This window comes from Pan troglodytes, chromosome 20 (assembly GCF_028858775.2).
Source record: "Pan troglodytes isolate AG18354 chromosome 20, NHGRI_mPanTro3-v2.0_pri, whole genome shotgun sequence".
Lineage (NCBI taxonomy): Eukaryota > Metazoa > Chordata > Mammalia > Primates > Hominidae > Pan > Pan troglodytes.
In genome coordinates, this window is record NC_072418.2 from 44,792,563 (window position 1) to 44,850,858 (window position 58,296).

Below are 58,296 nucleotides of genomic sequence, written 5' to 3' on the forward strand. Positions count from 1 at the left end.
CACGCCACTGCACTTCAGCCTGGGTGACAAAGCGAGACTCCGTCTCAAAAAAAAAAGAAAAAAAGTAACACAGGAAATAAAACCAAGACAAGATGAGCTCTCTGTGTCTCTGTGTGTCCCTCCCCAGACCCAACCCTGGCATCCCCCAGAGGTAACCCCTCCCAGGAACTGGGCGTTTGCCACTCCCCTGCACGGGTCTACACCTCTGCTACAAACGTGTGTCCCTAAGCAGCGGACGCCTTTTGAAAACAAGTCAACTGTATCATGCTACGATATTTTTTCTGATGTTTGTGCTGTTTCTGAGACAGCCTTATGACACCTTCCCCTATTCTGTAGCATTCTGTTGGCTCACTTTGCCACAGTATATGCACCCATTCTCCCACAAATGGGCTTTTCATTTGCTTCTCAATGTTTGCTACCAAAAATCTCCCTGCAATAAATTTATTTTATATATCCCCTTGTATGTGTGTGAGGGTCCCCTAACTGCTCACAAATATCTCAGCAACTCCGCCCTCCCCACTCAGACCTCATTTCCCTCCTACCAGACATGCTCAAAGGAAACTGGGAGCAACACAAAGATGACTTTGAATCTCTGTCCACCACCCCTAGACTGTATGACACCAGCAAGTGACAACCTCCCCTCTCTGGCCTCGGTTTCCCCCTCTGTAAAATGGGGGATGGCCTACCTTGCCAGTCATGGCAGATCAATATAAAACAACTTCTGGCTGTGCGCAGTGGCACATGCCTGTAATCCCAGCACTTTGGGAAGCTGAGGCAGGAGGATTGCTTGAGGCCAGGAGTTCAAGACCAGCCTGGGCAATATAGCAAGATCCCATCCCTCTAAAAAAAAAAGAAGAAAAATATATGTTGTTATTATTATTATTAGAGACAGAGTTTCGCTCATTATTATTATTATTAGAGACAGAGTTTCGCTTTTGTCACCCAGGCTGCAGTGCAATGGTGTGATCTCGGCTCACTGCAACCTCCACCTCCTGGGTTCAACTGGTTCTCCTGCCTCAGCCTCCTGAGTAGCTGGAATAATAGGCATGTGCCACAACATCTGGCTAATTTTGTATTTTTAGTAGAGATGGGGTTTCGCCATGTTGGCCAGGCTGGTCTCAAACTCGACCTCAGGTGATTCTCCTGTCTCAGCCTCCCAAAGTGCTGGGATTACAGGCATAAGCCACCATAGCTGGCCTGTTTTTTTTAAAAAAGAATTCCAGTAAAGAGCTAATCGTGGCTCTCACTCCTTGAATACCAGGAACACCATCTCATATCACATAATGAGATGGAGACATTCTGGTCCTCATCTCACAGATGAAAAATGTCAAGCTTCGAAGGATCAAAGTACCCACCTAGTCACACGGGTAGTCAGCCACAGGTCAGCCTGCCTTATTTATTCTTCATGAGTATTTATAGTGACTAACATTTACTGGGCGCCTACTGTGGGCCATTTCTGTGCATGCGACAACCCCTTTAAGTCCTTGTTTCTAATCCCAAGAAGCAAGGAAATGGGGTCAGGGAAGAGACAAGGTTTGCCCAAGTCCAGGCAGGGGGAGAGGTCAAGCTCAGAACCATCACCTGCCCATGACACATGCCCAGGACTCAGGTTCCCTAGGCTTCCTTCCAAAGGCTCAGCAGTGACGAGCCAGCCCTTGAACCAGCCTCTTCCCCCACCCAAGCAGCCACCTCTCAGGGGAATTGTGGCCACCACAGGTGCAGGGAGCAGTTTCTCTCCACTCACAGCCTGAAGCATACCCGGCAGGGGCTGTCCCCAGGCCCAACAAGCAAAGGGCCCAGTAGCGAGGGTCACTGGAGCCCATCTCCGGGGGGCTGGGCAGGAAGTAGGGTGGGGTTTGGGGTAGGGATCTGGTACCCTGGGACTGCTGCAACTCAAACTAACCAACCCACTGGGAGAAGATGCCTGGGAGTCCAGGAGTCCTCCAAGCTCTGCCTGCCACCATCTTCCTCCTCTTCCTGCTGTCTGCTGCCTACCTGGGTATGTGGCCAAAGGGCAGGAACTGGCGGGAGGTGGGGGAAGCTGTGGAGGCTGCAGAGAGGGCACAGGCAGAGGGAAGGGGGCTCAGGGAAAGGGGAAGAGGAGGCAGAGGATAGGGGACCCAGGGAAGATGCCTATAGAAATCGTATCTGTGCCAAGATGGGCCAAGGTGGGGCTGGAGGGAGCCCAGCGAAGGAGAAGGGGCATCCACAGTCTCACAGAGGGAGGCAGGAGCAAGAGTCACCTCCCCCACCTCCTGTTCCCCACAGGCCAAAATAAGGAACTAAAGTTGCTCTTGACTGAGCACCAGGGCTGGGGGCAGGAAGGGGACTTAGGGGTAGCAGCATTCAGCGTCTGTCAAGGGGAGAAAAAGCTTTCTCTGCCTTAAACCTCAGGTGCCTCTCTCTGTTGGGAGTCCCTTCTCAGCACTGGGGGAATGGGTGTCTCATGGACTCCCCCTCACCTGCTCAAGGACAGCTGGCAGGGGCTGTGGCCACGCTAACCCAGGAGTTCAGAGAAAAAGGTTCCCCACCCAAGGGGACACTGGGAGCAAGGATTGGAGTTCACGTCTGAGTCTTAAGCCCGTGACGGTGAGGGTGCTCGGCCCCTCTCCCCATCTCTTCCTCCTTCTCTCTTCCTCACCTCCCTCCTCCGCCTACCTCCAGAGGAGGGGACCGGCCATGTGGGAGGCCTGGCTGAGAGCTGGGGCTTCCCAGAGGAGCCCGGATTGGACATTGCAGCCAGCCTGAGCCGCCTCGTCTCACTCAGAGACACCCCCAGTCTCCACCCCGCTCTGAGCCCCTTCGATCACCAGCAGCCCAGCCCAAGGACTGAACTCACCCCTGACCCCTAGGTTGACACATACAACTTACAGAGAATGAGGGCCGGGCACAGGGTCACAGGCCAGGGCAGGCCACAGACTGGCTCCTCAGCCCAGGCAGGGAGAGGCCAGGGAGCCAAGAGTTTGAACCCAGTGCCACTCCTGACTGCCTGGTGATGCTGGCAACCCACCTGCCCTCCCAGAGCCTCAGCCATCCCTCCTGTAAAATGGGGCTAAGGAGAGAACCTACTTCTAGGGTTCTGTGAATGATTACACAAGAAAAAGCGCCAGGTGCTGGGCCTGGCTGCGGCTGGGGTGCAAAAATGGACCGGGAAGGCTGCGGGAGGAGGGGACGCCTGCACTGCTTCTGGAAGGAGCTGTCTGGACAGCGGTCCTCCAGTGCCTGGAACAAACATCCAAAATCCAGAGAGTTCACAGGGCCAGAGTACAAAGTGGGTATGTGGGAGGGGGGCAAGAGATGGCGCTGCAGAGGTGAGAAGGGCCTCCCAGGGGTCTTACCATCCCAGGGAGTCTCATTCTCCTCCCCCAGGATGTCCTCACCCACCCCAACCAGGTATGTCCTCTCTCCTTCCCAGGGGCTTCTTCACTTTCCCGCATCCCCCTTCTCCCCAGGATGCATCAGCCCCTGTCAGGGGCTCTCCCTCTCCCTCCCCACCCAGGAGAGTCCTCACCCTCCTCCCCTCCCCACCCAGGAGAGTCCTCACCCTCCTCCCCTCCCCACCCAGGAGAGTCCTCACCCTCCTCCCCTCCCCACCCAGGCGTGTCCTCACCCTCTTCCCAGGAGTGTTGGAACTGCAGGGGCCAGGGCTGGGGAAATGTGTCGCCATCCCCAGTCCCTGACCCACCCACCCGGTCTCTCCACAGGCCCTGGGTGCCAGGCCCTGTGGATGCACAAGGTCCCAGCATCATTGATGGTGAGCCTGGGGGAAGACGCCCACTTCCAATGCCCGCACAATAGCAGCAACAACGCCAACGTCACCTGGTGGCGCGTCCTCCATGGCAACTACACGTGGCCCCCTGAGTTCTTGGGCCCGGGCGAGGACCCCAATGGTACGCTGATCATCCAGAATGTGAACAAGAGCCATGGGGGCATATACGTGTGCCGGGTCCAGGAGGGCAACGAGTCATACCAGCAGTCCTGCGGCACCTACCTCCGCGTGCGCCGTGAGTGGCCCAGCCCTGGCCCCTACTCCCACTGTCCCGCTGGGGACACTCGGTTTATCTTTGAAGTGGGGATAGAGCCAATACCTTCAATGTGGGTTTCAAACCGGCTTGGACAGAGGGACGGACATTCTCCTCTGCAGAGTGGGGTCTCTGGGGGGTCTGGGGCCTTGCAGGAGGTGGGTGGGGCCAGGAGGCTAGGGAGGGCAAGAGGGGCCAGGGCTCTGAGCCATACCACCTCCTTGCAGAGCCGCCCCCCAGGCCCTTCCTGGACATGGGGGAGGGCACCAAGAACCGAATCATCACAGCCGAGGGGATCATCCTCCTGTTCTGCGCGGTGGTGCCTGGGACGCTGCTGCTGTTCAGGGTGAGCCCCCTCGGACCCCTGAGTCAGCCGGGCGAGGGCCTGGGCCGAGGGACCCCCAATGCCCAGGTAGCCCTCTAGAGCCTGAGGTTCCCCATCCAAAACTTGGGAGAATGAAAGCACCCACCACATAGGGGCTGTGGAAGTTAAATGAATGAATATAAAGAAGAGACTTGAACTGGCGCGCTGAGCCCAGGGGGTGTCTTCAATTTAGTTTCCCCTTCTGGGCTGTCCTCACGTCCACCTCCCCGCAAGAAGAGTCTCATTCTTCTCCCTAAGAGTGTCCTCACTCCCCTCCTGCCCTCACCCAGGAGTGTGGTTACCCTCCAGGTGTAGCCAAGACCAGGGAAGGTGGGGCCTGGGGTCCTCCCAGAATCTCTGATCTGTACCAGCCTCTCCTTAGGCACTACAGAAAGTGTGACTGTTATTGTTATTATTCATGGAGAATAGTAAGGGAGTGGAGACTCAAGAAGACGCTAGCTTGGGAGGCCGAGGCAAGAGGATCACTTGAGGCCATGAGTTTGAGACCAGCCTGGGCAACACAGCAAGACCCTATCTCTACACACACACACAAAAAAAGTCTTAAAAAAAAATTAGCCAGGCATGGTGGCACACACCTATAGTCCCAGCTACTCAGGAGGCTGAGGTGGGAGGATTGCTTGAGCCCAGGAGTTCAAGGCTGCAGTGAACTATGATGTTGCCACAGCACTCCAGCCTGGGCAACTGAGGGAGAAGAAAGAGAGAGAGAGAGAGAGAGAAAGAGAGAGAGGGAGGGAGAGAGGGAGAGAGGGAGGGAGGGAAGGAAGGGAAGGAAGGAAGGAAGGAAGGAAGGAAGGAAGGAAGGAAGGAAGGAAGGAAGGACGGACACTGGTTGTAGACTCAGAGAGAACTGCTACGTAACCAGTATGTGGCCTTGGGGACATCTCTTACCCTTTCTGGAAAAGTACTTCCTGGCATCCAGGAGGGTCTGAAAGATATTCACCTCCCCCTGCTCACTGAGGCACCCACCCCACCCACCCCTACAGAAACGATGGCAGAATGAGAAGCTCGGGTTGGATGCCGGGGATGAATATGAAGATGAAAACCTTTATGAAGTGAGTGAAGGGTGGGGATGGGGTAGGGGCAGTTGTGTTAGGGGTGGGGGTGTTCCCTCTGGGGGTGGCTGGGGCAGGGACCCCAGGTGTCAGGGTGCTGATGTTCGCTGCCTCATTTCCATCCCAGGGCCTGAACCTGGACGACTGCTCCATGTATGAGGACATCTCCCGGGGCCTCCAGGGCACCTACCAGGATGTGGGCAGCCTCAACATAGGAGATGTCCAGCTGGAGAAGCCGTGACACCCCTACTCCTGCCAGGCTGCCCCCGCCTGCTGTGCACCCAGCTCCAGTGTCTCAGCTCACTTCCCTGGGACATTCTCCCTTCAGCCCCCACTGGGGGCTTCCTTAGTCATATTCCCCCAGTGGGGGGTGGGGGGGTAACCTCACTCTTCTCCAGGCCAGGCCTCCTTGGACTCCCCCGGGGGTGTCCCACTCTTCTTCCCTCTAAACTGCCCCACCTCCTAACCTAATCCCCCCGCCCCGCTGCCTTTCCCAGGCTCCCCTCACCCCAGCGGGTAATGAGCCCTTAATCGCTGCCTCTAGGGGAGCTGATTGTAGCAGCCTCGTTAGTGTCACCCCCTCCTCCCTGATCTGTCAGGGCCACTTAGTGATAATAAATTCTTCCCAACTGCAGACCTTGGCAGGAGTCGTGGATCTTATGGGAACCGCCTCTCCCACATGTCCCTCAGACCCAGGAGTCCCAGCCCAAGCCACTCCCTGCCCACTCCCCACACCTGGGACCAGGTAGCCAGTCTGGGCTGCCCTCCTGGGAGAACAAGATGTCTCTTGGGAAGGTCCCCAGACCAACTGAAGGACTGGTTTGGCCCTCTTTGCAGGGCCTCACCCTAGGGTCATATCCTTAAGCAAGAAGGGGACAAGATCAAGATAGCTGTGGCTACCAAATTATTTACGCTTTTTTTTTTTTTTTTGAGACAGAGTCTCACTCTGTTGCCCAGGTTGGAGTGCTCACTGCAACCTCTGCCTCCTGGGTTCAAGCGATTCTCCTGCCTCAGCCTCCCAAGTAGCTGGGATTACAGGCGCCTGCCACCATGCCCAGCTAATTTTTGTATTTTTAGTAGAGGCGGGGTTTCACCATGTTGGCCAGGCTGGTCTTGAACCTCTGACCTCAGGTGATCCACCCGCCTTGGCCTCCCAAAGTGCTGGGATTACAGGCGCCTGCCACCACACCCGGCTGCTTTTTTTTTTTTTTTTTTTTGAGGCAGAGTCTGACTCTGTCGCCCAGGCTGGAGTGCAGTGGCGCAATCTCAGCCCACTTCAACCTCCACCTCAAGCGATTCTTGTACCTCAGGCTCCCGAGTAGCTGGGATGACAGGCATGTGCCACCACACCCAGCTAATTTTTGTTTTAGTAGAGACAGGGTTTCGCCATGTTGGCCGGGCTGGTCTCGAACTCCTGACCTCAAGTGATCCACCATGCTTCGGCCTCCCAAAGTGCTGGGATTACAGGCATGAGCCACTTTATGCGTATTTAAGCCTTGGAAACACAGGGACTATCTTGTGGATTGGGGCTAGTACAGAATTCAGACTGCAGCCTTTTCCCGATGCATTGACTTACAGAAGGGGCATTTTGGAGGGTCTGTGGTCCTAACCTGGGGATAGCAGGGAGATCCAGGGGCAATGACAGAGAGGCACAGAGACACGGATTTCCTGAGAAAGGGAGAGAAGAGAGGCTGAGACCCAGGGATCATGAAGGGGACGAGCAAGGGAAGGAAGAGATGATGAGACCCTGGGAATCCGGGAGAGAGACAGGGACGTGGAGAGAAAGGGACAGAGACAGAGCGAGAAGGAAAGGAAGAGACAGAAGGGAGAAGGGGCAACCGAAAATGGGCACGAAGAGGCCCAGGCACAGCAACAGCTGGGGAAATGACAGAGACTGAGACGGAGATGCAGAAAGATACAGAGAGAGCTGGAGAGGGTAGAGAAGGGCTTTCGGGGAGAAAGTGATGGAGGGACAGAGAGGAGAGGTGGAGGCCAAGGAGGGAAAGACCCCAGTAGAGAAAGACAGAGGGACAGAGAAGGGGACGCAGACGCAGGCGGGAGCACACCCACAGAGGCGAAGGAAGGGCGCAAGACCAAGAGAACCACAGACGCGGAAAGCCGGGGAGGTCGTGGCTCGGTCTAGGGCGCACGGGGAGCAGGGCTTGCCCCCCAGCACCTCCGGGGAGGTGACCCCAGCCGGGAGATGCGAGTCCCGCGGAGCCCGCGCCCGGCGGACGGACCGATGGACAAAGCCGGGGAGAGCTCGGGCGCGGCCGGGGCGGGGCCGGTGCCCGCAGGGACCCGGGCGCAGCGGGGAAAGGAGGGGCGGGCAAGCGGCGAGAAGGGGAAGGAAGCGGAGGTGCCGGGCGGGCGCGGGGCGCGGGCAGGAAGCGGGGAGGGGCGGCGGGGCGGGGGCCTCCGGAAAAACGCCCCGACTTCCTGCCCCGCCAGAGCCAGGAAGCGGGAGCCGGGACCCAGGGCCCGGGATCGCCGAGCCCGACCTCGGGCGCCCCGCCGGTCACCTCCGCGCGGACACCAGGTACTCGGTCCCCGGCCCCGCCCGGCCTCCTCCCCTCGGCTGTTGGGGGAAGTGGGGAGGAGGAGGGAGGGGCTGGGGCGCTGCCGGCAGCGGAGGGGCCCCCTTCGGACCCCACGGAACCAGCGGCCGCCCCTCCTCGGGCCTCAGTTTTCCCATCTGTCAAAGGGAGCAAAGAGGGGAGAACTCACACTTGACGAGTGCCCCATAGGTGGGGACGAACGGTGCGAGGCCGGGGCCAAGGCCTCCCACCTGCTCAGTGGAGAACGGACGATCACTCCCATTGTACGGGTGGGGAAACCGAGGCCCGGGGAGCCAAACCAACTCGTCCCAGGGAACGCACATCGTGAGACAGTGTGGAGTTGGGATTTGAACTCGCACGTGCTTTCCGCAAAGCGCCATCCTCCAACCCCCGCATGCTTTAGGGCCACCTAAAAAAGGAAAACAACAATAACAACAACGACGAGGGCCGCTGTGAAGCTGAAAGTTGCAGAGTGCATTTGAAAGAGTTTTCGGAAAGCTCTTTTCTAGGTCATTAATTATACCGTGGGAGACAGGTGTAGGGAGAGAACTGGAGGCCTTCTCCCATTGTACGGATGGGAAGACTGAGGTCTACAGAGAAGTCATTACTTTTTGCAGATTACACTGCATGTCAGAGGGAAAGTTGTGCTGGAACTCAAGACTATTGCTTTTCCGGTTCCAAAGGAAGGGGGTGGGGGTGGGAGACGGAGGGGATTGATGTACGAGGGTTGGAAATTCAGCGGGTCCCCTAAGTGGGGAGACTAATAGGACGGGGAGCCCCAGTCCGCCGTCCGAGTGCTCAGCGCTGGGGTGACTAGGAGATCTCGGATCGAACTCGGGAGGAGTTGGACCCATCTGCACCTCCGGGCGCGGGGCGGGGCCCGGGGAGTGACGGGGGCAGTCGAGATACGGAAACGCTTGCCCTCCAAGACAGGCCAGAGCGGCCCTATCTGGCCTGCGTGGCGCAGTGCAGCGCTAGAGCGGCCGGCGGGAGGAGTAGAGTCGTCGGGGCCGGAGCCCGGCAGGAGCCGGGCTAGAGCGGCTGGCAGGAGGAGTGGAGGTGGGCGCAAAGGTGGACTCAGGGCGGCTAGAGCGACGCGGCGGCAGGGGTGGGGAGAGTGCGGAGCCGGCGCGCGGAGGCTTCGGTTCCGGTGGCGGCGATGGCTTCTCTTTCCACCTGGAGCAGGTGAGGGACGCGGTCCCCAGCGGGTGTCAGACCCTGACTCTGCACGTCCTCCCCGGCATCCCTGGCCGTGCACACTGCCACGTCCCCCGTAGGATTTAGGGCCCGCGTAAGACCCGCCACGTCCATGTAAGATTTGGGTCTCGTGTAGACCCGCCGCATTCCGTATAAAGTCTTACAGACCCTCCAGGTTCCTGCCAGCCCCCCATGGAGAACTGGCTTCTTATAGACGTGGGGTCCTCATAGACCAGTGGCATCCCCTAGAATCCGGGGCTCTATAGACCATGGGTCTCGGGACCCACCACGCACCCCTATGGAATTCTGAGCCCCTTTTAAGTCTCCAGAGGTTCCGCAGACTGGCAGCTGTCCCTATAGAATCATGATCCTGTATGATCCCTGGATCCTTTAGACCCACTGTGTGTCAAATAGAATCTGGGGAGTTACACATTCCAACGACTCTTTTAGGTTCTTTAAGGCTCCCAGAAGTTCTTGGAGACCCTGAGTCACCTGCTCAACACCTTATAGACCCTGAGACCTCCATAGAACTCAACACCCATGTGGCCCCCCAACCCATGGACCTTCTAAACCAGCCCTAACCCCCCAGCGCCCCATGGACGCAGTGCTCCCTCTGCTGGACCCCCCAGGCCTTGTCAGTTGCCTATAGATCCATCTATTCTCTGACAGCTTCACCTATAATTCTCCAGCCTTTGTGGGACTCCCCCAAACCCCTCCTCCTAAACAGGCGACACTCCTCGCCTCCATCATCTCCAACCCCCAAGCCTCTGTGGAGCAGCCGTATCCAACTTGCACTCCTGCCTAGGCCATAGTGACCACATACCCGTGACTTTTCCAGGCATCCGTAAGAAGACATGATGTGTCTCAGAGCTTTGGTTCAGATTTTAGTTTCTGAAGGGTAGGGTGGGGGCTCCCCATGCTCTGAAGCAATGCTCTCTGTTTTATTTTGTTTTATTTATTTATTTATTTTTGAGACAAAGTCTCATTTCTGTTACCAGGCTGGAGTGCAGTGGCGCGATCTCAGCTCACTGCAACCTCCGCCTCCCGGATTCAAGCGATTCTCCTGCCTCAGCCTCCCGAGTAGCTGGGACTACAGGCTCGTGCCACCACGCCCAGCTAATTTTGGTATTTTTAGTAGAGACAGGGTTTCACTATGTTGGCCAGGATGGTGTCGATCTCTTGACTTCGTGATCCGCCCGCCTTGGTCTCCCAAAGTGCTGGGATTACGGGCGAGAGCCACTGTGCCTAGCCTATTTTATTTTAAGACATCACTGTCGCCCAGGCTGGAGGGCAGTGGCACAATTTTGGCTCACTGCAACCTCTGCCTCCTGGGCTCAAGCGATCCTCTCATCTTAGCCTCCCAAGTAGCTGTGACTACAGGCATGAACCACACACCTGGCTATCTTTTGTAGAGATGGGGGTTTCACCATGTTAGCCAGGCTGGTCTCGAACTCCTGAGCTCAAGTGATCCACCTGCCTTGGTCTCCCAAAGTGCTGGGATTACAGGTGTGAGCCACTGCGTCCACCAAATGCAGTTTATTTTAAATGCGTAAACTCTGTAGCCCGACTGCCCAGGTCTGAGTCCTGGTTCTGCCTCTTATGAGCTGTGCCTCAGTTTCCTTCTTTGTTAAATGGAGATGAGAATAATAATGATCTCTTGGAGTCACCGAGAGGATTAAATGAGTTATTACCTGTCAACCAGCGACGCCATGCCTGGCACATACTAAGTGTCTCTTCTGTGTCAGCTGTCATTTCATTATTATTGTGATAAGGAATAAGGAGATAAGAACTTGGCAAGTGCACAGTTCCAGACCTGGCACCAAGCACTTGCAAAGATAATGAGTATCCCCTCCTTTGCCTTTTTAAAATCTCCCTGCCTCAGTTGAGCGTTTCTACCTCTGAGTGGGATGAGCATGCACCCTCCACGTCCGTGGTCATGTTTCATAGTGAGACAGGGTCTCACCGTGTTCCCCAGGCTGGTCTCAAACTCCTGAGCTCAAGCGATCTTCCCACCTTGGCCTCCCAAAGTGCTGGGGTTACAGGCATGAACCACCTCGCCTGGCCAGTTTGCAAATTTATTAAAGTGAATGTTTAACAGTACTTGAATCTTGAATTGCCCAAGCTTAGATATTGGACAATACACTTTGTGGGAAATAATAAAAATGATGCCTTCCCCAGGTGGACCCACAGGGTGGCATTTGGACACTCTAGAAAGCATCATTGTTTAATCATCAAAATCCTGGTTACCATTTACTGGGGAGCTAGGGAGGAGGCCCATAAAGCAGGAGAAGGGCGGGTCTCTGCTGGCTTGGGTTATAAATAGCTTTGGGCTGTGGGGAGCCCCGCCACCAGTCCACCCCACCCCTCTTTCCACAGCTCCTTCCCGCCTGACACGGGCTCCGTGGCATTAGTCAGACTAATTAAGGACACAGAAGATGTCGGTGGAAAGACTCAGAGAGAAGTGGAGACTCAAGGAGAGACAAAGATGGGAAAGACAGCAAGAGATGGGGGAGAAAAAGGGATGGAGAGAGATGAGAGACAGCACATGAGACCGTGACTCAGAGAGGTGTGAGGATGGTGGCTGCAGAAACCAGATGTGGGAGGACAGAGGCACAGAGACAGGGACAGGACAGACGGAGCTACAGAAGCAGGAAGGGGGTGTCACCGCTGAGAGGGAGAGATGGAGGGAGGAGAGGCAGGGATGGTGGGGAAAATGAGACAGGTCTGGAGGAAGGGAAACAGAAAAATCAGGAAACAGGGTGAAAAGAGACCAAGACATGAGACAGATTCAAGGGACAGACAGCCAAGGAGAGCTGGCTGCGGACAGACCAAGGCGCACGTAGGGTGGAGGGGACAGACGCACCTTGGAGATGGGCTGTCTGAGGCCCCATCACTTGGTTTCTGGGACTGGAAGCCTGGGAAGAGATGAGGTCCCTGGGGGAAAGAAGAACTTCTGGGTTTGGGGACTCCCAGTCCCTGAGGGAGGAGGGTTCTGAGTTTTGTTTTCTTATGTGGAGAGTTGGGGGTTGGGGGTTTGCCATTGTGACTTCCTGTCACAGGAAGTGGGGCTGGTGGGTTCCAAGGCAACATCCTGTCCCAGGCCTGTCACAGACCAGAGGAGACCCCTGCACCCCACTTCTCTCCCGCCTCTCCTCTAACCCTCCCATCCCCGCTTGCCTCTGGGCTGTGCCCTCAGGAATTAGCCCCCAGGCCCCTGGTCCCTCCAACCTGGGAGTCCAGGCCCCCAGCCCCCTCTTCCATTAGGGCATTAGGGACCCCAGATTGCAGGCTGTCAGACTCAGCCTTCCCATGGACCCAGGCTCCTGAGCCTCCAACGCCTGCCCCCGCAAGGCTCCCGTCCCTGGGCTCCCGCCCCCTGGCGGGTCTCTGAAGGGCTCTTTGTGGCCACACAGAGGCCCCATTGAGCTGCGGAGGCTGGGATGGGGGAGGCTGTTTACTCACCTTCACACCTGGGCCAGGAATCTGTGAGTAACCACCCTGGGCCGCCTCCTCCCACCCTCCTAACCACAGCCCCTCCTCTTCCCCCAGCCCTGCAGAGCCCAGGGAGATGGAAGACTTCGCCCGAGGGGCGGTGAGTGGACAGAGCAAGGGGTGAGGGGACTCTGGGGCTGTGGGTGGGGAGTCCTGTGGACTGAAGCTGCCCTCCCTTTCCACAGGCCTCCCCAGGCCCCTCCCGGCCTGGCCTGGTTCCCGTCAGCATCATCGGGGCTGAGGATGAGGATTTTGAGAACGAGCTGGAGACAGTGAGTGGGAGATAGGGTGGAAAAGCTCTGTCCCAGGCTCAGTGTCCCGCCCCAGGTCCCCTCCCACCCGCAGATGCTGTCTTCTTGGCCTCTTCCCACGGTCTGTCTCATCCTCTCATCTCCCTGGTACCTCCTTCCTCACCTTGCCGACCCCACACAGCAGCATAGACGCCCACGCTTCTTACTCTTAACCCCATTTCTTATCGTTGCTCTCTCCTCCCCCAGCATGGACCCCAATTTCTTCTCTCCTAATTTCTGTCCTCATCATCCACCATTATAATATTAAGTCTCATCCACTCTCCCTGACCACCTGCCCTTGCTGTCACCATCATTTTTTGGACACTGTCACCACTCCCCACTTCCCAGGAGCTAACCCTGGCTTGGATCCCTTGTGAAGTGCCAGGAGTGGGTAGGGTCAACCCTAAGGCCCCTCCTCTTCTCCCCATTGTACTCACCCCTTCCTGCACCCCCAGAACTCGGAAGAGCAAAACAGCCAGTTCCAGAGCCTGGAGCAGGTGAAGCGGCGCCCAGCCCACCTCATGGCCCTCCTGCAGCACGTGGCCCTGCAGTTTGAGCCAGGACCCCTGGTGAGGGCAGGGCTGGGTGGGCACAGGGAGGGGTGGGGCTGGGACAGGCACAGCTTTTAGTGAATTAAACCAGCGAGCTAGTGCCTGGAGGGTCTGGAAAAGCAGATCTAGAACACAGAGAGCCAGATCTAGAAAAAGAGAATGCTTTAGACAAGAGCCAGAAAGCATGCCACGTGACCTCAACAGGCTTACAAGTGCCCAGGGTAGATCTCAGTGCGCAGCGGGCAGGGTACACGTGGCAGGACCCCGCGGAGCCACAGAGAGTCCAGCAGCCTGGCAGAAATCACATCCCATCCCACTCTGTGCCTGTGGCAGCGCCCCCATCAGCCTGTGGCAGCGCCCTTCCGTGGACTCTAGGGGACCAAATCCTTCTCTCCAAAGCCTTTTTGGCAGATGCCAGCACGCAGTCATTCACGATTGATGGTTGGGAAAAAGAAGCTGTTAGCCATCCCAGGTCTAGGGAGCACAGCAGGCCCTGATCTGGAAACAAGAAAACCACCACACACAGCTCACAAGGCAGACCACACAATTGTGGATCCAGAAGCCTCCGGATGAGGCAGAAGATACCTGGGAGATGTGGATGGACAACCGTGCCATCCAGAAACACCCGCAGAGTCTAGAAAACCCAGCAGGTGATTTAGAAAGGGAGAGGCCACAGTGCTGGCTGGCAGGGGATCTGTAGACAAGGGTCTCATCCCAAGAAGACCCCGTCCAGCCCAGCACAGGATAGGAGGACAGCCTGGGGACAGCCAGGGCACTGCACCATGTGGACATGCATAGTGGACCCCTCCAGAAAACCAGGAAACCGATAGAGTGGGGAGAAGTGCCCGAGGCATGCAGAAAGAAGAACATGTCAGCTGCAAGACCAGAGGCTGGTCATCCGGACGCCAAACCATCAGATATGCAGAAAATTAGGAAATTGCAGTCTTTCCCCCGTCTACATTCTCTTTCCAGAAGAGTGGTTCCCCCCACAACCACATGCATGGAGACTCTGGCCCTCTGAGCAAGGGGGTCCCCTATTTAAGCCTTGGGGTTTCTAGAACACCAGATTGTGGACATCAGCCCAGGGATCATGCTGACTACCATGTTCTTTTACAGATGTGGAAACTGAGGCCTAGAGAGGGTCAGGGACTTGCCTGAGGTGACCCCGGCGGCCTCTGGGCATTTTGAGGTTTATTCTCGCATAGCTCCCTCACCTCATCATCTTGTGGGGAGCCAATCAGAGATAGCTGTGGTCCCCTGGGCAGCTTCCTGTTGGCCTGTCTTAGAATTTTGCTATATTTGGGGGGTGTGAAGAGTGGATATAGATGTGTTAAAACTGTTTAAAGTGGAGAAGGAGGACCGGGCCTGGTGGTTCATGACCGTAGTCCCAACACTTTGGGAGGCTGAGGCAGGAGGATAGCTTGAGCCTGGGAGGTTGAGGCTGCAGTGATTGCACCACTGCACTCCAGCCTGGGCGACAAGAGTGAAACCCTGTCTTGAAAAAAAAAAAAAAAAAGTGGGGCCGGGCATGGTGGCTCACACCTATAACCCCAGAACTTTGGAGGCTGAGGTGGGTATCTTTGGAGGCTGAGATGGGTGAGATCAGGAGTTCGAGACCAGCGTGGCCAACATGGTAAAACCCCGTCTCTACTAAAAATATGAAAATTGGCCAGGCGCAGTGACTCACGCATATAATCCCAGCACTTTGGGAGGCTGAGGCAGGTGGATCACCCGACGTCAGGAGTTCAAGACCAGCCCGGCCAACATGGTGAAATCCCATCTCTACTAAAATACAAAAATTAGCCAGGCACAGTGGTACACACCTGTAATTCCAGCTACTCGGGAGGCTGAGGCAGGAGACTCACTTGAACTTGGGAGGTGGTGGTTGCAATGAGCCGAGATTGCACCATTGCACTCCAGCCTAGGCGGAAAAAAAAAAAAATTAGCCAGGCATGGTGGTAGGCACCTGTAATCCAAGCTACTCCAGAGGCTGAGGCAGGAGAATCGCTTGAACCCAGGAGGAGGTTGCAGTTAGCCGAGATCACGCCACTGCACTCCAGCCTGGGTGACAGAGCGAGACTCCATCTCAAAAAAGAAAAAGGAGAAAAAGTCCCACTCCCATTGGAGTGAGTTCATTTCCCAGATGAGAGCCCCCAGGAGCCAGGACAGGTTGGAGTCCCCACTGTCACCCAGCACAGGGGCGGGCACTCAGGAAATGCTTGACGAATGACAGAGTGAGCCCCACTTGTCCACCTGTTCTTTCCAAGCCCTCAGTATGCACAAGGCACCATCTGGGACACAGATGGATCAACCTACAACACCCCTCAACACACACAAACCCTTAAGCTGCTCACAGTCTTTCCAGGCAGTGGAGTGTAGTGGAGACAGGCTGCCTGGATTCGAATCCTAACTTTGCCACTTAGTAGCTGTGTGATTTTGGGTTTTATTTATTTATTTATTTATGAAACAGTCTCGCTCTGTGTCACCCAGGCTGGAGTGCAGTGGCACAATCTCCACTCACTGCAACCTCCATCTCCTGTGTTCAAGCAGTTCTCCCTGCCTCAGCCTCCCGAGTAGCTGGGATCACAGGTGCCCACCACCACACCCGGCTAATTTTTTTATTTTTAGTAGAGACAGGGTTTCGCCATGTTGGCCAGGCCGGTCACAAATTCCTGACCTCATGTGATCCACCTGCCTTGGCCTCCCAAAGTGCTGGGATTACAGGTGTGAGCCACTGTGCCTGGCCTAGCTGTGCGACTAAGCTTGACTAAACTTCTTGAGCTCCGTTTTCTCATCTGTAAAATGGGGATAATGACGGTCCCTATGATTGAACATGTTAATGCATGTAGAGGGTGTACAGCAGCGTCTGGCATACACTAAGCCGTCAGTATAGACAGTAGTAGTAGTTGTTGTCATTATTGCCGGGAGGAGACCATGATGAAGAACCACAAAGGACCATAGCACAGGATGGAAAATTAGAAAATGCTCATGGCAGCCCCAGGGAGCCTGCAGGGGAACCCAGGGCCTGGCTTTAGGGGTGGAGGTCAGGGAGTGCTTCCCAGAGGAGGTGGCCGTTGAGTCCCACAGTCATAGGATGGCCAGGAGGTGGGGAAGGCCCTTTTCAAAGGGAGAGTGTGGTTTGAGGCAGGGTGAGGGAGCGGAGAGTCATGCTGTGTGTCTCCCCCAGCTTTGCTGTCTGCATGCCGACATGCTGGGCTCACTGGGCCCCAAGGAGGCCAAGAAGGCCTTCCTGGACTTCTACCACAGCTTCCTGGAGAAGACAGCGGTGAGAGACCTTCAAGCTGCCCCAACCCTGCAATCCCTGTTTGGGCCTGCAGAGTCACCATGCGGTCCCCAACCTCTGCCCTGAGGGCAGCTGCTGACCCAGGCCTTCCCCAGCACCCTCGCTTAGACCAGGGTTCCTGGCAGTCCTCCCGGCCTGCATCTCAGCACACCAAGTCCTCCTCTTCACCCCATTCTCTCTCTTGAGCAGGTTCTCCGGGTGCCGGTCCCTCCCAACGTCGCCTTTGAACTTGGTAAGGAGAAGGATGGGATGAGGGAGAGGTGTCTAGCAGGGACCACACCTCCCAGGAGGCCAAGGGGAGGGAGGCCGCACTCCCATGCTCTGCTCGGACAGCCGAGATTCATTCATTCCTTCTTGGCAGCGGCCTCAGGACGTGTGGCTGTTGGAGTCCAAGGGTGGGTGGGGACCATGGTCCAAGCCACCAGGGAACTGGACCCTAGCCCCCATGTGTGTCCCTGCAGACCGCACTAGGGCTGACCTCATCTCCGAGGATGTCCAGCGGCGGTTCGTGCAGGAGGTGGTGCAAAGCCAGCAGGCAGCCGTGGGCCGGCAGCTGGAGGACTTCCGCTCCAAGCGGCTCATGGGCATGACGCCCTGGGAGCAGGAGCTGGCCCAGCTGGAGGCTTGGGTTGGGCGGGACCGAGCCAGCTACGAGGCCCGGGAGCGGCACGTGGCGGAGCGGCTGCTCATGCACCTGGAGGAGATGCAGTGAGTAGGCCAGCCCTGGTGGGAGCGTTGCCCCTCCCCAGCACCAGGGCACCCGTGCTACCTCTGGCATGTTCCATCCCGTTTGCAGGTTCCCTCTTCAGGGTCAGAGTTCATTTCTTGGCACTGGGGGTCTTCCTCTACCCTGGCGTTTTAACTCACCTTGAATCTGAGTCTTCCCTTTCCAGCTTTGGTGTTCCCTTGTCATTTCTGGGTCTTGTCCATGATCTGGCACTTGGATCCCATCCTCCTGGATGAGAGACCTCCGTCCCTCTTGTGACAGTCCTTCCCAATCCCTTCTACAGTGTCCCCTCTCTGTCTCTCTTCCCCCTGCCTATCCCGGGACAGCAACCCTGAGATGTATCCTGGGTGGATGGGGTCCCCAGGCCTAGCAAATATGTCACAAACATCTCTCTTCCTCCTACAGACATACCATCTCTACCGACGAAGAAAAGAGGTGAGGGGGGCAGGGAGGGTGGCAGGGAGAGGCATGCGGCCTCCTGGGTTTGAGGGAGGAGGGGGCTGGGGGCCTGGATTCCTGGGTCTGAGGGAGGAGGAGGCTGGGGGGCCTGGACGCCTGGGTCTGAAGGAGGAGGGGGCTGGGGGCCTGGACGCCTGTGTCTGAGGGAGGAGGGGGCTGGGGGCCTGGGCGCCTGTGTCTGAGGGAGGAGGAGGCTGGGGGGCCTGGACGCCTGGGTCTGAGGGAGGAGGGGGCTGGGGGGCCTGGACGCCTGGGTCTGAGGGAGGAGGGGGCTGGGGGCCTGGACGCCTGGGTCTGAGGGAGGAAGGGGCTGGGGGCCTGGACGCCTGGGTCTGAGGGAGGAGGAGGCTGGGGGCCTGGACTCCTGGGTCTGAGGGAGGAGGAGCCTGGGGCCTGGACACTTGGGTCCTGGGCATTGGGTAACAGCCCTTGCCCCTGTCCTTTTGAAGCCTCTCATCTCTCCTCAGAGTCTCACAGGAAGTAGTTGTGGGGTCAGGATGGGAAGGCCGGGCCTCTGCCTCTAGGGGGAGAGAGAGAGAGAGTGTATGTGTGTGTGTGTGCGTGTGTGTGTGGGGGGCCAGGCCTCTGCCTCTAGGGAGAGAGAGAGAGAGAGTGTGTGTGTGTCTTTGTGTGTGTTGAGCCCTCACTGTCCCTTCCCTACAGTGCTGCCGTGGTCAACGCCATTGGCCTGTACATGCGCCACCTTGGGGTGCGGACCAAGAGTGGAGACAAGAAGTCGGGGAGGAACTTCTTCCGGAAAAAGGTGCTTCCCTCAGTGCCCCGTCCTGACCCTTTCCTCTCCAGAGACGCCCTGGGAGCCTCATGACTCTGGACACCTAGTGTCAAATTCTGCTTTGTTGTTGTCTCAGAGATGCTCAGCCTGGTCTTCCTCCCCGCCCTCTCACAGGTGATGGGGAACCGGCGGTCGGACGAGCCTGCCAAGACCAAGAAGGGGCTGAGCAGCATCCTGGATGCCGCCCGCTGGAACCGGGGAGAGCCCCAGGGTAAGGCGGCTCTGGACTCTGCCCTCCCCTGTCTTCCCCAGCTGCTCCCACTCACTGTCTCATTCTCTCTCATTTCAGTTCCAGATTTTCGACACCTCAAAGCAGAGGTTGATGGTAATGGACCTGCAGCCATAGCATCCATACTGGGGGCCTGTGTGGGAGAGGCTGGGACCTGGACGCCTGGGTCTGAGGGAGGAGGGGATGGGGGCCTGGATGCCTGGGTCTGAGGGAGGAGGGGCTGGGGGAGCTCCTGGGTCTGAGGGAGGAAGGGCTGGGCCTGGATCCCTGGGTCTGAGGGAGGAGGGACTGGGCCTGGACCCCTGGGTCTGAGGGAGGAGGGGCTGGGGGAGCTCCTGGGTCTGAGGGAGGGAGGCCTGGGGCCTGGACCCCTGGGTCCGAGGTAGGAGGGATTGGGCCTGGACCCCTGGGTCTGAGGGAGGAGCGGCTCAGACTCGGACTGTTAGGTCTGAGGAGGAAGGGCTGGGCCTAGACCCCTGGGTCTGAGGGAGGAGGGGCTGGGCCTGGACCCCTGGGTCTGAGGGAGGAGGGGCTGGGGCCTGGACCCCTGGGTCTGAGGGAGGAGGGGCTGGGGGAGCTCCTGGGTCTGAGGGAGGGAGGCCTGGGGCCTGGACCCCTGGGTCCGAGGTAGGAGGGATTGGGCCTGGACCCCTGGGTCTGAGGGAGGAGCGGCTCAGACTCGGACTGTTAGGTCTGAGGAGGAAGGGCTGGGCCTAGACCCCTGGGTCTGAGGGAGGAGGGGCTGGGCCTGGACCCCTGGGTCTGAGGGAGGAGGGGCTGGGGCCTGGACCCCTGGGTCTGAGGGAGGAGGGGCTGGGGGAGTTCCTGGGTCTGAAGGAGGAAGGCCTGGGGCCTGGACCTCTGGGTCTGAGGGAGGAGGGGCTGGGGGCCTGGACTCCTGTGTCTGAGGGAGGAGGGGATGAGGGCTCCTGGGTCTGAGGGCTCCTGGGTCTGAGGGAGGAAGGGGCTCCTTGTCATGGTGGGGAAGGGCCTGAGCACAGCCTCTTGCATCCCCTGGCAGTTGTGGATTTACTGTTCTCTTATCTCCCTCTTTCTCCCTCACTGTCTCCCCAGCCGAGAAGCCAGGTGCTACAGACCGGAAGGGAGGCGTGGGGATGCCCTCTCGGGACCGGAATATCGGGGCTCCTGGGCAGGACACCCCTGGAGTCTCTCTGCACCCTCTGTCCCTGGACAGCCCAGACCGGGAACCAGGTGAGAGTTTCCTGGGCCAGGGCTCCGTGAGGCCCGGCGATCCAGGGTGGGGGTGCTGCCTGCCCCCTTGGCACCCCCAGATAGAAGCCATTCCCCAGCAACACCTCCCCTTTGCTCTCAGCATCCGCTCCTCCCTGCTCCTGGTCACCACTGTCATTCATAACTTTCCCCTTCCCTCAGTTTGCCCTTTCCACAGCTTTCCTCCCAGGCTCTGACCTCTCTGCTGGTGCTGCGTCTCCCACCCCCTTGGACTACATTTTCCATCAACCCTTCCTTTTCCAGAACCTTCCCTGAGTACATGACCAGTCCACCCTCTGAGCTGCATTGCTGGCCCCCTAGGTGGGGAGCCCGCCAGCCCCATGAGCTTCATCCCTCACCGTCCTTACACCACTGTGGCCTCAGGCCCTTGGATCTCTGCATGGCCAGGCCAGGGCTCACACACCAGCTCTGCTGACTGCTTGTGTTTATTTAGTATCTTGGATATGACTCCCCTTTCTTAGCCTCCGTTTGCTTTTCTCTAAAGGAGTATGAGAGGGTGGGGAGGATGAATGGACGTGGAGGCAGCACGGAATCCAGGGCCCTCCCGACCTCAGGGGGCTGCAGTCTGGTTGGGTGGGAGAGATGTTTGTGACCTATTTGCTAGGCCTGGGGTCCCCATCCACCCAGGACACACAGGGGCACCCACTTCTGTTGCATCTTCATGCTCCTGCCCCTAGTGGCCATGTTCTGAGAGGTCTTAACATCTGTCCGTCCCGTGCTGAAGTACAGAGCAGCGGTGTGGTGTCTGCCGGGCACTGGGTAGCTTTAGCCCCCGCATTTCCAGGCCCCCAGAGTGTGGGTCTCGTGGCCGCAGAGGCCTTCCAGCCAGCCCTGCTCCCTCCACCCCACAGGTGCTGACGCCCCCCTGGAGCTGGGGGACTCATCCCCACAGGGCCCAATGAGCCTGGAGTCCTTGGCGCCCCCAGAGAGTACCGATGAGGGGGCCGAAACCGAGAGGTGCCCAGGCTGGGGTGCAGGGGCGGGAGGTGTGGCTTACTGGGCGCTGGTGGGTGGGTGCAGGGTCGCCGCTGCCATCTGTGCCTGCCTGTCCCAGGCTCTTGCTCCCCCTGCTCCTCTGCTGCTCTCTGGGTCTCGCCATTCCTCTCCCTTCTTCTTCTTTCCTTTTCTCATCTCCCTCCTGCTTCCTCATTGCCCCCCTTTCCTTTTATCCTTCCTTTTTCCTCTGCTCCTTCCTCTCCTTCCTTTTTTCACTAATCCTTCTCCTCCTCCCTTCCTCTCCACCACTCCTTCCATCTCCTTTATTTCCCCCTCCTCTCTCACCTCCCCCCTCCTCTCTCACCTCCCCCCTCCTCTCTCACCTCCCCCCTCCTCTCTCACCTCCCCCCTCCTCTCTCACCTCCCCTCTCCTCTCTCACCTCCCTCTTTCTCTCTCACCTCCCCACTCCTCTCTCACCTTCCCCCTCCTCTCTTACCTCCCCACTCCTCTCTCACCTGGGTTTTCTTTCCCCACCTTCCATCCCCCTCCGATCTCCCTGCCACTTTTCATTTTTTCAGCCCTTCCTCCCCTTCTCTTTCAAGCCCCCCTGCCCCCTGCCCCCCACCCCCCGCCTCGCTCCTGCCTCCTGGTGCCCGTCCCTCAACCCCCCACCCCTCTGCTCTGTGCCCTGGGGGCCCTGTCCCCCTTACAGCTGGGGGGCAGGCTCTGCCTCCTGCCCGTCCTTGTGCCGCTGCTTTGGGGACCCTTTGGTGGGTGCGGGGAGGTGGGTCAGGTTCCGTCTGGGCCCACCTCTGACCCTGTGCCCCTCTCTCCCCAGAAGGTGGAAGAGGTGGGTGCCTGGGCCCTGGGCGGGGGAAGGGCTAGCCCCTCCCCCATTTCTCCCAGCCCCTCCCCTCTTCCCATGGCCACTCCCTCCCCTTCACTCCCTGTGAGGGGTGGGTGGGGACATCACCCTCCCAGTTGAAGAGCTAAGTATGGAAATCCTCCCCACCCCATAACACCCCCTCTGTTGCCATCCCCCTGCCTCAGGGAAGGGAGGGGGTCAGTCCTATGCTCCATCCTGGGTTCCCCATCCCTTCCCCCATCAAATTTCAGTATCCCCCTCCCCCAAGACCCCCCACTACCCCAGTGCCCCTAAAATCCCACCACTCCTCTGACTCTCTCCTCTCTTCTGTTGCATGTTTGATCCCTGTCCTGGTCACCCTTGCCCCGGTCCTGGTCTCTCCCCGTCTCTGTCCCTGTCCTGGTCTCTCCCCGTCTCTGTCCCTGTCCTGGTCTCTCCCCGTCTCTGTCCCTGTCCTGGTCTCTCCCCGTCTCTGTCCCTGTCCTGGTCTCTCCTGTCTCTGTCCCTGTCCTGGTCTCTCCCGTCTCTGTCCCTGTCCTGGTCTCTCCCCGTCTCTGTCCCTGTCCTGGTCTCTCCCCGTCTCTGTCCCTGTCCTGGTCTCTCCCGTCTCTGTCCCTGTCCTCGTCTCTCCCCAATCTCTGTCCCTGCCCTGGCCTCTCCCCACCTCTGTCCCTGCCCTGGTCTCTCCCCGTCTCTGTCCCTGTCCTGGTTTCTCTTCGTCTCTGTTCTTGTCTTGGTCTCTCCTTGTCTCTGTCCCCGGCATCTGCCTGACTCTGTCCTTGGCCTCGGGGTCCAGGCTATCAGGGCGTCTGGGGCGCTCAGAGAGCCTGCGGGTGAGTGACCGCCGCCGGCCTTCCCGGGGCAGCCTCGGGGCTAAGGGCCGGGGTGGGGGCCGCTCCCGGAGCGACGTGGACATGGACCCCAGTTCCGCCACGGCAGTGCTTGGCCCTGCCCGACGAGCCACGTATGTCAACCCTCTCCCTTCCCCCATCCACTAAGGCAGCCTGGAGAATCAGGGAGGGATTGTTGTCAGAGTCACAGAGGAATGGGCGTTGGAGACCGAGGTCATTGAGGCCAACTGTGGTCACAGACCTCGGAGGAGGAGGGGGTAGAATGCTTCTAGAGATCTGGGAACTCTAGTGTGGTCCGATCTAGAGACCTGGTCTGCTGCACGGGCCACCCTGCGGGCATCGAATGCCAAGGCCACTGACCGGGGTTGAACGCTCTAAGAGGTTGAAGGCTGCTTCTCGGGATGGCCCAAGCTGGGGCCCTAACAAGGCCTCTGTCCACAGCCCCGAGCCTGGAGATGAGGGGGAGCCGGGGCGGTCGGGACTGGAGCTTGAACCAGAAGAGCCTCCCGGCTGGCGGGAACTCGTCCCCCCAGACACCCTGCACAGCCTGCCCAAGAGCCAGGTGAAGCGGCAGGAGGTCATCAGCGGTGAGTACTGCCCCCATCACCCCACTGTGGCCAAGGACACAGTCCAGCTCTGGCAAAGGCAAAGACAGGCGCAGAGAGATGTTCATCTTGGTGTCATTTACCATCGGGAGAACTTGAAGGCAGCTTCAAATTCCCTCTTGTTCCAAGTTCAGATTGTTTCAACACAGAGCATTTTGATGGAATGTGAATGCCACTGTGGAAGGGACGTTTCCGAAAATTTCTAGTAGTGCAATACAGTGCTGATGTTGAGAACACTGCATTTCTGGTGCAAGCTTTTATTTCCTTGCTTGTGAAATGTGGGCATTAATAGTTCCTACCTCAGATATTTTCATGAAGATGAGATGATTTGTGTGGAATGTTTAGCATAGTGCTGGGCACAGAGGAAGAGCATTTTATTTTATTTATTTTTTTAAATTTTTATTTGAGGCAGAGTCTCAGTCGGTCTCTCAGGCTGGAGTGCAGTGGCACAATCACGGCTCACTGCAGCCTTACCCTCCCAGGCTCAACTGATCCTCCCACCTCAGCCTCCCAAGTAGCTGAACAGGCATGTACCACCATGCCTGGCTAATTTTTGTATTCTTTGTAGAGATGGGGTTTCGCCATGTTGGCCAGGCTGGTCTCGAACCCTTGGGCTCAAGTGATCCTCCTACCTCAGCCTCCCAAAGTCTTGGGATTACAAGTGTGAGCCACCAGGCCCAGTCAAGGAAGAGCATTTTAATGAGATTGTTGTTACTAGTTTGATCTTAATTGCTTAGGGGAGAAAAGATCCCCACAGGGGAAAGTTTGGGAGAATGATCAGTATATTAGCAGTGCTTGCTTCTGCATGGAGAGATAATGAGTGTATCATTTTTGTCTTTTTCCTTTTTTCCTGTGCTAATTGTGTGGTGGCTAGGGAGGCTGGTGGCAAAAAGAGAAAGCTTTTTTTTTTTTTTTTTTTTAAGACAGAGTTTTGCTCTTGTTGCCCAGGCTGGAGTGCAATGGCACGATCTCGGCTCACCACAACCTACGCCTCCCAGGTTCAAGTGATTCTCCTGCCTCAGCCTCCTGAGTAGCTGGGATTACAGGCATGTGCCACCATGCCCGGCTAATTTTGTATTTTTAGTAGAGACGGGGTTTCTCCATGTTGGTCAGGCTGGTCTTGAATGCCCGCCTCAGCCTCCCAAAGTGCTGGGATTACAGGCGTGAGCCACTGTGCCTACCCCAAGAGAAAAGTTTGGGACTTGACTGAAAGCTTATTTACAGATTACTTCATAGTGAAAAAGATACTTATTCAAAAATTTTAGGGGAATAGTTGAGTACTTTTTGGGTCACAGATCCTTCTAAGGACATGATAAAAAAAAAAAAAAAAAAAAAAAAACATGAGCCATGTGCTACCCATTAGGACTTTCTGGAGGATGGAAATGTGCTTTATTTGTACTGCTCACCATGGGGACCATCGGCCACCTATGGCTGGTGAGCACTTGAAATGCACTAGGCCGGGCACAGTGGCTCATGCCTGTGATCCCAGCACTTTGGGAAGCCGAGGTGGGCAGATCACTTGAGGTCAGGAGTTCGAGACTAGCCTGGCCAACATGGTGAAACCCCATCTCTACTAAACGTACAAAAATTAGCCGAGCATAGTGGCGCATGCCTGTAATCCCAGATACTCGAGAGAGTAAGCCAGGAGAATTGCTTGAACCCAGGAAGCAGGAGGTGGAGGTTGCAATGAACCCAGATCACTCCACCACACTCCAATCTAGGTGACAGAGCAAGACTGTGTCTCAAAAAAAAAAGCACTAAATACAACTGAGCACTGACTTAAAATTTCATTGCAATTAACGAAAATGTAAAGAGTTGTACATGGCTGGTGACTATCACGTTGGACAGGATAGCAATTTCTTTCCCCAGAAAGAATATGCATAATGTACAAAATCGTGCTTTTAGTCTCAGGGGACTTCTAGGGCCCCTGAAACTCATACATATGCCCTCCGGGGATGTGGGGGTCCCTGGATCTGAGGCTGTCAACCACTGTATAATGTGGCTTGATGGTTAGACACTAAACACAGCTGCAAGCTTGCTGGCAGGTGGGATGACTAGCTTGTCCCCATTTGCTCAGGATATTCACAGTTTTATCACTGAAAGCCCAGGCAGGCAAATGAGGACCATTGGTCACTCTGGCCAGCTGCCACAGCGAAAAGGGAAAGGCAGTGGGTTGAGGAATCCTCACTGGTTTTTTTTTTTTTTTTTTTTTGAGACGATCTCGCTCTGTCACCTAGGCTAGAGTGCAGTGGCACGATCTCGGCTCACTGCAACCTCCACCTCCCAGGTTCAAGCGATTGTCCTGCCTCAGCCTCCCGAGTAGCTGGAACTACAGGTGCCTGCCCACCACTCCTGGCTAATTTTTGTATTTTTAGTAGAGATGGGGTTTCACCATGTTGGCCAGGATGGTCTTGATCTCTTGATCTCGTGATCTGCCCGCCTCAGCCTCCCAAATTGCTGGGATTACAGGCATGAGCCACTGCACCCGGCCCCTCAGTGGCTATTTAAGAGGGCAAATGACTCCACCCGGAGAGGTTTTTTTTTTATTTGTTTGTTTTGTTTTGTTTTTTTGAGACGGAGTCTCGTTCTGTCACCAGGCTGGAGTGCAGTGGTGTGATCTCAGCTCACTGCAACCTCTGTCTCCCGGGTTCAAGAGATTCTCCTGCCTCAGCCTCCCGAGTAGCTGGGACTACAAGAGCCCGCCCCCACACCTGGCTAATTTTTGTATTTTTTTAGTAGAGATGGGGTTTCACCATGTTGGCCAGGCTGGTCTCGAACTCCTGACCTTGTGATCCACCTGCCTCGGCCTCCCAAAATGCTGGGATTGTAGGCATGAGCCACTGTGCCCAGCCATTTTGTTTTGAGACAAGGTCTCGCTCTGTTGCTTGAGCTGGGGTGCAGTAATGCCATCATAGTTCACTGCAGCCTCAACCTCCTGGGCTCAAGGGATTCTCCCACTTGAGCCTCCCAAGTAGCTGGGACTACAGGCACACACCAACATGCCTGGGCTAATTTTTTTTCTTTTTTAAATTTTTGGTAGAAACAGGGTTTCACCATGTTGCCCAGGCTGATCTTGGACTCCTGGGTTCAAGCAATCCTCTTGCCTTGGCCTCCCAAAGTGCTGGGATTACAAGTGTGAACCACCATGGCTAGCCAGAGAGAGTTTTTTCCCACCAACTTCTAGGAAGCTTTCCTCCCTGCTCTGCCTCATTCCTCTAGCCTGCCCATGAGGTCATGCCCCCTAGTCTGCACCCTCCCCAACATGCTTCCTGCTTTGGTGGCCCTGCAGAGCTGCTGGTGACAGAGGCGGCCCACGTGCGCATGCTGCGGGTGCTGCACGACCTCTTCTTCCAGCCCATGGCAGAATGCCTGTTCTTCCCCTTGGAGGAGCTGCAGAACATCTTCCCCAGCCTGGACGAGCTCATCGAGGTGCATTGTGAGTGCAGAGCCAGGGTCCCTCTGTGTACCCCACTGCCCCACGGGCAGCTCTGTTCTAGCCCTGGGTTCAACCTACTCGGGAACCCCAGGGTTCACATGGGGTGGGGGCAGATACGCCATCCGGTCCCGAGGATCAGACACAGACACACCTGCAGCCCTACCCCCACCACACCACAGCAGGCCCCGCACAGCATCTTCCAGACCCTGGTGGAGCATCCCTTTCCTCCTGCCCCCACAGCCCTGTTCCTTGATTCCCTGGTGAAGCGGAGGCAGGAGAGTGGCTACCTCATCGAGGAGATCGGAGACGTGCTGCTGGCCCGGGTGAGATGCCCAGCCCTCCCGCTCCTCCCAGCTAGACACGTGGAATTCAGGCCCGGGGCGGGTCCTGAGCCCACCCTACTCCAGTCCCAGGGTCTGGGCTTCTAGCCTGTCGTACTTTAGTCCCTGTTCTTGCCCATCCCCACTGAGACACCTGCCTGGCCTGAATCTCGCTGTAGTTTGATGGTGCTGAGGGCTCCTGGTTCCAGAAAATCTCCTCCCGCTTCTGCAGCCGCCAGTCATTTGCCTTAGAGCAGCTCAAAGCCAAGCAACGCAAGGACCCTCGGTTCTGTGCCTTCGTGCAGGTGAGGTGGGGTCTGGACTCCAGCTTCCCAGGGAGGAGGGGCCTGGAGACCCAGACTCCTAGGTGCCTGCGCCCTGGGTTGAGCCCAAAGCCTGGGCCATCGCAACGCCAGCATGTTTCCCGCAGGAAGCTGAGAGCCGCCCGCGGTGCCGCCGCCTGCAGCTGAAGGACATGATCCCCACGGAGATGCAGCGGCTAACCAAGTACCCCCTGCTCCTGCAGAGCATCGGGCAGAACACAGGTACCGCGGGCCTGGATCTCTGGGCCTCGGCTCTCCTCTTTTTTTTTTACATTTTTTTTCTCACTCATTTTCATCAGTGATACCATCACAGCTCACTGCAGCCTCAACCTCCCAGGATCTACCATCCTCCCACCTCAGCTCCCCAAGTAGCTGGGACCCCAAGGGCACACCACCATGCCCAGCTAATTTTTTTAGTTTTTTTTTTAGAGACGGGGTCTCGCCATGTTGCCCAGGCTGGCTTTGAACTCCTGGTCTCAAGCTATCCTCCCGCCTCAGCCTCCCAAAGTGCTTGGATTACAGGCGTGAGCCACCATGCCCGGCCAGCTGTCCTTTGTCTAACCTTGGCTGCCCAATCTGGAGCCTCCAGGGCAGGGGTTCACCAGAGCTGCTCTCTCCCTTGCCTGCAGAAGAGCCCACAGAACGGGAGAAAGTGGAGCTGGCAGCCGAGTGCTGCCGGGAAATTCTACACCACGTCAACCAAGCCGTGCGTGACATGGAGGACCTGCTGGTGAGCCTGGGCTGGCCCCACACCCGGGACAGTGGATGGTGTGAGAGCAGGGGGTGGACCCTACCTCAGCCTGTCCAGAAGTCACACCCCACCCCTTGGCTTGTCTCCCTCAAGGGTCACTGTGTGTCCAGGGGTTGGCTTGGCCCTCAGCGTCTCCCTCTCAGGGTCATTGGAGGTCAGGCCCAACCCTCAGCTTGCCCGCATCAGAAGTTGGTCTTGGCTCTCATCTTACCAATGTGGGTCACTGCAGGTCAGCCCCAGCACTTAGCTTGTCCCCATAATGCTCCCATCTCTGCCCCAGAGGCTCAAGGACTATCAGCGGCGCCTGGACTTGTCCCACCTTCGGCAGAGCAGCGACCCTATGCTGAGCGAATTCAAGGTGTGACCGTACCCTCCTGCCTCCCCCGCCCCCCTACTCCTTGGCCCAGGGGATTCTGTGATACAGCCCCCAGCCTGTCCTGCCCATCCCATAATACACCCAGGAAGCGAGAGTTCTGTCCCCCACCTCATGCCAATCCCATGATCCCCAGCCTGTGGTCATCCCCGGCCACTGGCCTGCCCTTCCCCTCCCCACCAACCCCAATCACCCCCTGCCAACCTGCACGAACCATCACCCCCTCCTGCCCCAGAACCTGGACATCACCAAGAAAAAATTGGTCCACGAGGGCCCACTGACGTGGCGGGTGACTAAGGACAAGGCAGTGGGTGAGTGCCAGAGCAGCTGCTTAGTGCAGGGTGTTGGGGCAGTGAGCCAAGGGCAGGGAGGGGGTCGCATGGGGGCACGCCGTGTGAGCACTGCTCGCCCCGTAGAGGTGCATGTGCTGCTGCTGGACGACCTGCTGCTGCTGCTCCAGCGCCAGGACGAGCGGCTGCTGCTCAAGTCCCATAGCCGGACACTGACGCCCACACCCGATGGCAAGACCATGCTGCGGCCCGTGCTGCGGCTCACCTCCGCCATGACCCGCGAGGTGGCCACCGGTGAGTGCAGCCACTGCATGGCCCAGGGCAGAGGGTGTCTCTTTTGGGCAGAGCTGCCTGTGGAGTGGGGAGCAGAACCCTCTAGAGAGCCAGGGAGCCAGCATTCTAGCAAAGAGGTTGAGAAGTGGGTGGAGGTGGGCAGGGCGGGGCCAGGCCTAGCGGGTTTATAAGTGAGGTAGGAACTGCTGCAGGTGTTTGCACAGAGGCGTGTCTTGTGTAAACAATGAGAAGAAAGGCCAGGAGTCCAGTGAGGAGGGATTTGTAAACATACTACTGGGAAGTTGCACCAGGGCCACAAACACTGGAAGCTGCTGGAGGGTGGGAGTGGCTGGAGGGGTTTTGTTAGGTAAGCCAGGGTACATGCCCGATTCCATAAGGAGGTGTGAGAGGTGGGGCTCAGGAGGACACATCGGGCCCTGGATATTAGCAGACAGTGAGTGGTGAGTTGAGCCATGGGAGCCCTGAGAGCGCCACCACTGTGGGTGACTTCTCCAGCTTGTGCTCAGGGAGGGGCAGGCACTGGGGGGACCTGGGCTCTGAGCCCCATCTCCCCCTCTCCCTGCAGATCACAAAGCCTTCTACGTCCTTTTTACCTGGGACCAGGAGGCCCAGATATACGAGCTGGTGGCACAGACTGTGTCGGAGCGGAAAAAGTGAGGGGGGGTCTGAGTTCTGAGTGTGGGTGGAGGACGCCCAGGTTTCTGGGTTCCCAGGGACAGGAGGGCTGTGGGGAGGCCCCGGCATAGGGTCTGGGGGCTCTGACTGCCCAGGGATTTGGCCTTTCTCCCCAGCTGGTGTGCCCTCATCACTGAGACTGCCGGATCCCTGAAAGTCCCTGCCCCTGCCTCTCGCCCTAAGCCCCGGCCCAGCCCGAGCAGGTGAGGGGGGCCATGGAGAGAGCTGGAGGTTCAGGGAGTGGGGCCGGAAGGCGGGGCAGGCTTCCCTCCACAACTCCAGAACCGTCTCTGTGTGAGCATGCACATGTGTGAATGCATGTGTGTGCATACATGTGTGTCTGTATGCAAGTATGTGACTGTGCATGCATATATAGTGTGTGTATGCATGCATGTGTGCGTGTGCATGTGTGTGCGTGTATGGTGTGTGTGTATGCATATGTGTGCATGTGTGTGACAGCGTGTGCATGCATGTGTGTGTGTGTGCGCATGTGCCGACCCCACCACTGCCCCGTCTGTCTCCTGTCTCCAGGCCTCTGTGTCTTCCATTGTCTGGGCCTCTCTGTCTCCCTGTCTCCCGGCCTCGACCTCTGTCTCTGTCTCCGGACCTCCCTGCCTCCCCACCTCCAGCTCTCTGTCTCCCTGCCCCTGCGGCCCCCCAGGGCCAGGGGTGTGGGGTCACCCAGCACTTCCTCCCCTCAGCACCCGAGAACCCCTCCTCAGCAGCTCTGAGAACGGCAATGGTGGCCGAGAGACGTCTCCAGCTGATGGTGAGACCAGAGGGATGCTGGGTGAGGGGCCAGGTTGGGGCTGCCGGGTGAAGAGAGGCATCCACAGGAGGCCCGGCAGGATCTGAGCTCCCTCCCTGTTCCCCAACCCAGCCCGGACTGAGAGAATCCTCAGTGACCTCCTGCCCTTCTGCAGACCAGGCCCCGAGGGCCAGCTCGCTGCCACGGCCCTTCGGAAAGGTAGCCCAGCCCTGCCCCTCCAGGGTAGCCACCAGCCCAAACAGTGCCTCTGTTCCAACTAGAACAAGGCTCTGCACGTCAAAAATTTCCTTACGCCCAGCTGCCAGAAAACAAATGCTCCAAACCCACCCAGCCTGCACCACTGTCCTGGGTGCCCACGTCCCTCTTCTGCAGCCACTATCCCTTGCTTGATTCTATATTTAGCCTCTTCCTGAACACATCTCTGTCTTCAGTACCTTCCTGCCCTGTCCCAACCCTAAACCCAGCCTCACTTCTTCACCTCTCTTTGGATCCCCGAACCCCATCTGCTCAGCCTTGCCTGGCACCCACCTTCACCTCCAGCCCCTACACATCCCCTTCAGAATCCCCCATCCCAGATCCCAGCCCAGCCCCCTGGTCTCCTGACTCCGCCCCCCCTTGCCCCTGGCCAGTGCTGTCCCTGAAGCAGCTTCTGTTTCCGGCGGAGGAAGACAATGGGGCGGGGCCTCCTCGAGATGGGGATGGGGTCCCAGGGGGCGGCCCCCTGAGCCCAGCACGGACCCAGGAAATCCAGGAGAACCTGCTCAGCTTGGAGGAGACCATGAAGCAGCTGGAGGTGGGGCGGGACGGGCCAGGGGTGCCCTGAGTGGGCCGGGGAAGGAAGGGGCCCCCCTCATCCATGACCCCCACCCCACCAGGAGTTGGAGGAGGAATTTTGCCGCCTGCGACCCCTCCTGTCTCAGCTTGGGGGGAACTCTGTCCCCCAGCCTGGCTGCACTTGAGGTTCCCGCCCAGGAAGGTGAGTGGGGCACCTGGGGGCCAGGACGCTGTCCTGAAAGGAGGGTCCCCCTCCAGAGCTCGCATCCCTACAGCCCCTTCTGTCCATCTCCCTCTTTGTCTTTTCTGAATCTCCCCACTCCACCTCGTGTTTCTCATCTCTGTGTCTCTGTTTCTGATAATCTGTTTCTGTCTCTGTGCCCGCCTGCCTCTCCCCACCTCCCCTTCTCTCTCTGCTCTCCCTGTCTTGTCTCTGTGTCTGTCTCTCCCTGTCTCTGTCTCCATCTCTCCCCGTCTCCCCTCTTCTCTACATCCCCCAGGCCTTTTGCAAGGAGAGGAATGGGGGAGAGGACGTGAGGGACCACCCCCACCCACACAGCTGCCGCAGCATCTCACACCCCGAGGGCCTGAGGAGAGGGAGCTGTGGGCCACGCCTGGGAGGGGCCCAGCTGGGGTTACTGGCCCCGCATGAGCCTCGGCCATCTCTCCCTCCTGCCCTCTGCTTGGGGGACTCAGGGCTCCATTCTGGAGGGCACCACGGTGACCCGGGCCATCTCAGTATTGCCTGTGGGGGCCACCCCTCCACCCCCACCCCCAAGTGCCTTCGCTCTGTTTTTATACCCTGAATTGGAGGTTTATTTTTTAATATATATTATCTAAGAAGAGATCTGTGTGTGTGATGGCGGGGTGGGGCCTGGCATGGCATCTGGAACTCTCTGTGACTGCCTGGCGTTGACTTCATGGGTCTGTGCCTCTGCGCCTCCCTCCAGTTGTTCATTCATTCATTCATTCATTTCTTTGTTTGAACCGTTACTCCCCAGGCACTCCGCACACACACTGGTATGAGGCGTCTCCCTGACACCGCCCTCCAGCTCCCACCCCCGATCCCCCATGCTCAGCACTGGGCACCCCGAGTCTCACTCTCTGTTCTTTTATTTCTGTAGTAAACTCTCTGGAGGTGACTGTCGGGATCATGGGGAGCTGGTGGGGAGGGGGGCCCCTCCTGGGTGGGGGCTGGGGGCGGGGTTATTGCTCTGAGCTCCCTGTCCCCAGGGGGGCCTATATAGGGGGGTGTCAGGACTGGGGCTAGCACAGGGGGTTTGGAGACACGGCCACACAAACACTTGGGGCATAGCACAGGGGTGGGCGGGCGGGGCAGGCTGGGCGCCATATTGCACTTTGGGAGTGGGGCCAGGCGGGGACCCCCCTCAAACTGGAGCCTGGGGAGGAGGCTGGAGGCCATCACATTCCCTCTGTCCTCTGTGGAGGGGGAAGTGAGACCCCCACTCTGGGGCTGGGGAAGGAGACTGGGGCAGCAATGTGCCCAGACCTGGGAGGTGCTGAGGGCTGGTCCTGGGCCTTGGGCCAGGCATCAAGGGCAGACAGGCAGCCACCCTGGTCCCTGCCTCAGCAGAATCCATTGCCCCCTGCCGGCTCAGCTGCCGGTCCCCCCTTTGCCCGCCTTTGCCTTGGGGGGTGCCGGGAGACCCTCATCGCCCTCGCTGTCAGAGCTGCAGCCGCTGACGTCGGTGATCTCCAGCTCCGAGTCGCTGTCCTCCTTCCCACCAAGGGCAGCCTCTGGACCCCCAGCCCCCGGCAGCGCCAGGCGAGGGGCCGCTGCCAGGCCCGAGGGGCGCTCGGGGCCCAGGCCCTCCCCTGTCGAGGCCAGCAGGGGCGCGGCTGTGGGGCCTCCCCCTGCCCCTGACGAGGGCAGGTGGCCCAGGGAACTGGCCAGAGGGTTGGGGTAGAAGTGCGGGGGGTAGAGAGAGGGAGGCAGCTTGGGGAAGGGGCCCGTGAGGTACGGGTTAAAGTTCCAGGGGTACTCGGGGAAGGCGCGGCCATAAGGACCCAGCAGGCCAGGGGGCTTGGAATAGCTGGTGGCACCTGGGGGGCACAGGGGTAGGTCAGGCTGGGGCACCTGCCTGCCTGGGGACCAGTAAAGGGGGCTGCCTCCCTGCCATATCCCACCCCATCTCCCCGCATCCCTCCTACATGGCATCTTACCCCCTCACACAGCTTCCCCCAACTCCATCTCCTCCCACTCCCCGACTGTCTTCCCATTCCTTAGGCACCCCTGAAAGCCCCTGTCTCCCTCATTTCCCCTCCCTCACATCACATCCTTTTCTGGGTTTTACACACACACACCCTACAACCTGGCCCTGGGCCCCCTTCCCCATCTCTTCTCTTGTCTCTTCTCATCCTCTTCCCTCAAGCCTGCAGCTTCTCCCACTGTGCCCCCAGCACCCCAGAACCTCCAGGCTCTTACCAGAGCCCAGGAACGGGAAAGGGCTGTCCAGACGCAGTTTATCTGTCTCGGAGGTGAATAGGGGTGTCCGGGCCCCTGGCTCTCCCAGGCGTGGGGCAGAGAACAGGGTTTGCAGGGTCTAGAGAGGGAGTGGGAGAAGCCGCCCTGCTCAGACTGTCCCCTCCCCAGAGTGGGCACCAAGTGCCTCGGTTCCAGGACCCCAGTACCCAGACTCACCTCAGGGGTGAGGGGAGGAGCATCTGGCCCTGGGGCCCCCCCAAAGGGACTGGGGGTCAGCAAGAGTGGGGAGCCAGTGGCAGCTGCCGCCATGTCCAGCAGCGGGTAATTGACAAGCACGACTTTGCTGAAGTTGAACTTGTAGGTGAACCTCTTCCCTTTGGTCTTGTGGAGAATCCGCTTGTTGTAGTAGTAACTGTGGGGAGAGCGGTGGTGTTGGGGAGGTGCAGGGGGAGCCCTGGGGCAGGATCTGGGGTTTCTTAATGCGTGTGCTGTCCCAGGCATGGTGCACAGAGCACTAGAACTTGGGGAAACTGAGGCTCACAGAAGTCCCTTAATAGGGATCACAGGGCAAGGAAGGGATGAGGCAGGAGTGGGGACCCTGCCCTGCAAGACTCCAAAGCCCAGGTTTAGGGGTCCCTCCTCCTCGCCTCCCTTCCACTCACAAGTAGCGATGGTGGCTACTCACGCACAGCCCTGTGCCTTGTGGGATCCAGCAGGAACCTGCCCCAGGATGCAGAGGGGGCACCAGAGGGACAGTTAGGGGAAAAGGACAAGGTGGGATCCAGCCCCAAGCCCTTCCTCACCGCAGGGCCCGGCTCAGCTTGTCGTAATTCATGTGGGGCTTGCATTTGCGAATACCCCACAGCCGGGCCACCTCATCAGGGTCTTTGATGACGAATTCCCCGTAGTCCCCCTGCCAGGCTATGACGCCCTGGTACTCCTCCTTCTGCAGCAGCTCCAGGATAAAGTGCCACAGCTGGATCTGCCTCGAGCCAGGGGATGACTCTGGCTTGTAAGCCCAATCCGGGAAGGCAAACCCTGGGGACGGGAGGCAGGGAGTGGCCTGGGGTCAGGATGCCAAGTCCAGGGCTCTGGGTCCTGCTGGACTCAGTAACCTGGGAGGCATGTAGTTCTCCTCCAGTCTCAGGCATCTTTAGGAACCTGGTTTCCACTCTCCAAACCTCCTCCCTTTGTGTCTGGTCCCCAAATTACCCAAATAAGGGCAAGAACCCAGTCATCCAGGGACCCTGGGTTGGTACCAGTCTGATCCCTACCTTGGCATAGCTCCCCCAGGCTCAGCATCCAGAGGTGGAGTTGGGAGGGACTGGCTTCCTGCACCCATCCCAGTGAGGAGGAATGGGAGGGAGGGGCACCCGCCTCCAACAGCGTTAGTCCTCTCACTGCCCCCAGCCAGCCCCAGGAGGTCTGTAGTCTCTTGTACCCTGCAGTGCCCTCAGCTCTTACTGTCTCTGTTCCCCATTCCCTGTCCCCTGCTCCACCTTTCGACATTCCCCAGAGCCCCCCACTGACCCATCCTGGCATATCCAGGCTGGGGCTCTGTGCATGTCTGTACCTGCCTGTGTATTTGTACCTTTCCCGTCCCTGTGTCCCCTCCACCCCATATCCATGCCCATGTCCGTCCAAGAGCAGTCCAGAACGATGTGTGTGTGTGCGTGGACACACACATGCCCACGGAAGACATGTCACACAGACATCAGTTCACTTGCCTGAGACACACAGCCACACTGGGACACAGGCACACCGGAGTGCCACACTCATGCTGGGGGCCACCAAGGCTGACATGGCAGACACGGGCTGCGCAAGACTCAAGGTCACGTCATCTCAACAACCCCACGGTGCACACCCATCACAACACACAATTACACATCTCAAGACTGGGACTTACACAAATGCCTGACAAGACACACACAGGACCCCAAATGCCCAAAGAACACACTGTATGATGGAGACGGTGAACACAGCACCAAGATATCCATGTCCCCAGACACACAGGGTGACAGCATGTCAGTAGAGCAACTTCCCAAACCTGCACACAGAGGCACCCACATGTCAGCACTGACACCCCCGGCTCACTCAGCATCATGTCTCGCATGCAGAGGGGAGTACTCCACTGTCCACATACCCCCAGGAGCTGGGCACCCCGAAATCTCACCTCCCATGCAGAAGGCCCCAAGCCCTGGGTCCAACTTCTGTGTTCACTCTTATGCCACATCCTCTGTCCCCTTCCCCCTCCTCAGAGACCCCAGACCCAGGCATGAAAATAGAAGGCAGAGTGAGTCCATAAAAAGCTGGCAGCAGTGCAGGAGAGAGGAGACTGCTGTGCGCCGGGGCAGGGGAGACCAGCATCGCCGTGTCCACTTGCTGTGTGATTATGGGCAGGTCCTTACCCTCTCTGGTTTAGAACTGCACAGGTGGAAGGCAAGGGGGCACAGGGTCCCACCCAGGCTGCCTGGTGTAGAAAAGTGGGTGCTTGTGCCTCCCGGCCTGAAGGCCGGGGAGCTCCAGGCAGTCTCCTTGAGGGAGAATTTTTATCTCAATTCATTTTTGGGTCTTTCTCACCTCCCATGACAGGGCTGGATCCAGACTCCAGCTCTGACCCATTCCACACCCAGAACACATCCTACTGGGGAGGCAACTGTATCACAGATACACCCACAGGACCCCAAGGTGACAACAGGACACCCAACCCGATACTCCATCTGTCCTCGAATGCACACCCTCAAATATGTTGTACCTATGAGGCACAGGCACAGCTAGAGAGAGGACCCCCAAACTCAGTAGGCAGACACACACATGTGACAGACAAACCCCCAGAATTCACTCGTGCACATGGACCCTACGCTGAAAACCAGACACAGCCCCCAACACAGAGGCCCAGGGATGCATCCCCCCCACAGCCCCAAATGCACCAAGACATCCATGCGGAACGCCACACACCACGAGACAGACCGCAAGAAAACAGGCAAAGGCTCCTCACCCCACTCAGGCAGAGGCACAGTCGGCGAGCCGGCAGACGCCCCCATCCCGAAATGCGGACACGCCCAGCCCAGAGACACTCAAGTAGCTTCAGATGTGCACGTACAAGCAAATACACAAGCTCACACAAAGACAGGCTGTGCAGACACATTCTCCCAGTGTGACCCCTTCTAGAAACACTGAAGTGTGACACAGGGACACACTGAAATGAGACCCCAAATAACCAAGGACAGAGTCTCTGTCTGTCTGTCTCTCACACACACACACACACACCCCTCCCGCTGCACATCGGCATGGTGTCTGACCAGCTTCACTGTCCACCAACCCCGGTTCCAAGCCTCCACTCTGAGCAAGCTGTCCTCTTTCCTGGGTCTCGGTCTGGCCAGGTCGTGCCTGCACGTACCCCTGACTGGGCAGTGCCGTCTGTCTACCTGTCCATCCGTGCCTGGCCTAGTGCCCCCTCCAGCCCAGTCCCTGCTCTCTTTTCCCCGCAGGTCCTGCGTGGGAGCAGGCTGAGACGTGCGTGGCAGGGATGCCCAGGCCTCGGGCCCCTCCGTCCTCACCTCTCACTCACTTCAGTACCCTCCCAGAAGACCCACCTATCCCCTCAGCACGCAGGGGGCAGGGGAATCTGGCTGCGAAGTTTTTAGCCAAGTTTCTCAGAAGGGGTTTGATTTGGGGGACTGACCAAGACTGAGAGAGAAAGACCCACGGACTAGAGTGAGACACGTGGAGACACGGAGAGAAGGGGGATGCGGCTCACTGGGGAAGCCTGAGGGGTGGGGGAAGGGGTGGGGGAGGTCTGGGCCAGTTACCGGGGGTCCAGAGAGCCGGCAGGGCGGGCGGGGCGAAGAGAAGGTCGGAGACGCAGCTACAGTCCATGGCGGAGCCGGCCCTGCAGAGGCCGGGAGGGACACACGGGGACGGGGTGGGCAGGAGAGACAGACACAGGTCAGCCAGCGGGGCGCTGCCCGGGGCCTTCCCCTCTCCCAGGTCCCCACCCCAGCCTGACACCCTCTCCCCGCAATCCCTCCTGCCCACTCCCTCCCGCAGGCACCGCTCTGTCCCCAGCCGCTCCCGGCCCCGAGACCCCGTTCCTTCCCTCCCAGCCTCTCCTCCCGCAGCCTCCTCCTCACTCGGTGCCTCCATCACTAACTACGCCGCTCCCAGCCTCCCTCCCCGCTCCCCGCCACTCGCTCACGCTCTCACACTCGCTGGCTCTCACGCACGCCCGCCCGCCCGCCGCTCGCGCCCCGCACCGTCTCTGCTGCCGTCTCCCGTCCCCGCTCTCCCGCCTGACCTCCCGGGTCGGTCGGTCCCTGCGTCTCTGGGTCTCCCTCTGTCTCTCTCTCTCTGGCTGCCCCAGATTTATCTTGTTCTATAACTTGCCCCCACACCCGCCCCACCCGGACGACCCCCAGGCGGGCTCTTCCAGCCCAGGCGCAGCCCTGACCCGCAGCCGCCCAGGACGGGCTGCAGGGGGGCAGGCCCAGCACCCCCTCCTCCAGTCCTCTACCCCACAGGGCAGCCCCCAGCGCCCTGCAGGAGGCCTCCACAGACCCCAGACCTGCTGCTCACCCTGAAGACCCCTGTCACTTGGATCTGCCTCCCTCCTCAGACACCCCTTCCCCTCACATCTGCCTCCCCTGTCAGACCCCCTCCCTCAGACACTCCCTCTCCCCAGATATCTTACGCCACTAAGATACTCCATCCCCTCCTCACTCCAGTCTCCCCGCACCTTTCCCCCTCTTATGGCGCCTCCCCTCCACACACACACCCTTGCAATCCACTCCCTCTCACACCCCTCCGCAGACACACGCTGCCCTCGCGCTCCCGAGACCCCTCCCCTCAGGCACTTCAGCCCCTCACTGCCACCCTCACACCCCACCTCTGGAGCACCTTCTTCCTGGAGACCCCCCAGACGCTCTCAAAAACCCACTCCTCTTAGACACCCTGATACTCCCCACTGCTCCCATGCGCCCCCCAGCCAGAAACCCCTCAGACCCTGGCAGCCCACACTGTGTTCCCCCGTGAGCCCCGCCTACCCCCTGGACACTGGACAAGACTTTTCAGACATCCCATGTCCCCTCAGACTCGCCCGGTCTCCCCACAGAGGCCCCAACCTCAGATGCCCCCACCTCCCATCTGCCTCCTGGAGCCTCCCCTGTCCCAGGCCCCCTCTGTTCCCACACCTGTCTCCCCATCTTTCTCCATCTGCCCCGTCTCGGTATCTCTCCCTCTCCATCTCTGTCTCTCCCGTCACTTGGTCTCTTCTCCCTTCCGTCTCCCCCCACCATCTCCCTTCCATTTCTGTCTCTTTCCTCCACCAAGGGGGTCTCTCTCCCCACCTCACTGCCCTCTCCCTCTCTCTCCATCTCCTCCTCCACCCCTCAGTCTCTTCCCTGTTTCTCCATCTCCCACCCCTGCTTCTTCTCCGTCTGTCTCTCCATCTTCCCAGTGTGTCCATCTCTGTCTCCCTATGACTTTCTCCCCATCTCTGCTATCCGTCTTTCCCTCCCTTTCCACCATCTCTGTCTCTGTCTCTCCCTCCCTTTCCACCATCTCTGTCTCTCCCTCCCCTTCCACCATCTCTGTCTCTGTCTATCCCTCCTCTTCCACCATCTCTGTCTCTCCCTCCCTTTCCACAGTCTCTCTCCCTCCCCCTCCACCATCTCTGTCTCTGTCTCTCCCCCCTTTCCACCGTCTCTGTCTCTCCCCCCCTCCACCATCTCTGTCTCTGTCTCTCGCTCCCTTTCCACCATCTCTGTCTCTCCCTCCCTCCACCATCTCTGTCTCTGTCTCTCGCTCCCTTTCCACCATCTCTGTCTCTCCCTCCCTCCACCATCTCTGTCTCTGTCTCTCGCTCCCTTTCCACCATCTCTGTCTCTCCCTCCTCTTCCACTATCTCTGTCTCTGTCTCTCCCTCCCCCTCCAGCATCTCTGTCTCTCCTGTCTCTGCCCCCACCGTGTCCCTGTCCCGCGTCTCTCCAGCAGCCCCGCTCCCCCACACCTCTCCCCCACCCATCGCTCTCCCACCTCCTGCTCTCTTTGCCTCTCAGGGTCCCCCTCCTTCCTCCCCCCGCCCCCACCCCCTATTGGCCCCTCTCATTTCCGTGTTGGTTTTGATTTCTCTTCCCGACGCTTTCAACTCCCCGCCGCCTCCTCCGGACACGTTATAACGAGGAGCCGTGGGATCGGCGCTCCGGGCCCTGCTCCCACGCTCCCCCCACCGTGTCTCACACGCGTCTCTGCCATCTCGCAGTCTCTGTGGCCACTTCTCCCCATCTCTGTGCCCAGCCTTCGTCCTGTGTCAGGCCCCACAGGGACCTGGACCCCTCGCCCTTGCCCATCGCCTCTGCCGCCCTGTCCCCGTCTGTCTGTCCGTCCCTCCCATCTCTGGGTCTCCATGCCTCCCTGTCTCTTGGTTCCCACGTCGTCTCCACTTCTGTGTCCCCACATCTCTGTGTCCCCATGTCTCTGGGTCTCCACATGGCTCTATTTTAATGTCTAGGGTCTCCACACCCCTGTCTCCGTCTCCACATCTCCATATCTCCTCCTCCTCAAGTCCCTGTCCTGTCCCCACGTCCCCCATCTCTGTCTCATCTGTCTCTGTCTCCATGCCCCATCTCCCTGTCTCTGTGTCTCTGTCTCCATGTCTCCATCTCCATGTCTCTGTCTCTGTTTCTGTCCCGGTGTCCGTCTCTTGGGGTCCCTTTGATCTCACCCTGCCCCTGGTGCCCCCCTGGCCCCATTGATCGCTGATCGACCGATGGAGGGAGCGCGGCCTGCGGGGCCTGGGGCTGCAGGGCCAAACAGGGCCTGGCAGGACGGCCGGACAGATGGACAAACGGCCCCAGCCTCAGTGGCTGTGGATGGGGAGCAGCCACAATCCCCCGCCCCCCTCCCCCCCGCCGGCCGGCGTGGTGCGGATGGGTACTCCAGGCAAGCTTTAATTTTTAATTTTATTTTGCTTCCTCCACCCCCCCTTCGCCCCCCATCTCTACCGCCCGCAGCCATGGCACCGAATGTGTGTGCGCATGTGAGCGAAGCGGTGTGCAGAGGCGCTGGGCAGGCGAGGGCCCTCCTCCCTTCTCTCCCTGCCAAGCACAACCACACAGACCCACACACCAACCCAGGCACGCACACCACCACGTCCCACACAGCACACATCGCACAGATGCACACACCAGCACAGCCACACACACAGCATCACATACCACACACTGCATGAGCCCACATGTCAACAAAGTTACACACAGCACCACGTCCCACACAACACATCACACACACCAACAAAGCAACGCATACCACTGCTGCCACACACAACCCACATCACACAGATGCATGTGTCAGTAAAGTCACACACCAACACTGTCACACAGTCACACACACACACATCAGCATAGTCACAGATGCACAGAAACAGACACACAGTTTTACACAAATACACACATGACACATCAATTCAATCTCACACAGAAACAAAGACACAAAATCACAAATCCTAGACACACTGTGTAAACACATAATCACACACTGAGGCTCACAATCAAATACAGAAACCCAGATTCCCAAGCACACAATCGCACACTGAGACAACAGCACACAGAAACAGACACACAGTCACACAACCAAGCACCACCGACCCTCAAGCGCATACATATGCACTTGGTCACGCATGGAGCCGTAGAGATACACACACCAGCACCAACCCAGACAGCCAACGCACACGGCCACACACACACCCATTCACAGACACAGTCACAATCACACACACACACCAAGATCATGGACCCAAACATACGACCGACAGCGGCCCCTGCAGAGGTACACACAGACACACCCAGACACACTGGGTAGGGGTGGGCACTCAGAGATGACCCCAACCCAAGGCCCCTGCCACTCCTGCTCCCACCATCCCCATCTGTCTGCCTGTCCCTCCATCTGTGAACTTCCCGAGCGTGTCTCTGCATGGGTGCGTGTGTGTGTATGCACATATGTGACACATGCCCTTGTCTCAGACCTGCTTCTGTGGCTGTCTCTCGAGACACAGGTCCCTCCGTCTCTCTCAGCCCCTTCGGGTGTCGGTGCATCTTTCTGTCGGTCTCTGTCACTGAGGGTCTCTGTCTGTCTCTGTCACTGAGGGTCTTTTCTGCTCATCTTGGCCTGCCTGTCTTTCTAAATATCTCCATCTCTGAGTGTCTCTGTTTCCCCCATCTCTCTCTCTCTGGGTGCCTCTCTCTGTCTCTGTCCCTCTCTGTCTCTGAGCTCTCTGTCATCTCTCTCTGCCTCTGTCTCCTAACGCCCCATCACCACGCCCCCCTGGGCTGGGGTTTAACCAGTTGTTTTGATTTCTCTAAGCTGCGCCGGCCGCCTCGGGAGCCGCCTCGGGCCTCGCACCCCCACCACCAGCCCCTTCATCCCTCACCCAGGCCCCCCCATCCCCACCTCCCCTTAACACAATCTGCACAAGTGGAATGAAAATTGATTTTTTTTTTAAATTTCATATCTTCTCCGGGGCTCTGTCTAAAGAGGAGAGAGACGCGGCCCAAGACCCTTCTGCCACCGCCGCCCCCGCATGCACACACCATGCCCCAAAGCACACGCACGCACACACACACACACCCCGACTGCACCCACCCATAGCCACACGTTCAGGCACAATCTGGGGACATATCTCTCCTTACGCCACACGCCCATGTAGGACACATCTGTGCACACAGTAGAGACCCACAGTGACACCCACTAGTAGGCACACACACACCATGCACAGCCCCAGCCATGGGACGGCTGCCAGCCCCACCCATCTGTTGCCACACAAACGAGCCCCCAACACCCTGTCCCATCTGGGTGCACGAAGCCAGCTCCCCGCGGTCACACATTGTGTGTGTGTGTGCTCACACACCTGTCCGTCCAGACTATAGCCACGTCCATGTGTACACAGAGCAGGCTCAGGGGCCGGCCCTCGACAGGCACCAGGAGACCCTGTGCCTGTCTTGGAGAGGAGGGGGTTCAGGGGTGATGTGGGATTTCCTGCATGGGCATGCCCCCCCATCCCGGACGCCACCCCCATTCCCACACTGCCCACATCAAATGCTCTGGCCTGACCCTGGTTGGGGGTGCCTTTGTGCCTGGGGTGTACACATACCCCACACGTATACGCCACATATACACCACACATACCACATATACACACCACAAACACACCATACATACACACCCCCACCACACACATACCCACCACATACACCACACACACACCTAGCCCCACACACCACATACACACACACAGTACACACCACATACACCATATACACACCATACCACACACACCACACATACACCACATACACATACCATATCACACACACCACACACATATCACACACACAAATACACACATGCACCACCTACACACCACACACGCACCACGCACACCACACACACCACACACACATCACACACCATACACTTACCATACACACACACCACATCACTAACCCTCACATACACCACACACAGTACATACACTACCCATCACAGACACACCACACACACCACATATCCGCCACACACCACACACACCACGTACACACCACACAGCACCCCACACACACACCACATCCACACCACATATACATCTACCACACACATACCACACACTGCATACACACCATACACACACACCACATCACTCTCACATACACCACACACGCTACACTACCCATCAGACACACCACACACCACATATACATCTACCACACACATACCACACACTGCATACACACCATACACACACACCACATCACTCTCACATACACCACACACGCTACACTACCCATCAGACACACCACACACCGCATATCCACACACACCAATACACTACCCATTACACACATACACCACACACACATCATGCACACCACATACACTACTCACCATACATGCACACCACACACCACACACACACACACCACATATACACCACACACATCACATACACACCATACCACAGACACTATACATCACACCACATACACAACACTGCATACACACACCCACACACATTACACCACACCACATGCCACACACAACACACATACCACACACATCACCCACATACCACACACCACACTCACACACCACTCGCAGCTTACTACTCTCAATACCACACCTTGTAATCCCCACATGGACACACACAAAACCAGTCATCCTTAACACACAGACCCACAGAAAACACACAGAAGCACACAGGGTGACACCAGAAACAGCTTCACACACAGACTTCGGCACAAGTTCACAGAAGTTGCACACACATGCACCATCCAACAGCCACACATAAACATGCAACCACACAAACATACACAATCAAACATACACAAACAGTCATCAGTGCTCTTTAGGGCTGGACACACAGTATCACTCAATTGTTATGAACCAACACTCAAGCTGGTACATTCAGCTCCTACAAATTACCACCCACGTGTGCACGTGCACGCGTACACACACACACACACGTCCACATCTGAACCCAGACTCAGACACAAGCCCACAAGCTCAGAGACACAACAGCAACCCCTGAACACCAACACAGCGCCACACAAACACACAGCTGGTCTGTGACACACAAGATTTTGGGGGCTCTTCCTCAGCTGCGTCCTTCACACCCACACTCACCAGCCCAGCTGCCGGGGTCCTCTCAGGGTCGCACTCACTTGGTCCTTCCACCCTGTTTCTCTGGGACTGAGCCTCCTCATCTTGCCCTCAGAGATAAGAGCTGCCCCAGGTCCCTGAGGCCCACCCTGCACAGCCACACCATGTGAAAACACCAGACATGGCACAACTCCAGAGCTTTGGACGGTCACACCAGACGCAGCTGAGCACCACACACGTCACACAGACATGACACGCTCACAGACATGACGTGCTCACAGACATGCGCTCACAGACATGACATGCCCAGACGTGACCACTCAGACGTGACGTGCTCAGACGTGAGGCACAGACATGACACGCTCACAGACGTGACATGCCCAGACGTGACACACTCAGACGTGATGCACTCAGACGTGATGCACAGACATGACACGTTCACAGACATGACATGCCCAGACGTGACACACTCACAGACATGACACACAGACATGACACGCTCACAGACATGATGCACTCACAGACAGGACACGCCCAGATGTTACGCACTCACAGACGTGATGCGCTCACAGACAGGACATGTGTGGCTCCACTCAGCACCCATACTTAGTCACCTGTGCCCAGGAGCACGCATGTCTACACAGGTCACATTCACAGACACTGTGACACAAGTCACACAGTCATGTGCACATGCGCACACACACACTCGGTCTTCTGCCTCGACTGCACTGTGCAGGACACACAGAGGGACAGAATGGCAGACAGGGCACTGGATTCCCAGGCTGGGGAAGGTGTGTCTGCTACCCTCGCTTGAGAGGTGGGGAGGCTCCAGGCCAGAGACAGAGAGGCCTGTGGGTGGGGCAGGGGTGGAGACCCACACCCCCCTCCCTCTGTCTCTCCCTCTCTGTCTCTGTCTCTGCCTCCGGCCCTGTGTGTGTGTCTCTGCATCTCTGTCTCTCTCCCTGAGTCTCAGTCTCCGCACAATGTCCCTGGGGCTGCGGATAGCAGCGCTCCGAATGGTGTCAGTTGAGGGGTGGCGAGGGAGCGTCCCCGGGGAGGTGGGAGCCGCAGTGCCACGCACCCCGCCTACCAAACAGCTCTGGGGGAGGGGAGAGGGAGGGTGGAGGCGCCACCGCGAGGCGAGGCGGAGGGAGATCTGGCTGCTCCCCAACCTCACTCGTGGACCCTGCCTCCCCTCAGAGACCCAGAGAGATGGAGGAACTGGAGGCTGGGGTCGGGGGCACAGAGAAGGGGAGACATGCAGGGAGGAAGAGAGACCGAGGGGGTGGAGCGTGATATATGGAGAACTGAGAAGAAGCAGGAGTGAGACACGGAGGGAGATGGAGGGGGATAGGCGGGACATGGGGAACCCCACCAGGGGAAGGCACAGAGAAGGAAAGAGACACAGAGGACAAGGACAGGTCCCACAGAAACAGGAAGCAGACTGGGAGCCACATGCATACGCAGAGAGGAGAGAGAGACAGAGACAGAGAGACAGGCAGGGGGAGATCCGAGGTGGGGAAACACGGCAGAAGGAGCGAACCAGAGAGGCTGAGACAAAAGTAGATTAGAAAGCTGGAGGTCACGGGACAGCGAGGGCCGCACCGGAGACCCTGGGTTGGGAGGAAGGAGAGAAGGGGGCAGAGATGCGGAAAATTGAGGGATTAGGGCAGAGGCAGGAGAGGGATGCAGGCGAGCCCGGCCCTGGAGGTGGGAGTGGAAGGCTCAGGTGTAGGCCGGGTGGCGGGCAGACCTAAGGTGTGGATTCCTCGTCCTCCGCCCCACCTCGCCCTTCTTCAGTCCTAGGAGGTTGGTGTCCCCTGGGAGTCCGACCCACCCCAGCTTCAGAGCCCACCCTACCCCTCCTCCTCCTCATCTCCACCAGGCCCCACCCCACCCAGACCCCAGCTCCATCCTCTACCTCTCCTCCTGGTCCTCATCCCCAACTCCCACCCCTTCCCCACCCTTGCCTTCATTCTACCTCCACCCCCAGCCTCACTCCACATTGGGCCCCACCCCTCTATCAGAGTGACAGACGGTAGGGAAATGACTGTTATTTGGTGATGCTGGAGGGGTGGGGGCAGAGAGCTGAAGCGGGGTGTGGTGTACACCAGAACCAGCTACTCAGGGAGCCCAGAGACCCAGAGTCCTTCTAGACGGCAACCACCAAGGGCCAGGGCTCAGGCATCCCGACAGAGCCCGGGGCTTGGCACCAAGAGTGTACTGAGGAAATTATGTTGAGGTGGAATCCAGATTAAACTGTGCTCAGCAGGGAATCAGGGAGACAGAGATAGCAGATCAAAGGGACAGAAAGCAGGAGATCAAGGGACAGAAATGAGGAGGGCAAAGAGACAGGGTCAGAGGGCTGGGGAAATAGGGATGGAGCCGAGAGCTAGAGGGGCAGATGGATGGGACTGAGATGCGGGAGCACACAGGGACAGGGAATCAGATGACAAGGAATTGAGGCCAAAAATGGGGAGAAGTGGGTGATCCAGGGTTAGAGAAAAGGAGGAACAGAGAAATGGGGTCAAAGACCCAGGAGGGCAAACATGAGGGGCAGAGAGCTGGGAACCGGAGAGAGACTCCGAGGGACGAGGGACCGGAGGCAGTGGGGCAGGCCTGAGGGCTAGGGCAAGGGGCGGGGCCTGGGTGGGCTGAGGCTGGAGCTGGGTGCCGGGCCACCAGGGATCCCACAAGGGCCGGGGTCCAGCCGGGCTGGGGGGGACTCAGGGCTCCAGGGGCATCAGGCGCGGTGCTAATTCAGCGCCATCGATCAGACGGGATGAGAGCAATAAATTATTGTGACAAGATGCAATCCTGGCCCGCGCACTGCCGCCGAGGCGGATCGATCCCTGTCCCCAGCCCCACACCGGGTCCCATGCCCAGGCCTGGGCTGGCGGGGATGCCTCTGCCCACCTCTCCCTCCATTCTCCACCCTGCACACACTCACTCCCACTGACAGCCAGGTGAAGGGAATGTGAGGGGCAGCCTAGGGAAGAGGCGGGAGGGGGCTGGGGGAACCCACAGAGGGAAGTTCAGCGCCCCCTCTGACCCAGGCCTTTTGCTTCCCTCAGCACCCCATCCTCACCACCACCTGTGAGGTAGGAACTGCCATGATGGATGCCCATTTCACAGATGTGGAAACTGAGGTTCTGACAGGAAAAGTAACTTGGCCAAAGTCCCACAGGGATGAGGTGAGCCTGGACTTGAATGCAGGTCAGTATGACTCTAGGCCCCCGATATTTGTACTGTCAGAGGACAGAGCAAGAGCCAGAGACAGAAAAGGAGGAAAGAGACAAGACAAGGAGACAGACACAGAGTCCAGGATATGGAGAAACTGAGAGAGAGTCAGAGAGCTGTAAAGACCCTGTATGGAGAAAAACAGACACAGACAAAGACAACCAGAGAAATACAGAGAACAAAGAGAGACTGGGAGACAGACAGACAGAGACAAAAAGACAGGGTGAGACAGAGGAGTGGAGAGGCCAGAAACCAAGAGAGACAGAGAGACTCAGAATCAAGACAGGCAGACATGGACAGGGACAAGGAGACAGGGGCAGGTGGTGGCAAAGGTGGAAATGGAGAAAGGAAATGAAAGTGAGGGTGGGCGGAAAGGAAAGGCCAGCATGCAGGGAGGGGCGGTGTGGGAGGCAGGAGTGTGTCTGGGGAGACAGGGGTGTGCTGGGGGGGGCTGTGCTGGGGGGGTGTCTGGGGAGGCGGGGGTGTGCTGGGAGGGGGCTGTGCTGGGGGTGTGTCTGGGGAGGTGGGGGTGGATCTGGGGAGGCGGGGGGTGTGCTGGGAGGGAGCTGTGCTGGGGGGGTGTCTGGGGAGGCAGGGGTGTGCTGGGAGGGGGCTGTGCTGGGGGGTGGTAGGGGTGCACTGGGAGGGGCTGTGCTGGGGGTGTGTCTGGGGAGGTGGGGGTGCCCTGGGAGGGGGCTGTGCTGGCCCCAAACAGCTTGTGGGGGAGGTGGGGGTGAGCATGTGGAATGACAGCCTTAGCCCCAGGAGTCAATGGAGGGTGAGAAAGTGAGCCTGGAGAGTAGGGAGATGGGGTTGGGAGGTAATGGAGAAGCAAGTGTCACCAAAGTCCCTAGGTGGATAGGTGTGTCTGTGGAGGGAGGAGGTCACCTGAGGGGCAGATGAGGGAGGTAAGGACACCTGGATGGCTAGGAGGGCAGTCTCTGAAGTCAGACAGCCTTGACTTGACTCAAATCTCTAACATCTACCTGTTTCTGGGACCTCAAAGAAACTCTCTGGACTCAGTTTCCTTCTCTGTAAAATGGGGACAAGAGGCAAGTACCTGCCTCATGAGGGTCCTGTGAGGACAAATGAGACAATGGGTGTGAAGAACTTGGTGTCTGTCACAGAGATGGATGGTGGTCTTAGTAATCGGGAGCTGTCATCACCATCACCCTCACCTTTATCCTCATTCTCGTTGTCGCCATCAGTATATATGGGGAGGGCAGGTGTTATGTGGTGGAACAGGTGGGGCACACATTACAAGCACCTGATACTCAGAGAGTGATACCTGGACCAGGTGTTTCTGATGCACATTGAAGTCAGAGAACCTCGGACTTAAGATGCTGTGCAGTGCGGGGAGCAGGTGTGGGGGTGGCTGGGAACAGGCGACACATGTGTCTAACACATGCTACAGGTGTTATGCACGCGGAGGAAGGCGCTCCTCGAGGAGAGAGCTGGTCAGAGACACGTGCTAGGAAAGGGGACCGGTGTTTCTGGAGAGAAGCAGGTTGGAGACAGGTGTGAGAGATCTGAAGGTTTCTTCCTAAAGGTGTGGGGGTGACAAGCTGCAGGGACAGGTATCAAAATTGAACATAGCAGAGAATGGGGCAGAGGTGTGCAGTGGGTTCCCAATGCTTGCAAAAGGTGCAAAGGGACTCCGGTCACATGGATGTTTGGGGGGAGGAAAAGGAGAGAGGTGGCTGGAGTGTGGGGAACCAGGTGCATGTCCGTGGGACAGGGCTGTTTTCAGGAGGTGACCCCTAGACCCAGCTGAAGAGATGTGAAGCAAAGAGAGATTAAGTGGGGGTATGCGTAGTGGGTGTCGAAGCCTCGGTATCTGTTTGCTGATTAAATGATTGAATGTGTTACCAGGGCAGAGGATTCCCTGGGATAAACAGGTGAGGAATGGCAGGTGCAGGGGGTTACTGGTGTGACCTTGTGCAGCAAGAGAGAGAGAGAAACATGGGAAATTAGGTATGTGGGAAAGAAGAGAAGTGGATAGAGAGTACCTGAGGGACAGGTGTGAGAAAACAGGTATACAGGTGACGCAGATACCTGTGGCCAAGGACAGACTCCTGCCCCAAACGTGTGTGTGTAAAGTAATGTTGTGTATAGTGAGAGACCAGGAGAGGCAAAGACAGTGCAAGAAGGAGTGAGACACAGGTGAGCAAGTGTGCAGGTGGGACCGGGAAACTCTGAGGGGACAAGAGCTTGGAGGAAGGCATAATGGCAGGGAAGGCCATGAGGAGGGTACTAGTGTGTGGGTTGGTGATCAGGTGGTGCTTGGGGTTAGGACACAGGTGGGGAAGGTGCTTCTGTTGTCTGTGATGAGTAACCCGAAATGACAAGTAGGAAAGACAGGTACGGGGGAATCCTTGGAAGTCAGTGTACCTTGGAAGTCAGGTACAGGTAGAGAGGGATGTGAGCGGCAGGTGTGCTCTTAGGTGACCTGTGTGTGGCCAGCTCTTCTGGAAGGGCAGGTGTTGGGGTGGTTAAGGAGGTGCAACACTGTCACAGAGGAGGATGGGTGAGGGCCAGGAGGCTGGGGACTGGTGGGGGCAGGCCTTACCTGAGGGGACAGGTTAGCAGGTTGCATGTGTGAGTGCTTGTGTGCAAAGGAAGGAATGTGTGTGTGAGTGTGTGCATGTGTGGTGACTCGGTACTGCTTGAGAGGAGGAAGAGATGAAGAAATACGAATGTGTGAGGAACAGGTGAGTTTGCAGCTTTAGGGGACAGGTGGGATGGCTCACGTACAGGTAGGAAGGGGCCAGTGTGACATGAAATGAGATAAAATGCAGGGATTCCAGTGGAAGGGGCAGATTTTAGAGAACAGGTATTACCTGGAGGGGCAGGTAAGAGGGGACGTATGCTCCCCGAGAGACCAGACATCTTAAGGGCAGGTGTGAGGGGGACAAGTGTTACCTGGAGGGGCAGGTGAGAGGAAATAGGTGTTACCTCCAGGGCAGATGAAGGGAACAGGTATGGAGGACAGGTGTTGCGTGCAGGCAGGTATGAGGAGATAGATGTTACCTGGAAGTCCAGATTTGGGGAGTTGAAGGGGGAACATGGATGTGACAGGTGCATTGATAGACAGGTGTGAAAGGTTAGTTACCTGAGGCCACAGGTGGGTGCAGTGTGACTCTGCCAGATGGTCTGCCACCTCGATTTCTCTCGCTCCCCTGTCCTCCCCTCCCTGGGGAGCCAGTTCTGGCTCTCGGGTCCCTCCCATGGCTCTGGCCCTGGGTGGGGCACAGAGTTAGCTCTGGGCTAGGCGAGGCCCGGCCTGCTGGCCTGCCGGGCAGCCAGGGCTCCTGAGGCTGCTTGGCGATGCGGAGCGCGTCTGGGCCGCAGCGGCCGGCCGGGAGGGGGGAGCGGGCGGGGGGGCCGTTTAGCCGTGATAGATCCGCGCGCCGCTTGTCTCTTAATCTCCGGAGCGACCGATCGATTCGCTATTTCCCTTTGTTGCCAGAAAATTCGATCCTGGGCCTGGAATTAGGTCCCCGGCTTAATCTGAGCGGAAACCAGCGAGGGGGAGACAGAGACAGAGATGCTGGGAGAGACAGAGACGGAGAGACAGTAAGAGACAGAGAGAGGCAGAGAGAGAGAGATAGAAAGAGATGCCGAGAAAGGAAGAGACACAGGGAGAGATAAGCACAGAGATTTAGAGAGAGATAGTCTAAGAGTTGGACCCAAAAAGGAAGAGAGAGATGCTGTGAGAGACAGAGATAGAGAGACAGATCCTGGGAGAGTTAGAGGTGGACACAGAGATGCTGTGAGAGACAGAGACAGAGAGACAGTGAGGAGAGACCCAGCCAGGGGAGAGAGAACAGAAGTGGCCCAGCAGGGCCCTGCGACAGTGGTGGAATGATAGAAAGGGTGTCCCAGAGGGCCCCGGCCCCACGAAGGTCAGGGCCAGGCCTGTACTCCCTGCCCCGAAGTGTGCAGACCCCAGAATTGGCCCAAATGTCCTTCCCACAGACCCTGTGACCCCTCATACCAAATATCCAGACCCCAGATATCCAGATCCAAATTAGCAGACCCTTAGCTTTGAACTCCAACTCCGAATCCAGACTTCTGGCCCCCTCAAGTCCAAACTCCTATGCTGATCCCCAGTCCCAGATATCCACACCCCCAGTCCTGACTCCCAGCCCCAGTCAGCTCCCAACCTCAGATATCTAGATCTTCCACCCCAAGTGTCCAGTCTCTTGGCTTTGAGCCCCTAGGTCCCAAATATGCAAGCCCTCAGCCCTGACCTCTAAACCCCACTCAGAATCTAGCCCCAAATATCCAGACTCCTCAGCCCCAAACATCCAAATCCACCTTCAGGTCGGCCACCAACCCCCGTTCCCAGATTTTCAGTCCAGTCTCTTGCAGACCCCATCTCCGTGGCTCTCACTCGCTCTCCCTCCCCGCCCCCAAATCTCGCACCCCTGTCCCGAGGCCGCACCTCTAGCGCTACCCGCCTCCCACCTTCCCAGAGTTGGGCGCTGCCCCACCTGCCCCTTACAGCCGGGGCGGATGACCCCATCCGCCTACCCCTCCACCGGCTCGGAGGCCCAGCTTCTCAGGCCTCCCGGGACCACCCCCGCGCCCGCCCCCTCCTGGGGCGGGAATCCCCGCCCCCTCCCCGCCCCTGCGCCGGCCGCAGCGCTCACTCACTTTCTGGGCTTTGCGCATCCGCTCCGGTCCGGGGAGAAGTGTTTAAAGTTCGGATCCCGCAGCCATGGCCCCCGCGGCGTCCTGGGGAGGGGGCACCGGGGCGAGGGGCGAGGTGGGGGGAGATGCCCGGAGCCCCGGGGAGGCAGAGACCCAGAGGACGAGGAGAGGGAGTCTCTGAGACGCCGGGACAGGAGAGACTCAGAGACGGAGAGACAGCCAAGGAGACAGAGACGGGGAGACGAGCAGAGACGGGGAGACGAGCAGAGACGGGGAGATGCAGAGAGGGAGAGAGACAGCGAGATAGACGCGCAAAGAGAGCAGAGACGGGGAGAGCTGAGGACGGAGCTCCGGGCTGGAGCTCAGCACAGCGAGCGCGGGCGGGCGCGCGCCGGGGACAGCCTGGCCGGCTGGGGGCGCGGGGCGGCCCTGCCTCCTGCGCCTTCTCCTCTTCCTCCTCTTCCTCCTGCTCCTCCTCCTCCTCGTTCTCCTCCTCCTCCCTCCACTCCTCTGCGCGCCGCGCGCCTCCCGCCCTCGCGGCCGCCCGGCCGGGCTCGGCTCGCAGATATATGGAGGCGGCGGCGGCGGCGCGGGGGAGGGGGCGGGGGCGCGATCGATGGAATATAATTTTCCTCAAACTCGGAAAATAAAGTTCAGAGCTGATCAAATTTGAAAACAGATGTCGAATCGCGACTCTAAATAAGGTTCGATCCCGGGACTGAGGGAGTGGGGGTGGGGCGGGGGTGGGTGGAGAGGTGGAGAGACCCCCCTCCTCTCCCCTTCCCTTCTCCTCCGCCCCGCTCCTCCCCAAGTGGACGCGCGGACAAACGGACAGGCGCGAGGTAGAGGTGGCGACGATGCGTCCAGGACCCCTGCTGGACACGCAAGCCTGGACGGGGACTGGAACACGGACCCGCACACACGCAGCCTGGATAGGAGATACACGGACAGAGGGACATATGGATACAGTAAGACAGTGCAAACACACACTCAGGGACACACAACCCTACAGAGAGACAGACACAGACACACACACACAGACCTGCCATCTATACACGCAGCACACACATGCGGACCGTAATACAGGAAGTGGAAACACAACCGGTACACGGAGACATTCAGGCACACACAGAGAAACATATGCACAAACACAGCCTGCACACCACACCTTCCCCAACCCACGGCCACTCCCTGATCCACTGACCCACAAACTGGACACAAAGACACCCAGATGCACACACAGCCACACTCCACTCCCAACACACAGCCTGGACACACAAGCCCTCACTGACACATAGGCAGAACCCAGGGCTGGCACACTGACACTCCCCTTCACACTCCCACAAGGTCACAGGCACACACACGCACACCTGCAGTGACAGGAAAGGGCCCCGCCCAGCCAGATCTGCTCCCATTGAAATAACAAGTCAATATCGACCAGCCTCAGGGCGGGTCAGACCCACAGTTCAGCTCCCGGCCGGCCGGACCTCCTGGCCCAACCTGACCCTCACCCTCACTGTCTACCCTCCTATTCCCTCCCTTGCCCCTTGCCCCTTGCCCCTCACCCCTTGCCCCTCACCCTGCCCTCTCTCCCGCTTCCACTCCCCAACCCCCCACCCCCGACTTTTCTCTCCCATTCCCAGGTCAGGCTCCGCCCCGCCAAGCCCCACACCACCTTCTCTGGGGAAAGGCAGCTCTCACCTGGGCAGCCCCTGGAGGCTCCTACCCCCAGAGGGGAAAATAGGTCTCACGGCAAGACAGCAGTCCCCAGGTGGATATTCGGGGGCCAGGACAGCTCTGTCGGATCTCACCAACCCCACCAGCGCCCAGGTGCTGAGACCGAGGTGCTGAGAGGCTAGAAGAGAACTTCAGCCCTGCCTGACAGACAGGGTTCAGCCTTACTCCCGCTCACCACTCACTCAGGCAAGTCGCTAAACATCCCCGAGCCTCAAGTTTCCTCATCTGCAAAATGGGACAATAATGACCTCCCTCCTAGAGTGGTTGGGGGGGTTAAACCGCAGGGCGCGTGGAGCACAGCTGGTACTGCACCAAGTACCAAGTAAACACGCATTTGTTGTGAGCTTGCTGCTTCCGAATAATCTCATTAAAAATATTAAGAATTTTGCCAGAAAACAAGAATTCCTTCACTTGTCTGGGACCTTCACTTGTCTGAAAGGGAACATTCTTTCAAGGAGCCAACAGGCTTCACTGGGCTCCATTTACGACCCTTTCCCCCAGAGCCATGGTTCTCTGGGTGTCCATAACAGCCCCGGGACTGTCCACAGCCTACTTGAACACAGGTCACCAGCTACAGTGTTTGTGCATATGTTTCTGTGCGTGTGCCTGCATGTCTCCATGTACGGGTCGTGTGTTCCCACTTCCTGTATTACGGTATGCACGTGTGTGCCGCGTGTGTAGATGGCAGGTCTGTGTATGTGTATCTGTGTCTATCTCTGAGTTTATCTGTAACACCCAGCACACTACAGAGAGCATTCCCCCTCTACCTGCCCAGTGCCTGGCTCTGAAAGCCAAGGAGGAGGTTCCGGAACACCCTCTGGAAGGCAGGACTCCTCCCACACAGGACACCCTTTGGGAGAAAGGTGACACCCTCTGGGTAGATATGACTCCTTGGCTACACCCTTCAAGAGAGCTGAGACACCATTAAGGCTTCAAGTACACCAACTGGAATGCATTTCATGACCATTAAACCCCTGTGAAGAGGGACAGAACACCTTCTAAGCAGAAAGAGCTCAATTGACTGTAGATAACACCCTTCAGTAAGATAGGACATCCTCTGGAGAGATACAGTTTATCACACCATACACGACACCCTACTGGAAAATAGAACATCTTTGGAATGTGAGGGACAGACACCCTTAAGATAGCAAAGACCATCAGTCAATAGGGCTTTAAGACTTTATCTCTAAACCACGCCCCTCTGGGAGACAGGAAAACGTCCCCAGGTGTCAGAAACACCTGGACTGTAATGTTAACACCTTTGAGGGTCTTGCAATGCCCAATCAGAGGGTGGGGAGGACCCCCCAAGGAGAGCTCTGATGCTCTTGGAGCTGGGGTTGGGGGGGCCAGGACCCATTGCCCTGTGCATCCCACACACCGGTACGAATGGGAACAGCACCCGTCTGACTGTTTAGAACACCCTCAGCACCCCCCACCCCCAGAAGACACCGTCTTGATTTCTGGAACACCTCTGGGGGCTGTGCATTTTGGAGTAATTTATGCTCCCTCTCTGAGTCCTAGGGTTCGGGAGGATTTGTGAAAAGGAGACCAGAGCGTGCAGTGCTGTGTAAGGCACATAGTAGGTTTTCAGTGAAAGAGACCCCTCACTGCACAGCACCCCCGCGGCCGGCAGGGGCACACGTTCCCTCGTTAGCAGTGTTGCCAACTACTCTGCCTACTTGGCTGAAGGAAGCGTCTCACAGGAGGGGGATCGTTAAGCTGTACTTAACATCCCCAGGGAGGCTGCAGCAGCAGAAGACTGTAGTTAATACCCCACTGAGAGAGGACGCCCTCAGGGTGTTTAATGCCCCCTAGGAGAGAGGGAGACAGAGAGAGGGAGCAGGAGAATACCCTCACCAGCCTCTAACACCCAGTGGACTGAATTTATTACCCGTGAAGGAGAGAGCATACCTCTGGGGTCTGTAATATCCTCTAGACTCTTGAAACCCCCAAGAGCAAGAGGACCCCTCCGTGAGGGCTATCGGCTCTCTCGAGATTGCTTTTAACAAAGATGCCTCCTGGTGCAGCTGAAAGCACTAAAGGTGACAGAGGGTGAAGCCAGGAGCCCCCCACCCCAAGATTCCATCTCCTTAACTCCCTCCCCACCACTGCAGCCCTCCCGGAACCACAGGAACAAAAGGGAAGGTGGGGGTGGTGTGGGTAGGGGAGGTTGAATGGGGCCCAAATCCCAGCATGTCAATAGTCATGACAAGGACCATTTAATGGGATGTGCCTGGCAGTGGCCTAAACTCTATACACAGATTAACTCAAGCAAGTCTCACGGCACAACTCTAAGAGGTAGATGCTGTTATAAGCGTCACCCCCACTTTACTGATGAGGAAACTGAGGCACAGAATCACTTGCCGGCTGTCACACAGCTAGTTAGTATTGGAAGGGGACCTGGAGCCAAGCAGCCTGGCCGAGGGGTCTGTGTTCTTAACCACCAGGCCACCCTGCCCTCCCCCCTGCCCCCATATTAGACTAGGAGCTTGCGCAGACAAGCGCCCTGCCTACACGGCTCTGCGTCCTCCCAGAGCAGGGCCCACCCTACCACTGTGTCCTCTGGCTCAGTATGACCGCCCACCATCCCCGATCCCTCGGGGCTTGAGGCTCCTTGTGGGCAGGGCCTGTGCCTGATTCATCTCTGGGTCCCTGCTGAGGGCAAATCCTAGCCCACAGGGCCTGGGGAGGAGGCAGGGAGGGAGGGAGAGGGGAGGAGGGAGGCAGGGAGAGGACGTTAAAGAGAGCAGGGAGGGAGGTGAGGAGAAAGTAGGCAGAGAGGGGCTGGGGAGAAGGACGGGGAGTCCCGGAGGAGCCAGGCCTGGAGCTCGGCCAAGCCACACTGCTGTGGATGTTGGGGAGAGCAGAGGGAATGGGGGAGTCCAGTCAGCTGGGAGAGGGGTGCAAACAAACAGCATAGCCACCCCTCCCTCACCCCACCCCCTATCCCGGGTGGAAGAAGATGGACCGAGATGAGCCTGGAAGGTGAAGGATGAAGGCCTGGGACGAACAAGATGCAAGGAGGGCAGACAGACAGACACAGGACAGATGGGAGCCAGGAGAGCACGGGGAGGCAGCCAGCCAGGGCGTGTGCCTGGGGGCGGGAATTCAGACAGACAGACAAGGGTGAGGGAAAGGATGGGCGAGGGTGTTGGAAGACTGGAGACAGATGTGGGGGCTGGTCCAGGAAAAGGACAAACAAACTTAGGGCTTGGGGCTGGGGCAGGAGGGACAGACAGACAGAAGGGGAGAGTGGCCAGGAAGGAGGGGAGGATGGACACAGGGCATCTGCAGAATTGGTGGGCAGATGGACGGAGGGACGGGCCGTGCAGTGCGGCCGGCGGGGCCAGGGCCAGGCCGAGGGCGCGCGGTGGCAGCCGGCCCGGGGAGGCGGAGGCTGAGCGAGCGGCGGTGTTTGTGGAGCTGTCGGCTGCGGTGGAATTATGAAAAATAGCAGGCATCGGAGCCGGCCTTCAGCTTCGATTAGGGGAGATGGGACATGACAGGTGCGATCAATACGCAGCCGTTCTATAAAGTGTCAAGTAATGAATCAATTTCGACTAAATTTTCCATTTTTCAGAGGCCGTTCTCCGAGAGAAGAATATCCTCTTTTGTAAAGATATTATTATCGATTTCGGCGGCAATTTGACATCAGGGGTAGTTAATTCCACTCAGAATAAAATTGAAAACACTTGAGAGAGAAAAGAGAGAGGCGAGGAGTGAGACAGAGAGGGAAAGAGGGGGAGGGAGGGAGGGGCTGGGAGAGAGAGATGGATGGACAGAGAGACAGAGACAGGGAGACAGAGAGGAACAGACAGTGAGAGAGACGAGAGAGAAGAGAGATGCAGAGATGCAGAGACACGAAGAGAAACTTGGAGACTGCAAAGCCTAGAGTTATAGAGAGACACAGGGACTCACAGAGACATTCAGAGAGACTCAGAGAGCAGAGACACCCTAAGAAAGGGTGACAGAGAGACAAATTGAGAGTGGCTCA

The 58,296-nt window shown here is 58.0% G+C and overlaps 3 protein-coding genes across 24 annotated transcripts; 2 read left to right on the top strand and 1 right to left on the bottom strand.

Moving 5' to 3' along the window:
• The first annotated feature begins 1,675 nt into the window (after positions 1-1,675).
• CD79A (CD79a molecule) lies at positions 1,676-6,093 on the top strand. 2 transcript variants are annotated; one of them, XM_016934264.4, is made up of 5 exons: positions 1,676-1,999; positions 3,705-3,890; positions 4,250-4,368; positions 5,391-5,459; positions 5,587-6,093. In XM_016934264.4, the coding sequence occupies exons 1-5, from the start codon at positions 1,921-1,923 to the stop codon at positions 5,698-5,700; spliced, it is 567 nt and encodes a 188-aa protein (XP_016789753.1). In that variant the 5' UTR covers positions 1,676-1,920; the 3' UTR covers positions 5,701-6,093. The 2 variants fall into 2 exon arrangements, with proteins under 2 accessions (XP_016789753.1, XP_001152742.1); XM_001152742.7 differs by having other exon boundaries at positions 1,695-1,999; positions 3,705-4,004.
• A 1,735-nt stretch (positions 6,094-7,828) lies between these two features.
• Positions 7,829-32,418, top strand: ARHGEF1 (Rho guanine nucleotide exchange factor 1). 20 transcript variants are annotated; one of them, XR_010153877.1, is made up of 30 exons: positions 7,846-7,998; positions 12,764-12,806; positions 12,892-12,978; positions 13,452-13,565; positions 16,735-16,833; positions 17,041-17,083; positions 17,313-17,559; positions 17,984-18,013; positions 18,701-18,800; positions 18,945-19,041; positions 19,120-19,155; positions 20,134-20,271; positions 21,162-21,267; positions 22,909-23,076; positions 23,405-23,550; positions 26,858-27,004; positions 27,245-27,327; positions 27,504-27,629; positions 27,755-27,869; positions 28,277-28,377; positions 28,679-28,756; positions 29,007-29,082; positions 29,188-29,355; positions 29,921-30,008; positions 30,147-30,233; positions 30,562-30,799; positions 30,911-30,997; positions 31,429-31,592; positions 31,675-31,775; positions 32,074-32,418. XR_010153877.1 is itself a non-coding variant. In XM_054673785.2 (30 exons), exons 2-29 carry the CDS (start codon positions 12,783-12,785, stop codon positions 31,756-31,758), a joined length of 2,907 nt encoding a protein of 968 aa, XP_054529760.1. In that variant the 5' UTR covers positions 7,846-7,998; positions 12,764-12,782; the 3' UTR covers positions 31,759-31,775; positions 32,074-32,418. The 20 variants fall into 20 exon arrangements, 17 of the variants coding, with proteins under 17 accessions (XP_016789704.1, XP_054529760.1, XP_054529758.1 ...); XM_054673785.2 differs by having other exon boundaries at positions 30,732-30,799; XM_054673789.2 differs by lacking the exon at positions 7,846-7,998 and adding an exon at positions 8,945-9,202 and having other exon boundaries at positions 30,732-30,799.
• A 250-nt stretch (positions 32,419-32,668) lies between these two features.
• Positions 32,669-52,695, bottom strand: ERFL (ETS repressor factor like). 2 transcript variants are annotated; one of them, XM_016934257.4, is made up of 6 exons: positions 52,569-52,695; positions 37,832-37,911; positions 34,823-35,057; positions 34,236-34,431; positions 34,020-34,137; positions 32,669-33,637 (listed from the first exon to the last, which is right to left on the bottom strand). In XM_016934257.4, exons 2-6 carry the CDS (start codon positions 37,896-37,898, stop codon positions 33,189-33,191), a joined length of 1,065 nt encoding a protein of 354 aa, XP_016789746.2. In that variant the 5' UTR covers positions 37,899-37,911; positions 52,569-52,695; the 3' UTR covers positions 32,669-33,188. The 2 variants fall into 2 exon arrangements, with proteins under 2 accessions (XP_016789746.2, XP_063657841.1); XM_063801771.1 differs by lacking the exons at positions 37,832-37,911; positions 52,569-52,695 and adding an exon at positions 35,294-35,720 and having other exon boundaries at positions 33,056-33,637.
• Positions 52,696-58,296: the final 5,601 nt, after the last annotated feature.

Excerpts from the sequence above, each read along its gene's own strand:
- CD79A (XM_001152742.7), top strand. The coding sequence starts at position 1,921 with ATGCCTGGGAGTCCAGGAGTCCTCCAAGCTCTGCCTGCCACCATCTTC. Across the intron at positions 2,000-3,704 it reads GCTGTCTGCTGCCTACCTGG|GCCCTGGGTGCCAGGCCCTG; the intron begins GTATGTGGCCAA and ends GTCTCTCCACAG. Across the intron at positions 5,460-5,586 it reads AAGATGAAAACCTTTATGAA|GGCCTGAACCTGGACGACTG; the intron begins GTGAGTGAAGGG and ends TTTCCATCCCAG.
- ARHGEF1 (XM_054673787.2), top strand. The coding sequence starts at position 9,177 with ATGGCTTCTCTTTCCACCTGGAGCAG. Across the intron at positions 12,807-12,891 it reads AAGACTTCGCCCGAGGGGCG|GCCTCCCCAGGCCCCTCCCG; the intron begins GTGAGTGGACAG and ends CCCTTTCCACAG. Across the intron at positions 17,560-17,983 it reads ATGCACCTGGAGGAGATGCA|ACATACCATCTCTACCGACG; the intron begins GTGAGTAGGCCA and ends TTCCTCCTACAG.
- ERFL (XM_063801771.1), bottom strand. The coding sequence starts at position 35,561 with ATGCCAGGATGGGTCAGTGGGGGGCTCTGGGGAATGTCGAAAGGTGGA. Across the intron at positions 35,058-35,293 it reads CCTGGGGGAGCTATGCCAAG|GGTTTGCCTTCCCGGATTGG; the intron begins GTAGGGATCAGA and ends TCCCGTCCCCAG. Across the intron at positions 34,432-34,822 it reads AAGCTGAGCCGGGCCCTGCG|TTACTACTACAACAAGCGGA; the intron begins GTGAGGAAGGGC and ends CTCTCCCCACAG.